The 70,167-nt window shown below is 42.1% G+C and overlaps 5 protein-coding genes and 1 pseudogene across 5 annotated transcripts in view; all 6 read right to left on the bottom strand.

Moving 5' to 3' along the window:
• The window catches only part of LOC110289132 (uncharacterized protein MSANTD5-like), a 3,187-nt gene extending 856 nt beyond the window's left edge, over nt 1-2,331 (bottom strand). The window contains exons 1-4 of the mRNA XM_085828865.1: nt 2,229-2,331; nt 1,294-1,373; nt 510-597; nt 1-51 (exon numbers count right to left, since the gene is read on the bottom strand). The exon at nt 1-51 is cut by the window's left edge and continues 258 nt beyond it. Of these exons, the coding sequence (XP_085684991.1) occupies nt 1-51; nt 510-597; nt 1,294-1,373; nt 2,229-2,331 (322 nt within the window). The remainder of the gene's footprint in view (nt 52-509; nt 598-1,293; nt 1,374-2,228) is intronic.
• A 4,004-nt stretch (nt 2,332-6,335) lies between these two features.
• On the bottom strand, nt 6,336-8,511 carry LOC110289130 (uncharacterized; annotated as a pseudogene).
• Nucleotides 8,512-13,707: 5,196 nt separating this feature from the next.
• LOC147001884 (uncharacterized protein MSANTD5-like) lies at nt 13,708-16,638 on the bottom strand. Its single transcript, XM_085828864.1, has 4 exons — nt 16,573-16,638; nt 15,090-15,177; nt 14,314-14,622; nt 13,708-14,003 (listed from the first exon to the last, which is right to left on the bottom strand). The coding sequence occupies exons 1-4, from the start codon at nt 16,636-16,638 to the stop codon at nt 13,708-13,710; spliced, it is 759 nt and encodes a 252-aa protein (XP_085684990.1).
• A 12,238-nt stretch (nt 16,639-28,876) lies between these two features.
• On the bottom strand, nt 28,877-33,936 carry LOC147001883 (uncharacterized). The gene is made up of 4 exons (XM_085828863.1): nt 33,886-33,936; nt 30,250-30,337; nt 29,474-29,782; nt 28,877-29,172 (listed from the first exon to the last, which is right to left on the bottom strand). The coding sequence occupies exons 1-4, from the start codon at nt 33,934-33,936 to the stop codon at nt 28,877-28,879; spliced, it is 744 nt and encodes a 247-aa protein (XP_085684989.1).
• An 8,580-nt stretch (nt 33,937-42,516) lies between these two features.
• Nucleotides 42,517-45,465, bottom strand: LOC110289131 (uncharacterized protein MSANTD5-like). The gene is made up of 4 exons (XM_085828862.1): nt 45,400-45,465; nt 43,917-44,004; nt 43,138-43,449; nt 42,517-42,809 (listed from the first exon to the last, which is right to left on the bottom strand). The coding sequence occupies exons 1-4, from the start codon at nt 45,463-45,465 to the stop codon at nt 42,517-42,519; spliced, it is 759 nt and encodes a 252-aa protein (XP_085684988.1).
• Nucleotides 45,466-57,722: 12,257 nt separating this feature from the next.
• LOC147001882 (uncharacterized) lies at nt 57,723-60,641 on the bottom strand. The gene is made up of 4 exons (XM_085828861.1): nt 60,576-60,641; nt 59,096-59,183; nt 58,320-58,628; nt 57,723-58,018 (listed from the first exon to the last, which is right to left on the bottom strand). Exons 1-4 carry the CDS (start codon nt 60,639-60,641, stop codon nt 57,723-57,725), a joined length of 759 nt encoding a protein of 252 aa, XP_085684987.1.
• Between the last annotated feature and the right edge of the window lie 9,526 nt (nt 60,642-70,167).

Below are 70,167 nucleotides of genomic sequence, written 5' to 3'. Positions count from 1 at the left end.
CTTCCAGCATGATCTTGATTTCAGACTCAATCCACGGGCTATCACATGGACCTGCAAGGCAAAGAGGAATGTGGTGAGGATATCAAAGGTAAAACACACGACCATGTCAACATTGCTTAGGGGCTTTCTCTGCACACTGATTGGCCAACAATGGCTTCCCTCACTTATCAAGAGGTTATGAACACAGTATATTACAGCACCTACCCTGCTCTTCACAGCAAGAAGTACACTCATCAGGAAAGCATAGGTGTCTGCAGATTTAGGGAAGGTTTGGTCCCAGAATACAATGGGATCCACAGCATTCGTGCTACCAGGGAATGTTGGGCATGCAGAGATTCATAACCACATCCCCAACATGGAGACACTCAGAGCCTTCTGGGACAACGGCATAACTCAGGGACCAGTGAGTGCCAGTCTATCCTTGCCACAGATGTCCAAGTAGGGGCTCTTTCATCTATTCCACGACAAAGAGCAAGGAAATAGAAGAGCAGGGATTACACTCTGAATACCTGAGGAAGTTTGGCCTTCCTGCCTCAGCCTCCTTAGCCTATTGGGTTCTTGGTCATTTCTCATGCTTTGGACTTGGTTGTCTTCTCTCTGTGCAGAAAGGAAAAAATAAATAAATATTAAAACAGGTTTCAAGGTAAAGGAATCCCTGTTCCCCAGCTCTGAATGGACTCAGGTAGCAGCCTCCTGTTGCATAAGCTAAAACAATGGACCCTTCCTTCCTCATTCACAGATGCTGGTCCATTCTCCTCTAATGGGAAAGCTGACCTGTGAAGTTAATCCAAAGAGAATCGAGAGTGCCCAGGGCAGGAGCCCTTGATCAAGTGGAGGAAAGAAACTGAAGCACCTCTCCTTTGAGAAAACCAGAGCCACTCTCTCTCTCCAGTTCACACTCTTACCATTTTCTGCAGGGGAAAAAATTCCCTTTCAAAATCTAATCAACACCAGCAGTGCTTCAGTCACAATATGATATCAGAAAAACTGTGTGAAACTTCACTTTTCCATCCTATGTCATACAACATGGGTGTCTGACATGTGGCCATAATGCCATTCACTCTTAAGAGGAATGGGGATTCCCAGAAACTTTGCATCATTCTTGGCTACATGGTTGGTTGTGGGCTAAAACCTAGAAACCCAAGGGCAGAATAAATCTAGTTGGTGTATCTCTGCAATTTACAGACATGGGTTCAAATTTGAGTTAACTAACAATTTTAGGTATATATCCAGGCACAAATATCCCAGTTATCCTACAGAAAATAGGAGTGAAGTTAATTGCCCCCAACTCACCTGCATTTTCTCTCCTGAGCTTCCTTTCCTGAACACAGTGAGGAAACTAGGGTCCACTGTGTCCGGGTGTTCACAAGACTCTGGGGTGCACAGAGAGCTCAGCTTACTTCCCTTGACTACGGCAAGTCTGAGAATCCTGTGCAAATGTGGTCCTTTATAAAGCTCTTCAGTTTAAGTGAATCTGATCCACCCAACCTGTATGTTTAGGGTGGCTCAATTGTTAACCTGGGGCCTTTAATCTCACATCCGATGCTGAGGGAAGAACCAAGCTCATCAGCAGGATCTCCTAGACTACAAAGCAAGACCCCACAGTCTCCACTGAAAATGACCAAAGAAACGAAGTGACAACTAGGCCAATTAAACTTAAGTTCTTTTTATGAGACAGAGTTTATTTACCTAGTGCTGGGCATTCTTCTTTTTCTTTTCCAAGACAAGGTTTCTCTGTAAAGCCCTGGCTGTCCTGGAACTCACTCTGTAGACCCGGCTGGACTTGAAATCAGAAATAATCCTGCCTCTGCCTCCCAAGTGCTGGGATTAAAGGTGTGCGCCACCACTGCCGGCCTGGGCATTCTTCAACTCACTAGAGAAAAGGTCAAACTCTGGTGTCTGATACACCGATCTGTGGTACACTGCCTATAGCTTCCTATCTCTTGTACTGGGCCTAAAGTAAGGCCCAGACATTAACACATTTACTAAATACCTTCTTAGGTGTCCTGGCTTCTGCTTCTGGATGAAGGCATAGGATTCTCAGGTGCTGCAGCACCATGTCTCCCTACATGCTGCCATGATTGCTCCCTTATGATATGGGGCTGAACTTCAGAACCACTATGACATTCCCAATTAAATGTTTTTTTTCCTAAGAGTTGTTGGACATGGAGTCTCTAAAGCAATGGGAAACCAAGGTCAGGCAGAAGTTGGTACCAGGACTGACTTACTGCTGTCATAGACCTGAACACGTTTTGATTTAAAGGAATGTGGATTTGGGGACTTGATGTCAGGAAAGCCATGGAAGGCCTTAAGTGGAGCTGGATGGGTCATTGTACCAGGGACATGGGTGTCATTGATGCTGAGGGTGAATTGAACCGTGGATGCAGGGCTCAAGAGGTTTGTTTCAGAGGAGAAGAATGTTAGTGTGTGGCCTAGAGACTGGTTTTCCCATATTTGGTGGAAACGATGGCTGCTTTTTGCCCTTGTCTGAAGACTCTGTCTGAGGCTAGGATAAAAAGTCAGATTATTTGCAATGGCAACAGAAGTCTTTAAAAGTCTTTCAAAGAATAGACTTTGTTCTTTGGTTTACAGTGATCAGAACCACAAGGACAAACATAACAATCATGAAACTGTAAATGAAACTGAAACTAAAACAAACAAACAAACTATATTTCAAAGCCAAACAGATCTTTGAGTTCATGATTAGCCTGGCCCATTACATGCTCTAGGTGAAAAATAGCTTAAGTGCAGGCGTGGTGGTGCACACCTTTAATCCCAAAACTCAGGGGACAGAGGCCTGTGTATAGCTGAATTTAAGGTTGTCTACAGATTAAGCTCCAGGAGAGCCAAGCATAGGCAATGAATGAAATCACTGAACACTGAAAGCTGGTAAAGTTGGAATAGAACATGGGATGCCATGTCCTAGTACACCAAGCAGTAGAACTCTGCAGGTTTGACCAAGTACAAATTAGGCATCAAGTATATTGCAACCTGTTATTAAAATGGGTTCAAGCTCGCTTCTAACCTGCCATCCCACAAATGTACTTGAGGAGAAAAGTTATTTGTATATGGGGGAAATGGACTTGTTTATCCATACTTTTTGGGAGGCGAGCTCAATCTTTGAAAGCAGTTCAGCCCCATAGCAAACCACAAATAGGATACAGTTGTTGCAGACCAGTCCTCTAGGCAGGCAGATATCACAGAGGAAGCATCAGCTTCAGTCCCTTCTCTACTCAGTCACACAAGGCACAAACCAAAAGCTACAATCCAGTCAGGAAGAAACAGACAGATATGACAACTGGCCTGAGGAGAGCCCACAAAGCAGAAATCTGATTCAGGAATCTAGGCAGCATTTCTTGGATGAGAATTTCTCAATAGTTGCTTCACCATATGTAATAATAACTCAATGTCCCTAGGTAAGGCAAAACAATATTGTGTGTACTTAGGGAAGAATAGTGATTCAGAGAAAACCAAACCACTGCTCAGTGCTCATCCCCCTAATACTTGTACGGTCATTTTATACAAGGACATAACAGGCCATTTCACGTGTTTGCTATATCAAACATCCTTTCACCTGTGTCTTCTTCAGCAAAACATCCTTTCACCTATGTCTCCCTCAGGAGACATCCTTTCACAACCATACCTAAAGAAAGCACCCTTACACAGCACTAACTTTGCAAAGAAACTAGGAGTTTCTTCTTCAATGTGGCCCTAGCTTTTGAATCAGGAATAGAAGAGGTTAGTGGGACAATTGATGCTGGTTAAATAGAGCATAGAAATTAGAGGGTATTATAAAGAGACCACCATCACTGAGGTGAAATCCTCTCAGTGTTGTTTTCTGGGAGCACTAAGTATTGTTTTCTGGGAGCAGCAAGAAGCTGTGTTCCAGAGATTGCTAAGATTGTAACCCATGCTGTAGCTGGACTTGGTAATCGCTGAGAATCCTCCAGGTGATGCTGGTTTTAAGATATGAAGGGGTTGTGTAGAGCAGCTGAGCCTTGGCTCTCAGAGAGACCAGGGAAGGGCCTTTGTTGTTTTGGTTGTTGTTTTCTTTTCGTTTTGTAGTTTGTTTATTTTTAATTGTTTTTTTTCTTTTTTTTTCATATAAAACGCATCAATTTATTTTCAACCCAAAGGATGGCCCTCTCCAAATCTCACCTTGATTTCTGAGTGGGTGTACCCCTTGGGTGTTACCTCTAAACTGGTCCATAGTGTCTATGCAAGTTTAGGATCATCCTCTCCCACTGAGGCTAGACAAGGCAGCCCTATGCTACTTATGAGCCTGAGGCCTCAGATCATTGCAGGCATGCTCTTTGTTTGGTAGGTCAGATTTTAGGTGTTCCCAGGTGTCTGGATTAGATGTGACTGTGGGGTTGCCACAGCCTTGTGCACCTAGGGAAGGCCGTGTGTGAAGGTGCAGCCCTACTTGCAGTTGATAACTTAGGACTGAAGTAGTCATGCAAAGATTTAGTGAATAGGTATATTGAAGGGTGCCTTTGAAAGGTTATTGGTGAAGCCTCCATGTAGTATAAGTTCCCGGTCTTTTGGAGATGCCAATACCGAGGGATGAACAACAAAAATAGCAGCAAGGGAGTGTCATCCCCCAAAGCCTAGATTACTATAAAGGGCGGAGATGAAGAAGTGACACAAGCCCTATGGAGAGCCCAGATGATCATATGTGATTCCCAGACATTGGAACTAGAAGCTTCAACTTATGGTTACCTTGGAGTTTTGAGGATATTAGAGAGACCAGAGGCATAGATAAACGACTCAGGAAAGCTGGTAACAGAGACCAGGATCATCCAAAGAGGAATATGTGGGTGGCAGTCAAGAAAGGTGAAAAGAGTTGCAGATATGAAGAGCATTGAAAACAACATGGAGATACAGAGTTTGGAGTTTGCACAGATGAATTTTATCTTGCTTTGGTTCAGTATTTCTTCACTATAACTTATTCAAGTTGAAATGTTTATCCTGTGATGTTGGAGGTATATGATCTGCTTTGTGATTTTGATTTTATACAGCACTACACTTAAGTCATTGAATGAACTTTAAACCACATGTTCAAATATGTCCTTTCAAATTTTTGAGAGTGTTATACAGTATGGGGACTTTGTCAGTTGGACTGCATATTTTAGCATTATGCTATAGCTATTTATTGCCTATAGAATCATGTGTTTCAACAAGGGGCCAGAGAGAGGAATGTGGTGGTTTGTGAATGCTTGGCTCACAGACTGGCCTTAGGTGACCCCTTTGGGAGCTTCAACAACTCAAAACACATCTCCCCCCAAAAACAGAGAGCCTCTGCTCTAACCTCAGTTAGTGCATGCACTTCATAGGGAGGATGATACCATGGAGGCAATTGAGAACTTCCTTCTTTTCTGGCCTTCTTGTAGACCTATAGCATATATGTATGTCTCAGAAGGGAGCCTGGCTTTCCCACCAAGAGAGATTACAAAAGCTGGATTTTGTTCCTTAGAGAACTAGGTCAGAAGGAAAACTTCCTGCTCCAAGAACTTATGCTAAACTCCTCAGGAGGGTGCCTAGACATTTGAGACTTTAGTTAATTCTACTTGGAGTAAAGTTGAAGGCAATCACAGTGTTAACCTGACTGAGAGTTTTATCACACTAGGTCATGATTCATTTAAAAATAAACACTTTATGGATATTAGAATTAGAGTGATGTAACTGTACAAAGTGAAATGTCAAATGCAATGAAAGATAGATAGATAGTAGATAGTTGGTAGACAGATATATGTACCTGTGAATCACCAGGCCATGATTAGACCTAATATAACAATCCTTTTCTACCTATATATGAGATACAAAATGAGGTTGGTGGCAATGTCCCTTGAAAGACACTCCCTTTAGTATCTGGAACTTAAATATTTCATATTCTCTCAATTGATATTGCATCTACCACCCACGTTGAACTCAAATTTAAACCCATTGTCCCTGTGTTCTCAAGAAATGGGAGTCTGTGATCACTGACAAGGAATCTTCCATCAAGAGGGCCAGAGAATGAAAGAGCTGCTGAGCTGCTGTCTGGGAAGTAGAGAGAGTTGCAGCCTCAGGGTTAGGAAACTTATGAAAATGGAGAGTAGACAACAGGTATCAGGTACCCACAAAATGAACCTCACCATGAACTACCACATCCCCTCTCTTCTACACTTATGTCCCCTACTAAAGTGACAAGAATTCAACATGAAAGAGTTATGTCAAAATAATTTATTTGAATTAACATTTCCTTTACAATAAGATAGAGAAATCGAGTATCCATCCAGTGCTGTATGGATCTGAGGGGTTTTTAGAGCAAAAAGAAAATTACACACATATCTTCACTGAGGACTTGAGCAGTCATCAGGACTTGAGCTGTCATCAGGATGAGACCTTGGCAGCTGAAGGTTGGTGTCTCCAGGGAGAGAGGCAGGAAATACATCTTGAGCTGGCAATGGATAGGTGACATTTCAGGCGAACGATCTGGGAACCAGGGAATCCTGACTGGACATCATCAGGGATGCGTTCCCAGGAAGCTGTACAGAAAATGCAGACATGCCATAATCCCAAGGCTGGTATACTGGAAATGGCATCACCATTGGAGGTTGAGTGCTCCAGGAAGGCATAGGGTAACCAGACCAATCAAACAGAGCACCTGAGTAGAGAAGAAAAAGAGAGAGAGCATGAACATGGCACCCTCACTGTCCCTGTGTCACTCTAAGTAATTGCCTGTCGTCTGGGTCAGAGTCAACTATGAACAAGTACAAATACTATTGCCTTGAGGTGACAGAGGGAATTAGACATTGGAGGCCAGAATATGTGCTATGGGCAGCAACACAGCCCTGTCGGAATGGGTCTTCATTCCATAGATGGTTCAGCTCTGACCTCAAGAAGGCCAGGCCATCTGATGCCACCACTTAGAGTACCCCAAGTGTCTATGCAGAAGAGACTCACCTGGAACATAGCCTCCGCGGGATATAGGGTGGCCTAAGATGTCATATAGGATCAAACGATAAGGCGAATACAAGGGGCCAGCCCGGGGCCTCTCGTTACAAAGTTGTGTGTGCAAGTGCTTCATCTTCACCATCACATCAAGGCAGCTATTCTTGCTCTTCCTCAAACCCCGATTAGAGAGACGCCTGCTAAGGGACTCAGCCTTCTCATCCATGTTATTGCCTGTGTCTCCCAGTTCATAATCAACCCTTGCCCACTCTTCCAGCAAGATCTTGATTTCAGACTCAATCCACGGGCTATCACAAGGACCTACAAGGCAAGGAGGGATGTGGTGAGGATATCAAATGTAACACACAAGACCATGTCAACTTTGGTTAGGGGCTTTCTCTGCACACTGATTGGCCAACAATGACTTCCCTCACTTATCAAGTGGTTATGAACACAGTCTTACCAGCCCTGTTACAGCACCTAGCCTGCTCTTCACAGCAGGAAGTGCACTCATCAGGAAAGCATAGGCTCTGCATTGTTAGGGAAGGTTTGGTCCCAGAATACAATGGGATCCACAGCATTTGTGCTACCAGGGAATGATGGAGCTACAAAGATTCATAAAGACATCCACAACAGGGAAACACGCAGAGCCTTCTGGGACAAGATCATGAATCAGGGACCAGTGAGTGCCAGTCTATCCTTGCCACACATGTCCCATTCCGGCTCTTTCATCTATTCCAAGTCACAGAGCAAGGGAATAGAAGAGCAGTGATTTCACTCTGAATACCTGAGGAACTTTGGCCTTCCTGCCTCAGCATAGTTCTCCTATTGGGTTCTTGGTCATTTTTCACACTTGGGACTTGGTTGTCTTCTCTCTGGGCACAAAGGAAAAAATTAATATTAAAACAGGTTTCAAGGTACAGGAATCCCTGTTCCCCAGCTCTGAATGGACTCAGGTAGCAGCATCCTGTTGCATAAGCTAAAACAATGGACCCTTCCTTCCTCATTCACAGATGCTGGTCCATTCTCCTCTAATGGGAAAGCTGACCTGTGAAGTTAATCCAAAGAGAATCGAGAGTGCCCAGGGCAGGAGCCCTTGATCAAGTGGAGGAAAGAAACTGAAGCACCTCTCCTTTGAGAAGACCAGAGCCACTCACTCTCTCCAGTTCTCACTCTTACCATTTTCTGCAGGGGAAAAAAATCCCTTTCAAAATCTAATCAGCACCAGCAGTGCTTCAGACACAATAAGATAGCAGGAAAAATGTGTGAAACTCCATTTTTTCCATCCTATGTCACACAACATGGGTGTCTGACAGGTGGCCATAACGCCATTGACTGCTAAGAGGAATGGGGATTCTCAGAAACTTAGCATCATTCTTGGCTACATGGTTGGTTGTGGGCTAAAACCTAGAAGCCCAAGGACAGAATAAATCTAGTTGGTGCATCTCTGCAATTTACAGACATGGGCTCAAATTTGAGTTAACTAACAATATTTAGGTATATATAGAGGCACAAATATCCCAGTTGTCCTACAGAAAATAGGAGTGAAGTTAATTGCCCCCAACTCACCTGCATTTTCTCTCCTGAGCTTCCTTTCCTGAACACAGTGAGCAAACTAGGGTCCACTGTGTCCTGGTGTTCACAAGACTCTGGGGTGCACAGAGAGCTCTGCTTACTTCCCTTGACTATGGCAAGTCTGAGAATCCTGTGCAATGTGGTCCTTTATAAAGCTCTTCAGTTTAAGTGAATCTGACCCACCCAACCTGTATGTTTAGGGTGGCTCAGTTGTTTACCTGGGGCCTTTAATCTCACCTCCCTTGCTGAGGGAAGAACCAAGATCAAGAGTAGGATCTCCGAGGCTACATAGCAAGACCCCAGAGTCTCCACTGAAAATGACCAAAGCAACGAAGTGACAACTAGGCCAATTAACTTAAGTTCATTTTATGAAACAGAGTTTATTTACCTAGTGCTGGGCATTCCTGTTTTTCTTTTTCAAGACAGGGATTCTCTGTATAGCCCTGGCTGTCCTGGAACTCACTCTCTAGACCAGGCTGGATTTGAAATCAGTAATCATCCTGCCTCTGCCTCCCAAGTGCTGGGATTAAAGGTGTGTGCCACCACTGCTGGCCTGGGCATTATTCAACTCACTAGACTTAAGACCAAATCTGGTGTCTGATACACCGATTGGTACACTGCCTATACCTCCCTCTCTCATGTGCTGGGATCTAAAGTAAGGCCCAGACATTAACACATTTACTAAATAAATAGCTTCTTAGATGTCCTGGCTTCCTCCTCTGGATGAAGGCATAGGATTCTCAGGTGCTGCAGCACCATGTCTCCCTACATGCTGCCATGATTGCTCCCTTATGATATGGGGCTGAACTTCAGAACCCCTATGTCATTCCCAATTAAATGTTGTCTTTCCTAAGAGTTGTTGGACATGGAGTCTCTTTAGACCAATTGGAACCCAAAGTCAGGCAGAAGTTGGTAACAGGACGAAGACACCGCTGTCATAGACCTGAACACATTTTGATTTAAAGGAATGTGGATTTGGGAACTTCAGGAAAGCCATGGAAGACCTTAAGTGGAGCTGGATGGGTCATTCTAGCAGGGACATGGATGTCATTGATGCTGCAGGTGAATTGAACTCTGGGTGCAAGGCTCAAGAGGTTTATTTCAGAGGAGAAAAATGTCAGTATGTGGCCTAGGGACTGGTTTTCCGATATTTGGTGGCAAATATGGCTGCTCTTTGTCCGTGACAGAAGAGTCTGTCAGAGGCTCAGGTGAAAACACTGAGATTGTTTACAATGCCCTAGGAAATCTTTAAAAAGTCCAGAATAGACTTTGTTCTTTGGATTACCGTGATCAGGACCATAAGGACAAACATAACAATCTTAAAAATAGACTAAAAAAAAAAAATCTATGGGTCAAAGGCAAGCAGATCTTTGAGTTCATGATCAGCCTGGCTCATTCCAAGCTCTAGATAAAAAAAAGTTTAAGTGCAGGCATAGTGGTGCACACCTTTAATCCCAGACTAAGGGGACAGAGGCCTGTCTATCGCTGAATATAAGGTTGTCTACAGATTAAGCTCCAGGAGAGCCAAGCATAGGCAATGAATGAAATCACTGAACACAGAAAGCTGGTAGAGTTGGAATAGAACATGAGATGCCATGTCCCAGTACACCAAGCAATAGAACTCTGCAGCTTTGGCCAAGTACAAATTAGGCATCAAGTATATTGCAACCTATTATTAAAATGGGTTCAACCTCGACTCTAACCTGCCATCCCACAAATATACTTGAGGAGAAAAGTTATTAGGATATGGGGGAAGTGGATGTGTTCATCAGTACTTTTTGGGAGGTAAACTCAATCTTTGTCAACTTTTCAGCCCTAAGCAAACCTCAACTAAGATACAGTTGCTGCAGTCCAGTCCTCTAGGCAGGCAGTTAGCACATGTGAACCAGCAGCTTCAGTCCCTTCTCTACTCAGAATCACAAGGCACAAATCAGAAGCTATAATCCAGTCAGGAAGAAACTGACAGACATGCCAACTGGCCTGAGGAGAACCCACACAAGCAGAAATCTGATGCAGGAATCTAGTTATCATTTTTTAGATGAGGGTTTTTCAATGGCAGCTTTACCACATGTAATAACTCAATTTCCCTAGGTAAGGCAAACCAATATTGTGTGTTCTTAGGGAAAAAAAATATGATGCAGAGAAAACCAAACCACCGCTCAGTGCTCATCCCCCTAATGCTTGTACAGTCATTTTATAAAGGGACACCACAGGTCCTTTCACATGTTTGATATATCAAACATCCTTTCACCTGTGTCTGCTTCAGCAAAACATCCTTTACCTGTGTCTTCCTCGGGAGACATCCTTTCACCTCCGTACCTCATGAAAACATCCTTGCAAATAACTAGCTTTGCAAAGAAACTAGGGAGTTTCTACTTCAATGTGGCTCTAACTTACGAATCAGGAATAGAAGAGGTTAGTGGGACAATTGATGCTGGTTAAATAGAGCATCGAGATTAGAGGGTATTATAAAGAGACCACCATCACTGAGGTGAAATATTCTGAGAAGTGATATCTGAGAGCCCTAAGAAGCTGTGTTCCAGAGACTGCCAAGATTGTACCTCATGCTGTAGCTGGACATAGTAATCAGTGGGAATCCTCCAGGTGGTACTGGTTTTCAAAATATGAAGGGGTCCTGGAGAGCAGCCGACCTTGGCTCTCAGAGAGACCATGGAAGGCCCTTTGTTGTTGTTGTTTTCTTTTTGTTTTGTAGTTTGTTTATTTTTAATTGTTTTTTCCTTTTTCTGTCATTTAAAACGCATCAATTTATTTTCAGACCCCCTCCTAATCTCACCTTGATCTCTGTGTGGTTGGACCCACTGGGTATTACCTCTACCCCGGTCCATAAAGTCTATGCAGGATTAGGATCATCCTCTCCCACTTAGGCTAGACAAGTCAGCCATATGCTACTTATGTGCCTGAGGCCTCAGATCATTGCATGTATGCTCTTTGTTTGGTAAGTCAGACACTATGTGTTCCAGGTGTCCAGGTTAGATGTGGGGTTACCATTGCCTTCTGCACCTAGGAAAGGCAATGTGTGAAGGTGCAGCCTTAATTGCAGTTGATGACTTAGGACTGAAGGGGTCAGGCAAAGTACCTTGAAGGGAGGCTTTGAGAGGCTCTTGGTGAAGTAGAAGATCCCAGTCTTTTGGATATGCCATACCATAGGATTACCAACAAGAACAGCCGCAATGGAGTGTCCACCACCAAAGCCTAGAGTACTAAGCAGGACAGAGATGAAGAAGTGACCCAAGCACTTTGGAGGGGCCCAGATGATCATGTGTGGATCCCAGTCATTGGATCAAGAAGCTGCAAGTTTAGGTTACCTTGGAGACTCCAGGATGTTAGAGAGGCCAGAGCCATAGATAACCAGCTCAGGAAAGCTGGTAACAAAGACTGAGATTATTTAAAGAGAAATATATGTGTTGCAGTCAAGAAAGATGAAAAAAGTTGCAGGTATGAAGAGAGCATTGAAAACAGACATGGAGATACAATGTTTGTTGTTTGCCCAGGTGAATTTTGATCTTGCTTTGGTTCAGTATTTCCTCACTATAACATTTTGGAGTAGGAATATCTATCCTGTGATGTTGGAGGTACATGATCTGCTTTGTGATTTTGATTATATGTGGTGGTTTGAGTATGCTTGGCGCATGGACTGACCTTAGGTGACTCCTTTGAGAACTTCATCAACTCAAAACACATCTCCCCCCAAAAACAGTGAACCTCTGCTCTAACCTCAGTTAGTGCATGCACTACACTTAAGTCATTGAATGAACTTTTAACCACATGTTCAAATTATGACATTTCAAATTTTTGAGAGTGTTATATAGTATGGGGACTCTGTAAGTTGGACAGCATATTTTAGCATTATGCTATAGCTAAGTATTGCCCATGGAATCATGTTTTTGACAAGGGGCCAGGGAGAGGAATGTGGTGGTTTGAGTATGCTTGGCGCATGGACTGACCTTAGGTGACTCCTTTGAGAACTTCATCAACTCAAAACACATCTCCCCCCAAAAACAGTGAACCTCTGCTCTAACCTCAGTTAGTGCATGCACTTCATAGGGAGGATGATACCATGCAGGCAATGGAGAACTTCCTTCCTATCTGGCCTTCTTGTAGACCTATAGCATATATGTATTTCTCAGAAGGCAGCCTGGCTTTCCCACCAAGAAAGATTAGGAAAAGCTGTATTTTGCACCTCAGAGAACTAGGCCAGAAGTAGAACTTCCTGCTCCAAGTACTTAAGCTAAACTCCTTAGAAGGGTGCCTAGACATTTGAGACTTTAGTTAGTTCTACCTGGAGTCAAGTTGAAGGCAATCACAGTGTTAACCTGACTGACAGTTATATCTCCCTAGATCTTGATTCATTTAAAAATAAACACTTTATTGATCTTCATTAGACCTAGAGTGAAGTAACTCTCCAAGCAGAATATCAAATGCAATATAGATGGTTAGGAGATAGATAGATAGATAGATAGATAGATAGATAGATAGAGGGACATAGAGAAAGAGATAGAGATCGAGATAGATGGTAGATAGACAGACTGGCAGACAGAGAGAGAGAGAGAGAGAGAGAGAGAGAGAGAGAGAGAGAGAGAGAGAGAGATACAAGTGAATCACCAGGCCATGATTTGACCTAACATAAGAATGCCTCTTCCACCTGTATATGCAATACAAAATGAGGTTGGTGGCATTGTTTAATGGCAGACATTCTCTTTAGTATCTGAAACTTAAATATTTAGATAAGTTTTCATATTCTCTCAATTGATATTGCATCTACCACCCATGTACAAATCAATTTTGAACCCCTCATTCCAATGTTCTCAAGAAATGGAGTCTCTGGGTCACTGACCACAAATCCTCCATCAAGAGGGCCAGAGAATGAAAGAGCTGCTGAGCTGCTGTCTGGGAAGTAGAGAGAGTTGCAGCCTCAGGGTTAGGAAACTTATGAAAATGGAGGGTAGACAACAGGTATCAGGTACCCACAAAATCAACCTCACCATGAGCTACCACATCCCCTCCCCTCTACACTCATGTCCCCTACTAAAGTGACAAGAATTCAACATGAAAAGAGTTATGTCAAAATAATTTATTTGAATTCACATTTCCTTTACAATAAGATAGAGAAATCGAGTATCCATACAGTGCTGTATAATTCTGAGGGGTTTTAAGAGGAAAAGTCCCCACATGCCTTCACTGAGGACTTGAGCTGTATTCAGGAGGTGACCTCGGCAACTGAGGGTTGGTATCTCCAGGGAGAGAGGCAGGAAGTACATGTTGAACTGGCAATGGATAGGTGGCATTCCAGGCGACCGATCTGGGAACCAGGGAATCCTGACTGGACATCATCAGTGATGGGTTCCCAGGAAGCTGTCCAGAAGATGCAGGCATGCCATAATCCCAAGGCTGGTATCCTGGAGATGGCATCACCATGGGAGGTTGAGTGCTGGAGGAAGGCATGGGGTAACCAGACCAATCATACAGAGCACCTGAGTAGAGAATAAAGAGAGAGAGAGAGAGAGAGAGAGAACATGAACATGGCACCCTCACTCTCCCTGTGTCACTCTAAGTAATTGTCTGTCCCCTGGTCAGAGTCAACTATGAACAAGTCCAAATTCCATTGCCTTGAGGTGAGAGGGAGTTAGATATTGGAGGTCAGAATTTGTGCTGTGTGCAGCAACACAGCCCTGTGGGAATGGGGCTTCATTCCATAGTCTGCTCAGCTCTGAACTCAAGCAGGCCAGGCCATCTGATGTCACCACTTAGAGTACCCCAAGTGTCTATGCAGAAGTGACTCACCTGGAACATAGCCTCCCTGGGATGTAGGGTGCCCCAAGATGTCATATAGGATCAAACGATAAGGCGAATACAAGCGGCCAGCCCGGGGCCTCTCATTACAAAGTTGTGTGTGCAGGTGCTTCATCTTCACCATCACATCAAGGCAGCTATTCTTGCTCTTCCTCAAACCCCGATTAGAGAGACGCCTGCTAAGGGACTCAGCCTTCTCATCCATGTTATTGCCTGGGTCTCCGAGTTCATATTCAACCATTGCCCACTCTTCCAGCAAGATCTTGATTTCATCCTCAATCCACGGGCTATCACAAGAACCTGCGAGGCAAAGAGGGATGTGGTGAGGATATCAAAAGTAACACACACGACCATGTCAACATTGCTTAGGGACTGTCCCTGCACACTGTTTGGCCAACAATGGCTACCCTCACTTGTCAAGTGGTCATGGACACAGTCTTACCAGCCCTGTTACAGCACCTACCCTGCTCTTCACAGCAAGAAGTACACTCATCAGAAAAGAGTAGGTTTTGCAGATTTAGGGAAGGTTTGGTCAAAGAATACAATGAGATCCACAGCATTCGTGCTACCAGGGAATGTTGGAGCTACAGAGATTCCTGAACACAACCACAACAGGGAGACATGCAGAGCCTTCTGGGACAAGGGAATAAATGAAGGACCACTGAGTGCTGGTTTATCCTTGCCACACATGTCCCAGTCTAGGATCTTTCATCTATTCCAAGTCACAGAGCAAGACAATAGAAGAGCGGGAATTTCACTCTGAATACCTGAGGAACTTTGGCCTTCCTGACTGAACCTCCTTAGCCTATTGGGTTCTTGGTCATTTTTCACACTTTGGACTTGGTTGTCTTCTCTCTGGGCACAAAGGAAAAAATTAAATATTAAAACAGGTTTCAAGGTACAGGAATCCCTGTTCCCCAGCTGTGAATGGACTCAGGTAGCAGCCTCCTGTTGAATAAGCTAAAACAATGGACCCTTCCTTCCTCATTCACAGATGCAGGTCCATTCTCCTCTAATGGGAAAGCTGACCTGTGAAGTTAATCCAAAGAGAATCGAGAGTGACCAGGGTAGGAGCCCTTGATCAAGTGGAGGAAAGAAACTGAAGCACCTCTCCTTTGAGAAGACCACAGCCACTCACTCTCTCCAGTTCACACTCTTAACATTTTCTGCAGTGGAAAAAATTCCCTTTCAAAATCTAATCAACAACAGCAGTGCTTCAGACACAATAATATATCAGTAAAACTGTGTGAAACTCCATTTTTTCCATCCTATGTCACACAACATGGGTGTCAGACAGGTGGCCATAATGCCATTCACTCCTAAGAGGAACGGGGATTCCCAGAAACTTAGCATCATTCTTGGCTACATGGTTGGTTGTGGGCTAAAACCTAGAAACCCAAGGACAGAATAAATCTAGTTGGTGTATCTCTGCAATTTACAGACATGGGTTCAAATTTGAGTTAATTAACAATATTTAGGTATATATTGAGGCACAAATATCCCAGTTGTCCTACAGAAAATAGGAGTGAAGTTAATTGTCCCCAACTCACCTGCATTTCCTCTCCTGAGCTTCCTTTCCTGAACACAGTGAGCAAACTAGGGTCCACTGTGTCCCGGTGTTCACAAGACTCTGGGGTGCACAGAGAGCTCCACTTACTTCCCTGGACTATGGCAAGTCTGAGAATCCTGTGCAAATGTGGTCCTTTATAAAGCTCTTCAGTTTAAGTGAATCTGACCCACCCAACCTGTATGTTTAGGGTGGCTCAATTGTTTACCTGGGGCCTTTAATCTCACCTCCCATCCTGAGGGAAGAACCAAGCTCATGAGCAGGATCTCCTAGGCTACATAGCAGGACCCCACAGTCTCCACTGAAAATGAACAAAGAAACTAAGTGACAACTAGGCCAATTGGATTAAGTTCTTTTTATGAGACAGAGTTTATTTACCCAGTGCTGGGAATTCTTCTTTTTCTTTTTCAAGACAGGGTTTCTATGTATAGCCCTGGCAGTCCTGGATTCACTCTGTAGACCAGGCTGGATTTAAAATCAGAAATCAGCCTGCCTTTGCCTCCCAAGTGCTGGGATTAAAGGTGTGTGCCACCACTGCTGGCCTGGGCATTCTTCAACTCACTAGAGTTAAGACCAAACTCTAGTGTCTGATACCCTGATTGGTACATTGCCTATAGCTTCCTCTCTCATCTGCTGGGATCTAAAGTAAGGCCCAGACATTAACACATTTACTAAATAAATACCTTCTTAATTGTCCTGGCTTCCTCCTCTGGATGAAGGCATTGGATTCTCAGGTGCTGCACCACCATGTCTCCCTACATGCTGCCATGATTGCTCCCTTATGATATGGGGCTGAACTTCAGAACCCCTATGTCATTCCCAATTGAATGTTGTCTTTCCTAAGAGTTGTTGGACATGGAGTCTCTAATGCAATGGGAACCCAAAGTAAGGCAGAAGTTGGTACCAGGACTGAGTTAATGCTGTCAGATACCTGAACTCGTTTTGATTTAAAGGAATGTGGATTTGGGGATTTTAGGTCAGGAAAGCCATGGAAGGCCTTAAGTGGAGCTGGATGGGTCATTCTAGCAAGGACATGGGTGTCATTGATGCTGAGGGTGAATTGAACCATGGGTGCAGGCCTCAAGAGGTTTGTTTCAGAGGAGAAGAATGTTAGGATATGGCCTAGAGACTGGTTTTCCGATATTTGGTGGAAAATATGGCTGCTTTTTGCCCTTGTCTGAAGAGTCTGTCTGAGGCTCAGGTAAAAAGTCTGATTATTTGCAATGGCAAAGGAAGTCTTTAAAAGTCTTTCAAAGAATAGACTTTGCTCTTTGGTTTACAGTGATCAGGACCACAAGAACAAACGTAACAATCATGAAACTGAAACTGAAAGTAAAAAACAAACAAACAAACAAACAAACAAACTATATTTCAAAGAAGGAGATCTTTGAGTTCATGTTGATCCTGGCTGTTTCCAAGCTCTAGGGGAAAAAGTTTAACTGCAGGTGTGGTGGTGCACACCTTTAATCCCAAAACTCAGGGCACAGAGGCCTGTGTATCGCTGAATTTAAGGTTGTCTACAGATTAAGCTCCAAGAGAGCCAAGCATAGGCAATGAATGAAATCACTGAACACAGAAAGCTGGTAGAGTTGGAATAGAACATGGGATGCCATGTCCCAGTGCACCAAGCAGTAGAACTCTGCAGCTTTGGCCAAGCACAAATTAGGAATCAAATATATTGCAACCTATTATTAAAATGGGTTGAACCTCGACTCTAACCTGCCATCCCACAAATGTAATTCAAGAGAAAAGTTATGAGAATATGGGTGATGTGGACTTGTCCAATACTTTTTGGAAGGCAAGCTCAGGCTTCTTTATCAGCAGTGCAGTCCCATAGTGAACGGCAAATAGGATACAGTTGTTGCAGACCAGTCCTCTAGGCAGGCAGATATCACAGAGGAACCAGCAGATTCAGTCCCTTCTCTACTCAGACACACAAGGCACACACCAGAAGCTACAATCATGTCAGGAAGAAACTGACAGATATGACAACTGGCCTGAGGAGAGCCCACAAAGTAAAAATCTGATGCAGGAATCTAGGCAGCATTTCTTGGATGAGAATTTCTCAATGGTAGCTTTACCACATGTATTAATAACTCAATGTCCCTAGGTAAGGCAAACCAATATTGTGTGTACTTAGGGAAGAATAGTGATTCAGAGAAAACCAAACCACCGCGCAGTGCTCATCCCCCTAGCGCTTGTATGCTCATTTTATACACGGACATCACAGGCCCTTTCACATGTTTGCTATATCAAACATCCTTTCACCAGTGTGTGTTTTAGCAAACCATCCTTTCACCTATGTCTCCCTCAGAGACATCATTTCACATCCATACCCAAAGAAATCACCTTACCCAGCACTAACTTTGCAAAGAAACTAGGAGTTTCTTCTGCAATGTGGCTCTAGCTTTCGAATCAGGAATCTTGGGACAATTTATGCTAGTTAAATAGAGCATATATATTAGAGGGTATTATAAAGAGACCACCATCACTGAGGGGAATTCTTCTCACTGTTGTTTTCTGGGAGCAGTAAGTATTGTTTTCTGGGAGCACCAAGAAGCTGTGTACCAGAGATTGCCAAGACTGTAACCCATGCTGTAGCTGGACTTGGTAATCGCTGAGAATAATCCAGGTGGTACTGGTTTTTAAGATATGAAGGGGTTGTGGAGATCCTTGGCTCTCAGAGAGACCAGGGAAGGCCCTTTGTTGTTTTTGTTGTTGTTTTCTTTTTTTGTTTGTTTGTTTATTTTTAATTGTTTTTTCTTTTTCTTTCATATAAAACGCATCAAGTTATTTTTACCCCAAAGGCTGGCCCCCTCCAAATCTCACCTTGATGTCTGAGTTGGTGGACCCTTGGGTGTTACCTCTAACCTGGTCCATTGAGTCTATGCAGGTTTAGGATCATCTGCTCCCACTGAGGCTAGACAAGGCATCCCTATGCTACTTATGAGCCTGAGGCCTCAGCTCATTGCATGCATGCTCTTTGTTTGGTAGGTCAGACTTTAGGTGTTCCCAGGTGTCCAGGTTAGATGTGACTGTGGGGTTGCCATAGCCTTGTGCACCTAGGGAAGGCCGTGTGTGAAGGTGCAGCCCTACTTGCAGTTGATAACTTAGGACTGAAGTAGTCATGCAAAGAATTAGTGAATAGGTACATTGAAGGGTGCCTTTGAAAGGCTATTGGTGAAGCCTACATGTAGTAGAAGTCCCCAGTCTTTTGGAGATGCCAATATGGAGAGATGAACAACAAGAATGGTAGCAAGGGAGTGTCATCCACCAAAGGCAAGATTAGTATAAAGGGCAGAGATGAAGAAGTAACACAAGCCCTATGGAGGAGCCCAGATGATCATGTGTAGATCCCAGACATTGGAACAAGAAGCTGCAACTAAGGTTACCTTGGAGTTTTGAGGATATTAGAGAGAACAAAGTCATAGATAAACGGCTCCGCAAAGCTGGTAACAAAGACCGGGACCATCCAAAGAGAAATATGTGTGTTGCAGTCAAGAAAGATGAAAGGGGTTGCAGATATGAAGAGCATTGAAAACAGACATGGAGATACAGAGTTTGGAGTTTACACAGATGAATTTTTTTAAGGTATAAAAGTATTCTCTTTACTTTTGATTTGATGTTTGACAGTGTTCTGATTTCAAATTAACTAATGAATTTATTAGTCATAGTCACATTTAAAAGTCATCCCCAGGCATACAGAAACAGTGTTAATCCAGGAGTTTAACAGTTACAACCATTTCATATGGGTCAGGGGTAGTGAATAGTATGTATGCAAAAGTTTAGCTCTCTTATGTGTTGTCAGTGTATAACAACGTAAGAATATTTTTCCATGTGCCAGTCATTTTTTTCTAAAATATTTTTCCAAATCTGTTTTAGTTCTATAATATTCTGTTATAATAAAATATTTTATATTCCTTTAATATGTCCAGTTCAGTGTGATTTTGACCCCTTTTGTACACCTATAGGCCAAAAAAATTCATCCAAATATAAGACAAAACTACCATTCTGAGAGAGCTCCCTCATGTCTCCTTTCTAGTCCATTTCCCTCACTGATCATCCTAGGCATCAACTTATTATCTTTATTTTTTTAATTAGGCATATTCATCATTTTCATTTCCAATGCTATCCTAAAAGTCCCCCATACCCAACCCCCAATCCCCCACCCACCGGCTCCCCCTTTTTGGCCCTGGCATTCCCCTGTACTGGGGCATATAAAGTTTGCAAGTCCAATGGGCCTCTCTTTACAGTGATGGCCGACTAGGCCATCTTTTGATGCATGTGCAGCTGGAGACAAGAGCTCGGGGTTAGTGGTTAGTTCATATTAAGTTCCACCTATAGGGTTGCAGTTCCCTTTAGTTCCTTGGGTGCTTTCTCTAGCTCCTCCATTGGGGGCCCTGTAATCCATTCAATAGCTGACTGTGAGCATCCACTTCTGTGTTTGCTAGGCCCCAGCATAGTCTCACAAGAGACAGCTATATATGGGTACTTTCAGCAAAATCTTGCTAGTGTATGCAATGGTGTCAGCGTTTGGAAGCTGATTATGGGATGAATCCCTAGATATGGCAATCACTAGATGGTCCATCCTTTCGTCACAGCTCCAAATTTTGTCTCTGTAACTCCTTCCATGGCTGTTTTGTTCCCAATTCTAAGAAGGAGCAAAGTGTCCACACTTTGGTCTTCCTTCTTCTTGAGTTTCACGCGTTTAGCAAATTGCATCTTATATCTTGGGTATCCTAAGTTTCTGGGCTAATATCCACTTATCAGTGAGTACATATTGTGCGAGTTCCTTTGTGATTGGGTTACCTCACTCCGGATGATGCCCTCCAGGTCCATCCATTTGCCTAGGAATTTCATAAATTCATTCCTTTTAATAGCTGAGTAGTACTCCATTGTGTAAATGTACCACATTTTCTGTATCCATTCCTCTGTTGAGGGACATCTGGGTTCTTTCCAGCTTCTGGCTATTATAAATAAGGCTGATATGAACATAGTGGAGCATGTGTCCTTCTTACCGGTTGGGACATCTTCTGGATATATGCGCAGGAGAGGTGTTGCTGGATCCTCCGGTAGTACTATGTCCAATTTTCAGAGGAAACGCCAGACTGATTTCCAGAGTGGTTGTACAAGCTTGCAATCCCACCAACAATGGAGAAGTGTTCCTATTTCTCCACATCCTCGCCAGCATCTGCTGTCACCTGAATTTTTCATCTTAGCCATTCTGACAGGTGTGAGGTGGAATCTCAGGGTTGTTTTGATTTGCATTTACCTGATGATTAAGGATGTTGAACATTTTTTCAGGTGCTTCTCTGCCATTCAGCATTCCTCAGGTGCGAATTCTTTGTTCAGTTCTGAGCCCCATTTTTAATGGGGTTATTTGATTTAATGGAGTCCACCTCTTGGGTTCTATAGAAATATTGGATATTAGTCCCCTATCTGATTTAGGATAGGTAAAGATGCTTTCCCAATCTGTTGGTGGTCTTTTTGTCTTATTGACAGTGTCTTTTGCCTTGCAGAAGGTTTACAATTTTATGAGGTCCCATTTATCGATTCTCAATCTTACAGCACAAGCCATTGCTGTTCTATTCAGGAATTTTTCCCCTGTACCCATATCTTCGAGGCTTTTCCCTACTTTCTCCTCTATAAGTTTCAGTGTCTCTGGTTTTATGTGGAGTTCCTTTTTTTTTTAATATTTATTTATTTATTTATTATATGTAAGTACACTGTAGCTGTCTTCAGATGCACCAGAAGAGGGCATCAGATTTCATTACGGGTGGTTGTGAGCCACCATGTGGTTGCTGGGATTTGAACTTCGGACCTTCAGAAGAGCAGTCGGGTGCTCTTACCCACTGAGCCATCTCACCAGCCCCTTATGTGGAGTTCCTTAATCCACTTAGATTTGACCTTAGTACAAGGAGATAGAAATGGATCAATTCGCAATCTTCTACATGATAAGAGGCAGTTATGCCAGCACCATTTTTTGAAAATGCTGTCTGTTTTCCACTGGATGGTTTTAGCTCCCTTGTCAAAGATCAAGTGACCATAGGTGTGTGGGTTCATCTCTGGGTCTTCAATTCTGTTCCATTAATCTACTTGTCTGTCACTATACCAGTACCATGCAGTTTTTATCACAATTGCTCTGTAGTACAGCTTTAGGTCGGGCATGGTGATTCCACCAGACGTTCCTTTATCCTTGAGAAGAATTTTTGCTATCCTAGGTTTTTTGTTATTCCAGATGAATCTGCCGATTCCCCTTTCTAATTCATTGAAGAATTGAGTTGGAATTTTGATGGGGATTGCATTGAATCTGAAGATTGCTTTTGGCAAGATACCCATTTTTACTGTATTGATCCTGCCAATCCATGAGCATGGGAGATCTTTCCATCTTCTGAGATCTTCTTTAATTTCTTTCTTCAAAGACTTGAAGTTCTTATCATAGAGATCTTTCACTTCCTTAGAGTCACGCCAAGGTATTTTATATTATTTGTGACTATTGAGAAGGGTGTTGTTTCCCTAATTTCTTTCTCAGCCTGTTTATCCTTTGTGTACAAAAATGCCATTGACTTGTTTGAGTTAATTTTATATCCAGCTTACTTCATTGAAGCTGTTTATCAGGCTTAGAAGTTCTTTGATTGAATTTTTGTGTCACGAAGATATACTATCATATCATCTGCAAAAAGTGATATTTTGACTTCTTCCTTTCCAATTTGTATCCCCTTGATCTCCTTTTTTTGTCTAATTGCTCTGGCTAGGACTTTGAGTACAATGTTGAATAGGTGGGGAGAGAGTGGACAGCCTTGTCTAGTCCCTGATTTTAGTGGGATTGATTCCAGCTTCTCACCATTTACTTTGATGTTGGCTACTGGTTTGCTGTAGATTGCTTTTATCATGGTTAGGTATGGGCCTTGAATTCCTGATCTTTCCAAGACTTTTATCATGAATGGGTGTTGGATTTGGTCAAATGCTTTCTCAGCATCCAATGAGATAATCATGTGGTTTTTGTCTTTGAGTTTGTTTATATACTGGATTACGTTGATGGATTTCCATATATTGAACCATCCCTGCATCCCTGGGATGAAACCTACTTGGTCAGGATGGATGATTGTTTTGATGTGTTCTTGGATTTGGTTAGCAAGAACTTTATTGAGGATTTTTGCATCAATATTCACAAGGGAAATTGTCTGAAGTTCTCTTTGTTGGGTCTTTTTGTGGTTTAGGTATCAGAGTAATTGTGGCTTCATAGAATGAGTTGGGTAGAGTACCTTCTGTTTCTATTTTGTGGATTAGTTTGTGAAGAACCAGGAGTAGATCTTCTTTGAAGGTCTGATAGAACACTGGACTAAACCCATCTGGTCCTGTTTTTTTTTTTTTTTTTTTTTTGGTTGGGAGACTATTAATGACTGCTTCTATTTCTTTGGGGGATATAGGGCTGTTTAGATCATTAACCTGATCTTGATTCAATTTTGGTACCTGGTATCTGTCTAGGAACTTCTCCATTTCATCCAGGTTCTCCAGTTTTGTTGAGTATAGCCTTTTGTAGAAGGATCTGGTGGTGTTTTGGATTTCTTCAGGATCTGTTGTTATGTCTCCCTTTTCATTTCTGATTTTGTTAGTTAGAATGCTTTCCCTGTGCCCTCTAGTGAGTCTGGCTAAGGATTTGTCTATATTGTTGATTTTCTCAAACAACCAGCTCCTCATTTGTTTGATTCTTTGAAGAGTTCTTGTTTCCACTTGGTTGATTTCACCCCTGAGTTTGATTATTTCCTGCCATCTACTCCTCTTGGGTGAATTTGCTTCCTTTTGTTCTAGATCTTTTAGGTGTGTTGTCAAGCTGCTAATGTGTGCTCTCTCGAGTTTCTTTTTGGAGGCACTCAGAGCTATGAGTTTTCCTCTTAGAAATGCTTTCATTGTGTCCCATAAGTTTGGGTATGTTGTGGCTTCATTTTCATTAAACTCTAAAAAGTCCTTAATTTCTTTCTTTATTCCTTCCTTTACCAAGGTAGCAATGAGAAGAGTGTTGTTCAGTTTCCACGTGAATGTTGACTTTCTATTATTTATTTTGTTATTGAAGATCAGCCTTAGTCCATGGTTATCTGATAGGATGCATGGGACAATTTCAACATTTTTGTATCTGTTGAGGCTTCTTTTGTGACCAATTATGTGGTCAGTTTTGGAGAAGGTACCATAGGTGCTGAGAAGAAGGTATATCCTTTTGTTTTAGGATAAAATGTTCTGTAGATATCTGTCAGATCTATTTGTTTCATAACTTCTGTCAGTTTCACTGTGTCCCTGTTTAGTTTCTGTTTCCATAATCTGTTCATTGGTGAAAGTGTTGTGCTGAAGTCTCCCACTATTATTGTGTGAGGTGCAATGTGTGCTTTGAGCTTTACTAAAGTTTCTTTAATGAATGTGGCTGCCCTTGTATTTGGAGCATAGATATTCAGAATTGATAGTTCCTCTTGGAGGATTTTACCTTTGATGAGTATGAAGTGCCACTCCTTATCTTTTTTGATGACTTTGGGTTGGAATTCAATTTTATTCGATATTAGAATGGCTACTCCAGCTTGTTTCTTCAGACCATTTGCTTGGAAAATTGATTTCCAGCCTTTCATTCTGAGGTAGTGTCTTTTTCTCTGAGATGAGTTTCCTGTAAGCAGCAAAATGTTGGGTCTTGTTTGTGTATCCAATTCGTTAATCTATGCCTTTTTATTGGGGAGTTGAGTCCATTGATATTAAGAGATATTAAGGAAAAGTAATTGTTGCTTCCTGTTATTTTTGTTGTTAAAGTTGACATTCTGTTCTTGTGGCTGTCTTATTTTAGGTTTGTTGAGGGATTACCTTCTTGCTTTTTCTAGGGCGTGGTTCCCGTCCTTGTATTGGTTTTTTTCTGTTATTATCCTTTGAAGGGCTGGATTTGTGGAAAGATAATGCGTGAATTTGGTTTTGTCATGGAATACTTTGGTTTCTCCATCTATGGTAATTGAGAGTTTGGGTGGGTATAGTAGCCTGGGCTGGAATTTGTGTTCTCTTAATTTCTGTATAACATCTGTTCAGGCTCTTCTGGCTTTCATAGTCTCTGGTGAAAAATCTGGTGTAATTCTGATAGGCTTTCCTTTATATGTTACTTTTTCCCTTACTGCTTTTAGTATTCTATCTTTATTTAGTGCATTTGCTGTTCTGATTATTATGTGTCAGGAGGAATTTCTTTTCTGGTCCAATCTATTTGGAGTTCTGTGGGCTTCTTGTGTGTTCATGGGCATCTCTTTAGATTTGGGAAGTCTTCTTCTATAATTTTCTTAAGATATTTGCTGGTCCTTTGAGTTGAAAATCTTCATTCTCATCCACTCCTGTTATCCGTAGGTTTGGTATTCTCATTGTGTCCTGAATATCCTGGATGTTTTAAGTTAGGATCTTTTTGCATTTTCCATTTTCCTTGATTGTTGTGCCGATGTTCTCTATGGAATCTTCTGCACCTGAGATTCTCTCTTCCATCTCTTGTATTCTGTTGCTGATGCTCGAATCTATGGTTCCCGATTTCTTTCCTAGGGTTTCTATCTCCAGCGTTGCTTCACTTTGAGTTTTCTTTATTGTGTCTACTTCCCTTTTTACATATAGTATGGTTTTGTTCATTTCCATCACCTGTTTGGATGTGTTTTCCTGCTTTTCTTTAAGGACTTCTACCTGTTTGGTTGTGTTTTCCTGTTTTTCTTTAAGGTCTTGTAACTCTTTAGCAGTGTTCTCCTGTATTTCTTTAAGTGAGTTATTAAAGTCCTTCTTGATGTCCTCTACCATCATCATGAGATATGCTTTTAAATCCGGGTCTAGCATTTCAGGTGTGTTGGGATGCCCTGGACTGGGCGAAATGGGAGTGCTGGGTTCTGATGATGGTGAGTGGTCTTGGTTTCTGTTAGTAAGATTCTTATGTTTACCTTTCGCCATGTGGTAATCTCTGGAGTTAGTTGTTATAGTTGTCTCTGTTTAGAGATTGTTCCTCTGGTGATTCTGTTACCCTCTATCAGCAGACCTGGGAGACTAGCTCTCTCCTCTGATTTTCAGTGGTCAGAGCAGTCTCTGCAGGTAAGCTCACCTCTTACAGGGAAGGTACACAGTTATCTGGCATTTGGACCTCCTCCTGGCCGAAGATGAAGGGTCAAAACAGGACCTTTCCCAGAAGCTGTGTTGCTTTGGCCTGTCCCAGAAGCTGTTAATTTCAGTAGTCCACACTCTCACCTGTGCAGACTACTCTCTGTGGAGTCCCGGAACCAAAACGGCACCCGCCGATCCTGAGTCAAAATGCTAGCCTCTCGGGTCGGGCGGACACCTTACCTCTGGCCTGGAAGGTGGCCAGATGTCTGAAACCTGAAAATGGCGCTGTCTCAGAAGCTCTGTGGCTCTCGCCTGTGCCAGAAGCTGTTAGCTTCTGTGGTCCACACTCTCGCCTGTGCAGACAACTTTCTGAGGAGTTCTGGAGCCAAGATGGCTACTGCAGATCCTGAAGCAAAAACCTCCCAAGCCGGGTGGACCCTTGTCCTCTGGCCGGGAGGTGGCCGGATGTCTGAAGCCCGAAAATGGCGCTGCCTCAGAAGCTCTGTGGCTCTTGCCTGTCCCTGAAGCTGTTAGCTTCTGTAGTCCACACTCTCACCTGTACAGGCTACTTTTTGCCGAGTCCAGGAACCAAGGTGGCTCCCGCTGATCCTGGGTCAAAATCCTCACTGAGGTGAAATATTCTCAGTGTTGTTTTCTCAGAGCACTAAGTGTTCTTTTCTGGGAGCACTAAGAAGCTGTGTTCCAGAGATTGCGAAGACTGTAACCCATGCTGTAGCTGGAGTTGGTAATTGCTGAGAATAATCCAGGTGGTACTGGTTTTTAAGATATGAAGGGGTTGTGGAGAACAGCTGATCCTTGGCTCTCAGAGAGACCAGGGAAGGCCCTTTGTTGTTTTTGTTGTTGTTTTCTTTTTGTTTTGTAGTTTGTTTATTTTTAATTGTTTTTTCTTTTTCTTTCATATAAAATGCATCAATTTATTTTCATCCCAAAGGCTGGCCCCCTCCAAATCTCACCTTGATGACTGAGTGGGTGGACCCCTTGGGTGTTACCTCTAACCTGGTCCATAGAGTCTATGCAAATTTAGGATCATCCTCTCCATTTGAGGCTAGACAAGGCAGCCCTATGCTACTTATGACCCTGAGGCCTCATATCATTGAATGCATGCTCTTTGTTTGGTAGGTCACACTTTAGGTGTTCCCAGGTGTCCACGTTAGATGAGACTGTGGGGTTGCCATAGCCTTGCACACCTAGGGAAGGCTGTGTGAAGGTGTGCCCTACTTGCAGTTGATAACTTAGGACTGAAGTAGTCATGCAAAGATTTAGTGATTAGGTATATTGAAGGGTGCCATTGAAATGCTATTGGAGAAGCCTAAATGTAGTAGAAGTTCCCAGTCTGTTGGAGATGCCAATACCGAAGGATGAACAACAAAAATAGCAGCAAGGGTGTGTCATCCCCCAAAGTGTAGATTACTATAAAGGGCAGAGATGAAGAAGTGACACAAGCCCTATGGAGAGCCCAGATGATCATGTGTGGATCCCAGACATTGGAATAAGAAGCTTCAACTTATAGTTACCTTGGAGACTCGAAGATATTAGAGAGACCAGAGGCATAGATAAACGGCTCAGCAAAGCTGGTAACAAAGACCACGATCATCCAAAGAAAAATATGTGGGTTGCAGTCAAGAAAGATGAAAGGGGTTGCAGATATGAAGAGCATTGAAAACAGACAAGGAGATACAGAGTTTGGAGTTTGCACAGATGAATTTATATCTTGCTTTGGTTCAGTATTTCTTCACTGTAACTTATTCAAGTAGGAATATTTATTCTGTGATGTTGGAGGTACATGATCTGCTTTGTGATTTTGATTTTATACAGCACTACACTTAAGTCATTGAATGAACATTAAACAACATATCCAAATTATGTCCTTTCAAATTTTTTGAGAGTGTTATAGGGTATGGGGACTTTGTCAGTTGGACTGCATATTTTAGCATTATGCTATAGCTAGGTATTGCCCATAGAATCATGTGTTTCAAAAAGGGGCCAGAGAGAGGAATGTGGTGGTTTGTGAATGCTTGGCTCACAGACTGGCCTTGGTACCCCTTTGGAAGCTTCATCAACTCAAAACACATCTCCCCCCAAAAACAGAAGGCCTCTGCTCTAACCTCAGTTAGTGCATACACTAGTGCATACACTAGTGTACAAGGTGGAATGTCAAATGCAACGAAAGATAGATAGTACATAGATAGATAGATAGATAGATAGATAGATAGATAGATATAGGGAGATCCAGAGAGAGAGAGAGAGAGAGAGAGAGAGAGAGAGAGATAGTTGGTAGACAGATATATGTACCTGTGAATCACCAGGCCATGATTAGAACTAAAATAACAATCCTTTTCTACCTATATATGAGATACAAAATGAGGTTGGTGGCAATGTCCCTTGACAGACATTCTCTTTAGAATCTGAAACTTAAATATTTAGATAAGTTTCATATCCTCTCAATTGATATTGCATCTACCAGCCACGTAGAACTCAAATTAAAACCCATTGTCCCTGTGTTCTCAAGAAATGGGAGTCTGTGGATCACTGATCAGGAATTCTCCATCGAGAGGGACAGAGAATGAAAGAGCTGCTGAGCTGCTGTCTAGGAAGTAGAGAGAGTTGCAGACTCAGGGTCAAGAATCTTATGAAAGTGGAGGGTAGACAACAGGTATCAGGTACCCACAAAATGAACCTCACCATAAACTACCACATCCCCCACACACACTCATGTCCCCTACTAAAGTGAGAAGAATTCAACATGAAAAGAGTTATGTCAAAATAATTTATTTGAATTCACATTTCCTTTACAATAAGATAGAGAAATCAAGTATCCATACAGTGTTTTATGATTCTGAGGGGTTTTTAGAGGAAAAGAAAAGTCCCCACATGTCTTCACTGAGGACTTGAGCTGTCATCAGGAGGTGACCTTGGCAGCATAAGGTTGGTGTCTACAGGTATAGAGGCAGGAAGTACATGTTGAACTGGGAATGGATAGGTGGCATTCCAGACGACCGATCTGGGAACCAGGGAATCCTGACTGGACATCATTGTTGATGGGTTCCCAGGAAGCTGTCCAGAAGATGCAAACATGCCATAATGCCAAGGCTGGTATACTGGAGATGGCATCACCATTGGAGGTTGAGTGCTCCAGGAAGGCATGGGGTAACCAGACCAATCAAACAGAGCACCTGAGTAGGGAAGAAAAAGAGAGAGAGAGCATGAACATGGCACCCTCACTCTCCCTGAGTCACTCTAAGTAATTGCCTGTCCTCTGGGTCAGAGTCAACTATGAACAAGTCCAAATTCCATTGCCTTGAAGTGACAGAGGGAGTTAGATAGTGGAGGCCAGAATTTGTGCTGTGGGCAGCAACACAGCCCTGTGGGAATGGGGCTTCATTCCATAGTCTGTTCAGCTCTGACCTCAAGAAGGCCAGGCCATCTGATGCCACCACTTACAGTAGCCCAAGTGTCTATGCAGAAGAGACTCACCTGGAACATAGCCTCCAGGGGATATAGGGTGGCCTAAGATGTCATATAGGATAAAATGATAAGGAGAAAACAAGGGGCCAGCCCGGGGCCTCTCATTACAAAGTTGTGTGTACAAGTGCTTCATCTTCACCATCACATCAAGGCAGCTCTTCTTTCTCTTCCTCAGACCCCGATTAGAGAGGCGCCTGCTTAGGGACTTGGCCTTCTCATCCATTTTATTGCCTGTGTCTCCGAGTTCATATTCAACCCTTGCCCACTCTTCCAGCAAGATCTTGATTTCAGACTCAATCCACGGGCTATCACAAGGACCTGCGAGGCAAAGAGGGATGTGGTGAGGATATCAAAGGTAACACACAGGACCATGTCAACTTTGGTTAGGGGTTTTCTCTGCATACTAATGGGCCAACAATGGCTTCCCTCACTTATCAAGTGGTTATGAACACAGTCTTACCAGTCCTGTTACAGCACCTAGCCTGCTCTTCACAGCAAGAAGTGCACTCATCAGGAAAGCATAGGCTCTGCAGAGTTAGGGAAGGTTTGGTCCCAGAATACAATGGGATCCACAGCATTCGTGCTACCAGGGAATGATGGAGCTACAAAGATTCATAAAGACATCCACAACAGGGAAACACGCAGAGCCTTCTGGGACAAGATCATGAATCAGGGACCAGTGAGTGCCAGTCTATCCTTGCCACACATGTCCCATTCCGGGCTCTTTCATCTATTCCAAGTCACAGAGCAAGGGAATAGAAGAGCAGTGATTTCACTCTGAATACCTGAGGAACTTTGGCCTTCCTGCCTCAGCATAGTTCTCCTATTGGGTTCTTGTTCACTTTTCACATTTTGGACTTGGTTGTCATCTCTCTGGGCACAAAGAAAAAAATTAAATATTAAAACAGGTTTCAAGGTACAGGAATCCCTGTTCCCCAGCTCTGAATGGACTCAGGTAGCAGCATCCTGTTGCATAAGCTAAAACAATGGACCCTTCCTTCCTCATTCACAGATGCTGGTCCATTCTCCTCTAATGGGAAAGCTGACCTGTGAAGTTAATCCAAAGAGAATCGAGAGTGACCAGGGCAGGAGCCCTTGATCGAGTGGAGGAAAGAAACTGAAGCACCTCTCCTTTGAAAAGACCAGAGCCACTCACTCTCTCCAGTTCACATTCTTACCATTTTCTGCAGGGGAAAAAATTCCCTTTCAAAATCTAATCTACACCAGCAGTGCTTCAGACACAATAAGATATCAGAAAACTGTGTGAAACTCCATTTTCCATCCTATGTCACACAACATGGGTGTCAGACAGGTGGCCATAACGCCATTCACTCCTAAGAGGAACGGGGATTCCCAGAAACTTAGCATCATTCTTGGCTACAGGGTTGGTTGTGGGCTATAACCTAGAAACCCAAGGACAGAATAAATCTAGTTGGTGTATCTCTGCAATTTACAGACATGGGTTCAAATTTGAGTTAACTAACAATATTTAGGTATATATCCAGGAACAAATATCCCAGTTATCCTACAGAATATAGGAATGAAGTTAATTGCCCCCACCTCACCTGCATTTTCTCTCCTGAGCTTCCTTTCCTGAACACAGTGAGCAAACTAGGGTCCACTGTGTCCCGTTGTTCACAAGACTCTGGGGTGCACAGAGAGCTCCGCTTACTTCCCTGGACTAAGGCAAGTCTGAGAATCCTGTGCAAATGTGGTCCTTTATAAAGCTCTTCAGTTTAAGTGAATCTGACCCACCCAACCTGTATGATTAGGGTGGCTCAATTGTTTACCTGGCGCCTTTAATCTCAGCACCCATGCTGAGGGAAGAACCAAGCTCATGAGCAGGATCTCCTAGACTACAATGCGAGATCCCACAGTCTCCACTGAAAATGACCAAAGAAACGAAGTGACAACTAGGCCAATTTACTTAAATTCTTTTTATAAGACAGAGTTTATTTACCTAGTGCTGGGTATTCTTCTTTTTCTTTTCCAAGACAAGGTTTCTCTGTAAAGCCCTGGCTGTCCTAGAACTCACTCTGTAGACCAGGCTGGACTTGAAATCAGAAATAATCCTGCCTCTGCCTCCCAAGTGCTGGGATTAAAGGTGTGTGACACCACTGCCGGACTGGGCATTCTTCAACTCACTAGAGATAAGACCAAACTCTGGTGTCTGATACACCGATCTGTGGTACACTGCCTATAGCTTCCTATCTCTTGTACTGGGATCTAAAGTAAGGCCCAGACATTAACACATTTACTAAATACCTTCTTAGGTGTCCTGCCTTCTGCTTCTGGATGAAGGCATAGGATTCTCAGGTGCTGCACCACCATGTCTCCCTACATGCTGCCATGATTGCTCCCTTATGATATGGGGCTGAACTTCAGAACCCCTATGTCATTCCCAATTAAATGTTGTCTTTCCTAAGAGTTGTTGGACATGGAGTCTCTAAAGCAATGGGAACCCAAAGTAGGGCAGAAGTTGGTACCAGGACTGAGTTACCTCTGTCATAGACCTGAACACGTTTTGATTTAAAGGAATGTGGATTTGGAGACTTTAGGTCAGGAAAGCCATGGAAGGCCTTAAGTGGAGCTGGATGGATCATTCTAGCAGGGACATGGGTGTCATTGATGCTGAGGGTGAATTGAACCATGGGTGCAGGCCTCAAGAGGTTTGTTTCAGAGGAGAAGAATGTTAGTGTGTGGCCTAGAGACTGGATTTCCGATATTTGGTGGAAAATATGGCTGTTTTTTGCCCTTGTCTGAAGAGTCTGTCTGAGGCTCAGGTAAAAAGTCTGATTATTTGCAATGGCAAAGGAAGTCTTTAAAAGTCTTTCAAAGAATAGACTTTGTTCTTTGGTTTACAGTGATCAGGACCACAAGGACAAACATAACAATCATGAAGCTGAAACTGAAACTAAAAAACAAACAAACAAACAAACAAACTATGTTTCAAAGAAAGGAGATCTTTGAGTTCATGTTGATCCTGGCTCTTTCCAAGCTCTAGGGGAAAAAAGTTTAACTGCAGGTGTGGTGGTGCACACCTTTAATCCCAAAACTCAGGGGACAGAGGCATGAGTATTGCTGAATTTAAGGTCGGCTACAGATTAAGCTCCAGGAGAGCCAAGCATAGGCAATGAATGAAATCACTGAACACTGAAAGCTAGTAAAGTTGGAATAGAACATGGGATGCCATGTCCTAGTGTACCAAGCAGTAGAACTCTGCAGCTTTGGCCAAGTACAAATTAGGCATCAAGTATATTGCAACCTATTATTAAAATGGGTTCAAGCTCGACTCTAACCTGCCATCCCACAAATGTAATTCAAGAGAAAAGTTATGAGAATATGGTTGATGTGGACTTGTCCAATACTTTTTGGAAGGCAAGCTCAGGCTTCTTTATCAGCAGTGCAGTCCCATAGCGAACGGCAAATAGGATACAGTTGTTGCAGACCAGTCCTCTAGGCAGGCAGATATCACATAGGAACCAGCAGATTCAGTCCCTTCTCTACTCAGACACACAAGACACACACCAAAAGTTACAATCAGGTCAGGAAGAAACTGACAGATATGACAACTGGCCTGAGGAGAGCCCACAAATTAGAAATCTGATGCAGGAATCTAGGCAGCATTTCTTGGATGAGAATTTCTCAATGGTAGCTTTACCACATGTATTAATAACTCAATGTCCCTAGGTAAGGCAAACCAATATTGTGTGTACTTAGGGAAGAATAGTGATTCAGAGTAAACCAAACCACTGCTCAGTGCTCATCCCCCTAGCACTTGTATGCACATTTTATACACGGACATCACAGGCCCTTTCACATGTTTGCTATATCAAACATCCTTTCACCTGTGTGTGCTTCAGCAAACCATCCTTTCACCTATGTCTCCCTCAGAGACATCATTTCACATCCATACCCAAAGAAATCACCTTACCCAGCACTAACTTTGCAAAGAAACTAGGAGTTTCTTCTGCAATGTGGCTCTAGCTTTCGAATCAGGAATCTTGGGACAATTTATGCTAGTTAAATAGAGCATATATATTAGAGGGTATTATAAAGAGACCACCATCACTGAGGTGAAATCTTCTCACTGTTGTTTTCTGGGAGCACTAAGTGTTGTTTTCTGGGAGCACCAAGAAGCTGTGTACCAGACATTGCCAAGATTGTAACCCATGTTGTAGCTGGACTTGGTAATCGCTGAGAATCCTCCAGGTGGTACTGGTTTTTAAGATATGAAGGGGTTGTGGAGAACAGCTGATCCTTGGCTCTCAGAGAGACCAGGGAAGGCCCTTTGTTGTTTTCGTTGTTGCTTTCTTTTTGTTTTTTAGTTTGTTTATTTTTAATTGTTTTTTCTTTTTCTTTCATATAAAACTCATCAATTTATTTTTATACCCCAAAGGCTGGCCCACTCCAAATCTCACCTTGATGTCTGAGTTGGTGGACCCTTGGGTGTTACCTCTAACCTGGTCCATTGAGTCTATGCAGGTTTAGGATCATCCTCTCCTACTGAGGCCAGACAAGGCGTCCCTATGCTACTTATGAGCCTGAGGCCTCAGATCGTTGCATGCATGCTCTTTGTTTGGTAGGTCAGAGTTTAGGTGTTCCCAGGTGTCCAGGTTAGATGTGACTGTGGAGTTGCCATAGCCTTGTGCACATAGGGAAGGCCGTGTGTGAAGGTGCAGCCCTACTGCAGTTGATAACTTAGGATTGAAGTAGTCATGCAAAGAATTAGTGAATAATATATTGAAGGGTGCCTTTGAAAGGCTATTGGTGAAGCCTACATGTAGTAGAAGTCCCCAGTCTTTTGGAGATGCCAATATGGAGGGATGAACAACAAGAATAGTAGCAAGGGAGTGTCAACCACCTAAGCCTAGATTGCTTTAAAAGACAGAGATGAAGAAGTGACACAAGCCCTATGGAGGAGCCCAGATGATCATGTGTAGATCCCAGACATTGGAACAAGAAGCTGCAACTAAGGCTACCTTGGAGTTTCAAGGATATTAGAGGGAACCGAGTCATAGATAAACGGCTCCACAAAACTGATAACAAAGACTGGGACCATCCAAAGAGAAATATGTGGGTTGCAGTCAAGAAAGATGAAAGGGGTTGCAGATATGAAGAGCATTGAAAACAGACATGGAGATACAGAGTTTGGAGTTTACACAGATGAATTTTTTTAAGGTATAAAAGTATTCTCTTTACTTTTGATTTGATGTTTGACAGTGTTCTGATTTCAAATTAACTAATGAATTTATTAGTCATAGTCACATTTAAAAGTCATCCCCAGGCATACAGAAACAGTGTTAATCCAGGAGTTTAACAGTTACAACCATTTCATATGGGTCAGGGGTAGTGAATAGTATGTATGCAAAAGTTTAGCTCTCTTATGTGTTGTCAGTGTATAACAATGTAAGAACATTTTCCCATGTTCCAGTCATTTTTTTCTAAAATATTTTTCCAAATCTGTTTTAGTTCTATAATATTCTGTTATAATAAAATAATTTATATTCCTTTAATATGTCCAGTTCAGTGTGATTTTGACCCCTTTTGTACACCTATAGGCCAAAAAATTCATCCAAATATAAAACAAAACTACCATTCTGAGAGAGCTCCCTCATGTCTCCTTTCTAGTCCATTTCCCTCACTGATCATCCTGGGCATCAACTTATTATCTTTATTTTTTTAATTAGGTATATTCCTCATTTACATTTCCAATGCTATCCCAAAAGTCCCCCATACCCAACCCCTAATCCCCTACCCACCCACTCCCCCTTTTTGGCCCTGGTGTTCCCCTGTACTGGGGCATATAAAGTTTGCAAGTCCAATGGGCCTCTCTTTACAGTAATGGCCGACTAGGCCATCTTTTGATGCATATGCAGCTGGAGACAAGAGCTCCGGGTTACTGGTTAGTCCATATTAAGTTCCACCTATAGGGTTGCAGTTCCCTTTAGTTCCTTAGGTACTTTCTCTAGCTCCTCCATTGGGGGCCCTGTAATCCATTCAATAGCTGACTGTGAGCATCCACTTCTGTGTTTGCTAGGCCCCAGCATAGTCTCACAAGAGACAGCTATATATGGGTCCTTTCAGCAAAATCATGCTAGTGTATGCAATGGTGTCAGTGTTTAGAAGCTGATTATGGGATGGATCCCTGGATATGGCAATCACTAGATGGTCCATCCTTTCATCACAGCTCCAAATTTTGTCTCTGTAACTCCTTCCATGGGTGTTTTGTCCCCAATTCTAAGAAGAAGCAAAGTGTCCACTCTTTGGTCTTCATTCTTCTTGAGTTTCATGCGTTTAGCAAATTGCATCTTATATCTTGGGTATCCTAAGTTTCTGGGCTAATATCCACTTATCAGTGAATACATATTGTGCGAGTTCCTTTGTGATTGGGTTACCTCACTCAGGATGATGCCCTCCAGGTCCATCCATTTGCCTAGGAATTTCATAAATTCATTCTTTTTAATAGCTGGGTAGTATTCCATTGTGTAAATGTACCACATTTTCTGTATCCATTCCTCTGTTGAGGGACATCTGGGTTCTTTCCAGCTTCTGGCTCTTATAAATAAGGCTGCTAAGAACATAGTGGAGCATGTGTCCTTCTTACCGGTTGGGACATCTTCAGGATATATGCCCAGGAGTGGTGTTACTGGATCCTCAGGTAGTACTATGTCCAATTTTCATAGGAACCGCCAGACTGATTTCCAGAGTGGTTGTATAAGCTTGCAATCCCACCAACAATGGAGGAGTGTTCCTATTTCTCCACATCCTCGCCAGCATCTGCTGTCACCTGAATTTTTCATCTTAGCCATTCTGACAGGTGTGAGGTGGAATCTCAGGGTAGTTTTGATTTGCATTTACCTGATGATTAAGGATGTTGAATATTTTTTCAGGTGCTTCTCTGCCATTTGGTATTCCTCAGTTGAGAATTCTTTGTTCAGCTCTGAGCCCCATTTTTTAATGGGGTCATAAAAATGACTTCCTACCTTCATTATGAAGAAGAAACTGGCTCCCTCGTATAGTATAACACTCCAAAATTAAAAGATTGTGCATGTCTAAGGGGTTGGATATATTTTGTAAAACTCTAAATACATTTCTATTTCTGTGCTGTTCAGAAATTTACCTTTTTACTTATACTAATTAAAGATACAGAAAACTATATATTTAAATCATGTATATGGAACACAATTTAAGGGGGTTTCCAATATTATTTTTCATCAGCTTCTTATGCACATAGTATGCTGCTAAAGTTTCTTTTTGTGCAATATAAACATTTGAGCATTTCAAGTCAGGTACTGAGCCAGAAAAAGTCATTGATGTTTTCAGAAAACTGCTTAAAGTGTATTTTATTTTATTGAGATACTGTTATTTTATAGCTGGAAAGCCAAGATTGTGCATTACATGTTTCAGTCCACTTGATCATCCCTTTCTAAATTTAGAAAGCATTTGATTAGTGACTTGGTGTAGGTACTTAGTGGTTGGAAATTTCGTTTTTGAGGAAGTCAAGCTATAGCTTCTCTTTCCTCTAGTGGCTTTGTAGTTTGTGCTGCTTCTTTTCTGTTGTCATTTGTTTTTTTAAAACATATTCAAGTTATAAATCATGTCTAGTCATACTGAACTGTAGAGCTTCTATTGTACATTTATTTTAAGGAAAACCTGATAATAAAATTATCCTGTTTCTCTTGCAAAAAAAAAAAAAGAAATGCCATTGACTTGTTTGAGTTAATTTTATATCCAGCTACTTCATTGAAGCTGTTTATCAGGCTTAGAAGTTCTTTGGTGGGATTTTTAGGGTCACTTAGATATACTATCATATCATCTGCAAAAAGTGATATTTTGACTTCTTCCTTTCCAATTTGTATCCCCTTGATCTCCTTTTGTTGTCTAATTGCTCTGGCTAGGACTTTGAGTACAATGTTGAATAGGTAGGGAGAGAGTGGACAGCCTTGTCTAGTTCCTGATTTTAGTGGGATTGATTCCAGCTTCTCACCATTTACTTTGATGTTTGCTACTGGTTTGCTGTAGATTGCTTTTATCATGGTTAGGTATGGGCCTTGAATTCCTGATCTTTCCAAGACTTTTATCATGAATGGGTGTTGGATTTTGTCAAATGCTTTCTCAGCATCCAATGAGATAATCATGTGGTTTTTGTATTAGAGTTTGTTTATATACTGGATTACGTTGATGGATTTCCGTATATTGAACCATCCCTGCATCCCTGGGATGAAACCTACTTGGTCAGGATGGATGATTGTTTTGATGTGTTCTTGGATTTGGTTAGCAAGAACTTTATTGAGGATTTTTGCATCAATATTCATAAGGGAAATGGCCTGAAGTTCTCTATCTTTTTTGGGTCTTTTTGTGGTTTAGGTATCAGAGTAATTGTGGCTTCATAGAATGAGTTGGGCAGAGTACCTTCTGTTTCTATTTTGTGGAATAGTTTGTGAAGAACTGTGATTAGATCTTCTTTGAAGGTCTGATAGAACTCTGCACTAAACCCATCTGGTCCTAGGCTTTTTTTAGTTGGGAGACTATTAATGACTGCTTCTATTTCTTTGGGGGATATAGGGCTGTTTAGATCATTAACCTGATCTTGATTCAATTTTGGTACCTGGTATCTGTCTAGGAACTTCTCCATTTCATCCAGGTTCTCCAGTTTTGTTGAGTATATCCTTTTGTAGAAGGATCTTGTGGTGTTTTGGATTTCTTCAGGATCTGTTGTTACGTCTCCCTTTTCATTTCTGATTGTGTTAATTAGAATGCTTTCCCTGTGCCCTCTAGAGAGTCTGGCTAAGGATTTGTCTATCTTGTTGATTTTCTCAAAGAACCAGCTCCTCATTTGTTTGATTCTTTGAAGAGTTCTTGTTTCCACTTGGTTGATTTCACCCCTGAGTTTGATTATTTCCTGCCGTCTACTCCTCTTGGGTGAATTTGCTTCCTTTTGTTCTAGAGCTTTTAGGTGTGTTGTCAAGCTGCTAATGTGTGCTCTCTCGAGTTTCTTTTTGGAGGCACTCAGAACTATGAGTTTTCCTCTTAGAAATGCTTTCATTGTGTTTCATTGTGTTTGGGTATGTTGTGGCTTCATTTTCATTGAACTCTAAAAAGTCCTTAATTTCTTTCTTTATTCCTTCCTTTACCAAGGTATCATCGAGAAGAGTGTTGTTCAGTTTCCACATGAAGGTTGGCTTTCTATTATTTATTTTGTTATTGAAGATCAGCCTTAGTCCATGGTGATCTGATAGGATGCATGGGACAATTTCAATATTTTTGTATCTGTTGAGGCCTGTTTTGTGACCAATTATGTGGTCAATTTTGGAGAAGGTACCATGAGGTGCTGAGAAGAAGGTATATCCTTTTGTTTTAGGATAGAATGTTCTGTAGATATCTGCCAGATCCATTTGATTCATAACTTCTGTCAGTTTCACTGTGTCCCTGTTTAGTTTCTGTTTCCATGATCTGTTCATTGGTGAAAGTGTTGTGCTGAAGTCTCCCACTATTATTGTGTGAGGTGCAATGTGTGCTTTGAGCTTTACTAAAGTTTCTTTAATGAATGTGGCTGCCCTTGTATTTGGAGCATAGATATTCAGAATTGATAGTTCCTCTTGGAGGATTTTACCTTTGATGAGTATGAAGTGCCACTCCTTGTCTTTTTTGAAGACTTTGGGTTGGAAGTCAATTTTATTCGATATTAGAATGGCTACTCCAGCTTGTTTCTTCAGACCATTTGCTTGGAAAATTGTTTTCCAGCCTTTCATTCTGAGGTAGTGTCTTTTTCTCTGAGATGAGTTTCCTGTAAGCAGCAAAAGGTTGGGTCTTGTTTGTGTAGCCAGTTTGTTAGTCTATTCTTTTTATTGGGGAGTTGAGTCCATTGATATTAAGAGATATTAAGGAAAAGTAATTGTTGCTTCCTATTATTTTCGTTGTTAAAGTTGACATTCTGTTCTTGTGGCTGTCTTGTTTTAGGTTTGTTGAGGGATTACCTTCTTGCTTTTTCTAGGGCGTGGTTCCCGTCCTTGTATTGGTTTTTTTCTGTTGTTATGCTTTGAAGGGCTGGATTCGTGGAAAGATAATGCGTGAATTTGGTTTTGTCGTGGAATACTTTGGTTTCTCCATCTATGGTAATTGAGAGTTTGGCTGGGTATAGTAGCCTGGGCTGGAATTTGTGTTCTCTTAGTGTCTGTATAACATCTGTTCAGGCTCTTCGGGCTTTCATAGTCTCTGGTGAAAAATCTGGTGTAATTCTGATAGGCTTGCCTTTATATGTTACTTTTCCCCTTACTGCTTTTAGTATTCTATCTTTATTTAGTGCATTTGTTGTTGTGATTATTATGTGTCGGGAGGAATTTCTTTTCTGGTCCAGTCTATTTGGAGATCTGTGGGCTTCTTGTATGTTCATGGGCATCTCTTTCTTTAGATTTGGGAAGTTTTCTTCTATAATTTTGTCGAAGATATTTGCTGGTCCTTTGAGTTAAAAATCTTCATTCTCATCCACTCCTGTTATCCGTAGGTTTGGTATTCTCATTGTGTCCTGAATATCCTGGATGTTTTAAGTTAGGATCTTTTTGCATTTTCCATTTTCCTTGATTGTTGTGCCGATGTTCTCTATGGAATCTTCTGCACCTGAGATTCTCTCTTCCATCTCTTGTATTCTGTTGCTGATGCTCGAATCTATGGTTCCAGATTTCTTTCCTAGGCTTTCTCTCTCCAGCGTTGCCTCACTTTGGGTTTTCTTTATTGTGTCTACTTCCCTTTTTACATTTAGTATGGTTTTGTTCATTTCTTTCACCTATTGGATGTGTTTTCCTGCTTTTCTTTAAGGACTTCTACCTGTTTGGTTGTGTTTTCCTGTTTTTCTTTAAGGTCTTGTAACTCTTTAGCAGTGTTCTCCTGTATTTCTTTAAGTGAGTTATTAAAGTCCTTCTTGATGTCCTCTACCATCATCATGAGATATGCTTTTACATCCGGGTCTAGCATTTCAGGTGTGTTGGGATGCCCTGGACTGGGCGAAATGGGAGTGCTGGGTTCTGATGATGGTGAGTGGTCTTGGTTTCTGTTAGTAAGATTCTTATGTTTACCTTTCGCCATGTGGTAATCTCTGGAGTTAGTTGTTATAGTTGTCTCTGTTTAGAGATTGTTCCTCTGGTAATTCTGTTACCCTCTATCAGCAGACCTGGGAGACTAGCTCTCTCCTCTGAGTTTCAGTGGTCAGAGCAGTCTCTACAGGCAAGCTCACCTCTTACAGGGAAGGTACACAGTTATCTGGCATTTGGACCTCCTCCTGGCCGAAGATGAAGGGTCAAAACAGGACCTTTCCCAGAAGCTGTGTTGCTTTGGCCTGTCCCAGAAGCTGTTAATATCAGTAGTCCACACTCTCACCTGTGCAGACTACTCTCTGTGGAGTCCCGGAACCAAAATGGCTCCCGCCGATCCTGAGTCAAAATCCTAGCCTCCCGGATTGGGCAGACACCTTACCTCTGGCCTGGAAGGTGGCCGGATGTCTGAAGCCAGAAAATGCTGCTGCTCAGAAGCTCTGTGGCTCTAGCCTGTCCCAGAAGCTGTTAGATTCTGTGGTCCACACTCTCGCCTGTGCAGACAACTTTCTGCAGAGTTCCGGAGTCAAGATGGCTACCGCAGATCCTGAAGCAAAAACCTCCCGAGCCGGGCAGACCCCTGTCCTCTGGCCGGGAGGTGGCCGGATGTCTGTAGCCCGAAAATGGCCCTGCCTCAGAAGCTCTGTGGCTCATGCCTGTCCCAGAAGCTGTTAGCTCATGTAGTCCACACTCTCACCTGTACAGGCTACTTTTTGCCGAATCCGGGAAACAAGATGAATCCCACTGATCCTGGGTCAAAATCCTCGCTGAGGTGAAATCTTCTCAATGTTGTTTTCTCGGAGCACTAAGTGATGTTTTCTAGGAGCACTAAGAAGCTGTGTTCCAGAGATTGCCAAGATTTTAACCCATACTGTACCTGGACTTGTTAATTGCTGAGAATCCTCCAGGTGGTACTGGTTTTTAAGATATGAAGGGGTTGTGGAGAGCAGCTGAGCCTTGGCCCTCAGATGATGCCAATACCGAGGGATGAACAACAAAAATAGAAGCAAGGGAGTGTCATTCCCCAAGATTACTATAAAGGGCAGAGATGAAGAAGTGACAGAAGCCCTATGGAGAGCGGAGATGATCATGTGTGGATCCCAGACATTGGAACAAGAAGCTTCAACTTATGGTTACCTTGGAGACTCGAAGATATTAGAGAGACCAGAGGCATAGATAAATGGCTCAGCAAAGCTGGTAACAAAGACCAGGATCTTCCAAAGGAAAATATGTGGGTTGCAGTCAAGAAAGATGAAAGGAGTTGCAGATATGAAGAGCATTGAAAACAACATGGAGATACAGAGTTTGGAGTTTGCACAGATGAATTTTATCTTGCTTTGGTTCAGTATTTCTTCACTGACAGATATATGTACCTGTGAATCACCAGGCCATGATTAGACCTAAAATAACAATCCTTTTCTACCTATATATGAGATACAAAATGAGGTTGGTGGCAATGTCCCTTGACAGACACTCTCTTTAGTATCTGGAACTTAAATATTTAGATAAGTTTTCATATTCTCTCAATAGATATTGCATCTACCACCCACCTAGAACTCAATTTTAAACCCATTGTCCAGGTGTTCTCAAGAAATGAGAGTCGGTGGATCACTGATCAGGAATCCTCCATCAAGAGGGCCAGAGAATGAAAGAGCTGCTGAGCTGTTGTCTGGGAAGTAGAGAGAGTTGCAGACTAGGGTCAAAAAACTTATGAAAGTGGAGGGTAGACAGGTATCAGGTACCCACAAAATAAACCTCACCATGAACTACCACATCCCCTCCCCTCTACACTCATGTCCCCTACTAAAGTGACAAGAATTCAACGTGAAAAGAGTTATATCAAAATAATTTATTTGAATTCACATTTACTTTACAATAAGATAGAGAAATCGAGTATCCATACAGTCCTGTATGATTCTGAGGGGTTTTTAGAGGAAAAAGAAAAGTCCCCACATGTCTTCACTAAGGACTTGAGCTGTCATCAGGAGGTGACCTTGGCAGCTGAAGGTTGGTGTCTCCAGAGAGAAAGGCAGGAAGTACATGTTGAACTGGCAATGGATAGGTGGCATTCCAGGCTACCGATCTGGGAAACAGGGAATTCTGACTGGACATCATCGGTGATGGGTTCCCAGGAAGCTGTCCAGAAGATGTAGGCATGCCATAATCCCAAGGCTGGTATCCTGGAGATGGCATCACCATTGGAGGTTGAGTGCTGGAGGAAGGCATGGGGTAACCAGACCAATCATACAGAGCACCTGAGTAGAGAATAAAGAGAGAGAGAGAGAGAGAGAGAGAGAGAGAGAGAGAGAGAGAACATGAACATGGCACCCTCACTCTCCCTGTGTCACTCTAAGTAATTGTCTGTCCCCTGGTCAGAGTCAACTATGAACAAGTCCAAATTCCATTGCCTTGAGGTGAGAGGGAGTTAGATATTGGAGGTCAGAATTTGTGCTGTGTGCAGCAACACAGCCCTGTGGGAATGAGGCTTCATTCCATAGTCTGCTCAGCTCTGAACTCAAGCAGGACAGGCCATCTGATGCCACCACTTAGAGTACCCCAAGTGTCTATGCAGAAGTGACTCACCTGGAACATAGCCTCCCTGGGATGTAGGGTGGCCCAAGATGTCATATAGGATCAAACGATAAGGCGAATACAAGGGGCCAGCCCGGGGCCTCTCATTACAAAGTTGTGTGTGCAGGTGCTTCATCTTCACCATCACATCAAGGCAGCTATTCTTGCTCTTCCTCAAACCCCGATTAGAGAGACGCCTGCTAAGGGACTCAGCCTTCTCATCCATGTTATTGCCTGGGTCTCCGAGTTCATATTCAACCATTGCCCACTCTTCCAGCAAGATCTTGATTTCATCTTCAATCCACGGGCTATCATCACAAGAACCTGCGAGGCAAAGAGGGATGTGGTGAGGATATCAAAAGTAACACACACGACCATGTCAACATTGCTTAGGGACTGTCCCTGCACACTGTTTGGCCAACAATGGCTACCCTCACTTGTCAAGTGGTCATGGACACAGTCTTACCAGCCCTGTTACAGCACCTACCCTGCTCTTCACAGCAAGAAGTGCACTCATCAGAAAAGAGTAGGTTTTGCAGATTTAGGGAAGGTTTGGTCAAAGAATACAATGAGATCCACAGCATTCGTGCTACCAGGGAATGTTGGAGCTACAGAGATTCCTGAACACAACCACAACAGGGAGACATGCAGAGCCTTCTGGGACAAGGGCATAAATGAAGGACCACTGAGTGCTGGTCTATCCTTGCCACACATGTCCCAGTCTAGGATCTTTCATCTATTCCAAGTCACAGAGCAAGACAATAGAAGAGCGGGAATTTCACTCTGAATACCTGAGGAACTTTGGCCTTCCTGCCTCAGCATAGTTCTCCTATTGGGTTCTTGGTCATTTTTCACACTTTGGACTTGGTTGTCTTCTCTCTGGGCACAAAGGAAAAAATTAAATATTAAAACCGGTTTCAAGGTACAGGAATCCCTGTTCCCCAGCTCTGAATGGACTCAGGTAGCAGCCTCCTGCTGCATAAGCTAAAACAATGGACCCTTCCTTCCTCATTCACAGATGCTGGTCCATTCTCCTCTAATGGGAAAGCTGACCTGTGAAGTTAATCCAAAGAGAATCGAGAGTGCCCAGGGCAGGAGCCCTTGATCAAGTGGAGGAAAGAAACTGAAGCACCTCTCCTTTGAGAAGACCACAGCCACTCACTCTCTCCAGTTCACACTCTTAACATTTTCTGCAGGGGAAAAAATTCCCTTTCAAAATCTAATCAACACCAGCAGTGCTTCAGACACAATAATATATCAGTAAAACTGTGTGAAACTCCATTTTTTCCATCCTATGTCACACAACATGGGTGTCAGACAGGTGGCCATAATGCCATTCACTCCTAAGAGGAACGGGGATTCCCAGAAACTTAGCATCATTCTTGGCTACATGGTTGGTTGTGGGCTAAAACCTAGAAACCCAAGGACAGAATAAATCTAATTGGTGTATCTCTGCAATTTACAGACATGGGTTCAAATTTGAGTTAATTAACAATATTTAGGTATATATTGAGGCACAAATATACCAGTTGTCCTACAGAAAATAGGAGTTAAGTTAATTGTCCCCAACTCACCTGCATTTTCTCTCCTGAGCTTCCTTTCCTGAACACAGTGAGCAAACTAGGGTCCACTGTGTCCCGTTGTTCACAAGACTCTGGGGTGCACAGAGAGCTCCACTTACTTCCCTGGACTATGGCAAGTCTGAGAATCCTGTGCAAATGTGGTCCTTTATAAAGCTCTTCAGTTTAAGTGAATCTGACCCACCCAACCTGTATGTTTAGGGTGGCTCAATTGTTTACCTGGGGCCTTTAATCTCACCTCCCATCCTGAGGGAAGAACCAAGCTCATGAGCAGGATCTCCTAGGCTACATAGCAGGACCCCACAGTCTCCACTGAAAATGAACAAAGAAACTAAGTGACAACTAGGCCAATTGGATTAAGTTCTTTTTATGAGACAGAGTTTATTTACCTAGTGCTGGGCATTCTTCTTTTTCTTTTTCAAGACAGGGTTTCTATGTATAGCCCTGGCAGTCCTGGATTCACTCTGTAGACCAGGCTGGATTTAAAATCAGAAATCAGCCTGCCTTTGCCTCCCAAGTGCTGGGATTAAAGGTGTGTGCCACCACTGCTGGCCTGGGCATTCTTCAACTCACTAGAGTTAAGACCAAACTCTAGTGTCTGATACCCTGATTGGTACATTGCCTATAGCTTCCTCTCTCATCTGCTGGGATCTAAAGTAAGGCCCAGACATTAACACATTTACTAAATAAATACCTTCTTAGGTGTCCTGGCTTCCTCCTCTGGATGAAGGCATTGGATTCTCAGGTGCGGCACCACCATGTCTCCCTACATGCTGCCATGATTGCTCCCTTATGATATGGGGCTGAACTTCAGAACCCCTATGTCATTCCCAATTGAATGTTGTCTTTCCTAAGAGTTGTTGGACATGGAGTCTCTAATGCAATGGGAACCCAAAGTAAGGCAGAAGTTGGTACCAGGACTGAGTTAATGCTGTCAGATACCTGAACTCGTTTTGATTTAAAGGAATGTGGATTTGGGGACTTTAGGTCAGGAAAGCCATGGAAGGCCTTAAGTGGAGCTGGATGGGTCATTCTAGCAAGGACATGGGTGTCATTGATGCTGAGGGTGAATTGAACCATGGGTGCAGGCCTCAAGAGGTTTGTTTCAGAGGAGAAGAATGTTAGGATATGGCCTAGAGACTGGTTTTCCGATATTTGGTGGAAAATATGGCTGCTTTTTGCCCTTGTCTGAAGAGTCTCTCTGAGGCTCAGGTAAAAAGTCTGATTATTTGCAATGGCAAAGGAAGTCTTTAAAAGTCTTTCAAAGAATAGACTTTGCTCCTTGGTTTACAGTGATCAGGACCACAAGAACAAACATAACAATCATGAAACTGAAACTGAAACTAAAAAACAAACAAACAAACAAACAAACAAACAAACTATATTTCAAAGAAGGAGATCTTTGAGTTCATGTTGATCCTGGCTGTTTCCAAGCTCTAGGGGAAAAAGTTTAACTGCAGGTGTGGTGGTGCACACCTTTAATCCCAAAACTCAGGGGACAGAGGCCTGTGTATCGCTGAATTTAAGGTTGTCTACAGATTAAGCTCCAAGAGAGCCAAGCATAGGCAATGAATGAAATCACTGAACACAGAAAGCTGGTAGAGTTGGAATAGAACATGGGATGCCATGTCCCAGTGCACCAAGCAGTAGAACTCTGCAGCTTTGGCCAAGCACAAATTAGGAATCAAATATATTGCAACCTATTATTAAAATGGGTTGAACCTCGACTCTAACCTGCCATCCCACAAATGTAATTCAAGAGAAAAGTTATGAGAATATGGGTGATGTGGACTTGTCCAATACTTTTTGGAAGGCAAGCTCAGGCTTCTTTATCAGCAGTGCAGTCCCATAGCGAACGGCAAATAGGATACAGTTGTTGCAGACCAGTCCTCTAGGCAGGCAGATATCACAGAGGAACCAGCAGATTCAGTCCCTTCTCTACTCAGACACACAAGGCACACACCAGAAGCTACAATCAGGTCAGGAAGAAACTGACAGATATGACAACTGGCCTGAGGAGAGCCCACAAAGTAAAAATCTGATGCAGGAATCTAGGCAGCATTTCTTGGATGAGAATTTCTCAATGGTAGCTTTACCACATGTATTAATAACTCAATGTCCCTAGGTAAGGCAAACCAATATTGTGTGTACTTAGGGAAGAATAGTGATTCAGAGAAAACCAAACCACCGCGCAGTGCTCATCCCCCTAGCGCTTGTATGCTCATTTTATACACGGACATCACAGGCCCTTTCACATGTTTGCTATATCAAACATCCTTTCACCTGTGTGTGTTTTAGCAAACCATCCTTTCACCTATGTCTCCCTCAGAAACATCATTTCACATCCATACCCAAAGAAATCACCTTACCCAGCACTAACTTTGCAAAGAAACTAGGAGTTTCTTCTGCAATGTGGCTCTAGCTTTCGAATCAGGAATCTTGGGACAATTTATGCTAGTTAAATAGAGCATATATATTAGAGGGTATTATAAAGAGACCACCATCACTGAGGGGAATTCTTCTCACTGTTGTTTTCTGGGAGCAGTAAGTATTGTTTTCTGGGAGCACCAAGAAGCTGTGTACCAGAGATTGCCAAGACTGTAACCCATGCTGTAGCTGGACTTGGTAATCGCTGAGAATAATCCAGGTGGTACTGGTTTTTAAGATATGAAGGGGTTGTGGAGATCCTTGGCTCTCAGAGAGACCAGGGAAGGCCCTTTGTTGTTTTTGTTGTTGTTTTCTTTTTTTGTTTGTTTGTTTATTTTTAATTGTTTTTTCTTTTTCTTTCATATAAAACGCATCAAGTTATTTTTACCCCAAAGGCTGGCCCCCTCCAAATCTCACCTTGATGTCTGAGTTGGTGGACCCTTGGGTGTTACCTCTAACCTGGTCCATTGAGTCTATGCAGGTTTAGGATCATCTGCTCCCACTGAGGCTAGACAAGGCATCCCTATGCTACTTATGAGCCTGAGGCCTCAGCTCATTGCATGCATGCTCTTTGTTTGGTAGGTCAGACTTTAGGTGTTCCCAGGTGTCCAGGTTAGATGTGACTGTGGGGTTGCCATAGCCTTGTGCACCTAGGGAAGGCCGTGTGTGAAGGTGCAGCCCTACTTGCAGTTGATAACTTAGGACTGAAGTAGTCATGCAAAGAATTAGTGAATAGGTACATTGAAGGGTGCCTTTGAAAGGCTATTGGTGAAGCCTACATGTAGTAGAAGTCCCCAGTCTTTTGGAGATGCCAATATGGAGAGATGAACAACAAGAATGGTAGCAAGGGAGTGTCATCCACCAAAGGCAAGATTAGTATAAAGGGCAGAGATGAAGAAGTAACACAAGCCCTATGGAGGAGCCCAGATGATCATGTGTAGATCCCAGACATTGGAACAAGAAGCTGCAACTAAGGTTACCTTGGAGTTTTGAGGATATTAGAGAGAACAAAGTCATAGATAAACGGCTCCGCAAAGCTGGTAACAAAGACCGGGACCATCCAAAGAGAAATATGTGTGTTGCAGTCAAGAAAGATGAAAGGGGTTGCAGATATGAAGAGCATTGAAAACAGACATGGAGATACAGAGTTTGGAGTTTACACAGATGAATTTTTTTAAGGTATAAAAGTATTCTCTTTACTTTTGATTTGATGTTTGACAGTGTTCTGATTTCAAATTAACTAATGAATTTATTAGTCATAGTCACATTTAAAAGTCATCCCCAGGCATACAGAAACAGTGTTAATCCAGGAGTTTAACAGTTACAACCATTTCATATGGGTCAGGGGTAGTGAATAGTATGTATGCAAAAGTTTAGCTCTCTTATGTGTTGTCAGTGTATAACAACGTAAGAATATTTTTCCATGTGCCAGTCATTTTTTTCTAAAATATTTTTCCAAATCTGTTTTAGTTCTATAATATTCTGTTATAATAAAATATTTTATATTCCTTTAATATGTCCAGTTCAGTGTGATTTTGACCCCTTTTGTACACCTATAGGCCAAAAAAATTCATCCAAATATAAGACAAAACTACCATTCTGAGAGAGCTCCCTCATGTCTCCTTTCTAGTCCATTTCCCTCACTGATCATCCTAGGCATCAACTTATTATCTTTATTTTTTTAATTAGGCATATTCATCATTTTCATTTCCAATGCTATCCTAAAAGTCCCCCATACCCAACCCCCAATCCCCCACCCACCGGCTCCCCCTTTTTGGCCCTGGCATTCCCCTGTACTGGGGCATATAAAGTTTGCAAGTCCAATGGGCCTCTCTTTACAGTGATGGCCGACTAGGCCATCTTTTGATGCATGTGCAGCTGGAGACAAGAGCTCGGGGTTAGTGGTTAGTTCATATTAAGTTCCACCTATAGGGTTGCAGTTCCCTTTAGTTCCTTGGGTGCTTTCTCTAGCTCCTCCATTGGGGGCCCTGTAATCCATTCAATAGCTGACTGTGAGCATCCACTTCTGTGTTTGCTAGGCCCCAGCATAGTCTCACAAGAGACAGCTATATATGGGTACTTTCAGCAAAATCTTGCTAGTGTATGCAATGGTGTCAGCGTTTGGAAGCTGATTATGGGATGAATCCCTAGATATGGCAATCACTAGATGGTCCATCCTTTCGTCACAGCTCCAAATTTTGTCTCTGTAACTCCTTCCATGGCTGTTTTGTTCCCAATTCTAAGAAGGAGCAAAGTGTCCACACTTTGGTCTTCCTTCTTCTTGAGTTTCACGCGTTTAGCAAATTGCATCTTATATCTTGGGTATCCTAAGTTTCTGGGCTAATATCCACTTATCAGTGAGTACATATTGTGCGAGTTCCTTTGTGATTGGGTTACCTCACTCCGGATGATGCCCTCCAGGTCCATCCATTTGCCTAGGAATTTCATAAATTCATTCCTTTTAATAGCTGAGTAGTACTCCATTGTGTAAATGTACCACATTTTCTGTATCCATTCCTCTGTTGAGGGACATCTGGGTTCTTTCCAGCTTCTGGCTATTATAAATAAGGCTGATATGAACATAGTGGAGCATGTGTCCTTCTTACCGGTTGGGACATCTTCTGGATATATGCGCAGGAGAGGTGTTGCTGGATCCTCCGGTAGTACTATGTCCAATTTTCAGAGGAAACGCCAGACTGATTTCCAGAGTGGTTGTACAAGCTTGCAATCCCACCAACAATGGAGAAGTGTTCCTATTTCTCCACATCCTCGCCAGCATCTGCTGTCACCTGAATTTTTCATCTTAGCCATTCTGACAGGTGTGAGGTGGAATCTCAGGGTTGTTTTGATTTGCATTTACCTGATGATTAAGGATGTTGAACATTTTTTCAGGTGCTTCTCTGCCATTCAGCATTCCTCAGGTGCGAATTCTTTGTTCAGTTCTGAGCCCCATTTTTAATGGGGTTATTTGATTTAATGGAGTCCACCTCTTGGGTTCTATAGAAATATTGGATATTAGTCCCCTATCTGATTTAGGATAGGTAAAGATGCTTTCCCAATCTGTTGGTGGTCTTTTTGTCTTATTGACAGTGTCTTTTGCCTTGCAGAAGGTTTACAATTTTATGAGGTCCCATTTATCGATTCTCAATCTTACAGCACAAGCCATTGCTGTTCTATTCAGGAATTTTTCCCCTGTACCCATGTCTTCGAGGCTTTTCCCTACTTTCTCCTCTATAAGTTTCAGTGTCTCTGGTTTTATGTGGAGTTCCTTTTTTTTTTAATATTTATTTATTTATTTATTATATGTAAGTACACTGTAGCTGTCTTCAGATGCACCAGAAGAGGGCATCAGATTTCATTACGGGTGGTTGTGAGCCACCATGTGGTTGCTGGGATTTGAACTTCGGACCTTCAGAAGAGCAGTCGGGTGCTCTTACCCACTGAGCCATCTCACCAGCCCCTTATGTGGAGTTCCTTAATCCACTTAGATTTGACCTTAGTACAAGGAGATAGAAATGGATCAATTCGCAATCTTCTACATGATAAGAGGCAGTTATGCCAGCACCATTTTTTGAAAATGCTGTCTGTTTTCCACTGGATGGTTTTAGCTCCCTTGTCAAAGATCAAGTGACCATAGGTGTGTGGGTTCATCTCTGGGTCTTCAATTCTGTTCCATTAATCTACTTGTCTGTCACTATACCAGTACCATGCAGTTTTTATCACAATTGCTCTGTAGTACAGCTTTAGGTCGGGCATGGTGATTCCACCAGACGTTCCTTTATCCTTGAGAAGAATTTTTGCTATCCTAGGTTTTTTGTTATTCCAGATGAATCTGCCGATTCCCCTTTCTAATTCATTGAAGAATTGAGTTGGAATTTTGATGGGGATTGCATTGAATCTGAAGATTGCTTTTGGCAAGATACCCATTTTTACTGTATTGATCCTGCCAATCCATGAGCATGGGAGATCTTTCCATCTTCTGAGATCTTCTTTAATTTCTTTCTTCAAAGACTTGAAGTTCTTATCATAGAGATCTTTCACTTCCTTAGAGTCACGCCAAGGTATTTTATATTATTTGTGACTATTGAGAAGGGTGTTGTTTCCCTAATTTCTTTCTCAGCCTGTTTATCCTTTGTGTACAAAAATGCCATTGACTTGTTTGAGTTAATTTTATATCCAGCTTACTTCATTGAAGCTGTTTATCAGGCTTAGAAGTTCTTTGATTGAATTTTTGTGTCACGAAGATATACTATCATATCATCTGCAAAAAGTGATATTTTGACTTCTTCCTTTCCAATTTGTATCCCCTTGATCTCCTTTTTTTGTCTAATTGCTCTGGCTAGGACTTTGAGTACAATGTTGAATAGGTGGGGAGAGAGTGGACAGCCTTGTCTAGTCCCTGATTTTAGTGGGATTGATTCCAGCTTCTCACCATTTACTTTGATGTTGGCTACTGGTTTGCTGTAGATTGCTTTTATCATGGTTAGGTATGGGCCTTGAATTCCTGATCTTTCCAAGACTTTTATCATGAATGGGTGTTGGATTTGGTCAAATGCTTTCTCAGCATCCAATGAGATAATCATGTGGTTTTTGTCTTTGAGTTTGTTTATATACTGGATTACGTTGATGGATTTCCATATATTGAACCATCCCTGCATCCCTGGGATGAAACCTACTTGGTCAGGATGGATGATTGTTTTGATGTGTTCTTGGATTTGGTTAGCAAGAACTTTATTGAGGATTTTTGCATCAATATTCACAAGGGAAATTGTCTGAAGTTCTCTTTGTTGGGTCTTTTTGTGGTTTAGGTATCAGAGTAATTGTGGCTTCATAGAATGAGTTGGGTAGAGTACCTTCTGTTTCTATTTTGTGGATTAGTTTGTGAAGAACCGGGAGTAGATCTTCTTTGAAGGTCTGATAGAACACTGGACTAAACCCATCTGGTCCTGTTTTTTTTTTTTTTTTTTTTTTTTTTTGGTTGGGAGACTATTAATGACTGCTTCTATTTCTTTGGGGGATATAGGGCTGTTTAGATCATTAACCTGATCTTGATTCAATTTTGGTACCTGGTATCTGTCTAGGAACTTCTCCATTTCATCCAGGTTCTCCAGTTTTGTTGAGTATAGCCTTTTGTAGAAGGATCTGGTGGTGTTTTGGATTTCTTCAGGATCTGTTGTTATGTCTCCCTTTTCATTTCTGATTTTGTTAGTTAGAATGCTTTCCCTGTGCCCTCTAGTGAGTCTGGCTAAGGATTTGTCTATCTTGTTGATTTTCTCAAACAACCAGCTCCTCATTTGTTTGATTCTTTGAAGAGTTCTTGTTTCCACTTGGTTGATTTCACCCCTGAGTTTGATTATTTCCTGCCGTCTACTCCTCTTGGGTGAATTTGCTTCCTTTTGTTCTAGAGCTTTTAGGTGTGTTGTCAAGCTGCTAATGTGTGCTCTCTTGAGTTTCTTTTTGGAGGCACTCAGAGCTATGAGTTTTCCTCTTAGAAATGCTTTCATTGTGTCCCATAAGTTTGGGTATGTTGTGGCTTCATTTTCATTAAACTCTAAAAAGTCCTTAATTTCTTTCTTTATTCCTTCCTTTACCAAGGTAGCAATGAGAAGAGTGTTGTTCAGTTTCCACGTGAATGTTGACTTTCTATTATTTATTTTGTTATTGAAGATCAGCCTTAGTCCATGGTTATCTGATAGGATGCATGGGACAATTTCAACATTTTTGTATCTGTTGAGGCTTCTTTTGTGACCAATTATGTGGTCAGTTTTGGAGAAGGTACCATAAGGTGCTGAGAAGAAGGTATATCCTTTTGTTTTAGGATAAAATGTTCTGTAGATATCTGTCAGATCTATTTGTTTCATAACTTCTGTCAGTTTCACTGTGTCCCTGTTTAGTTTCTGTTTCCATGATCTGTTCATTGGTGAAAGTGTTGTGCTGAAGTCTCCCACTATTATTGTGTGAGGTGCAATGTGTGCTTTGAGCTTTACTAAAGTTTCTTTAATGAATGTGGCTGCCCTTGTATTTGGAGCATAGATATTCAGAATTGATAGTTCCTCTTGGAGGATTTTACCTTTGATGAGTATGAAGTGCCACTCCTTATCTTTTTTGATGACTTTGGGTTGGAAGTCAATTTTATTCGATATTAGAATGGCTACTCCAGCTTGTTTCTTCAGACCATTTGCTTGGAAAATTGATTTCCAGCCTTTCATTCTGAGGTAGTGTCTATCTTTTTCTCTGAGATGAGTTTCCTGTAAGCAGCAAAATGTTGGGTCTTGTTTGTGTATCCAATTCGTTAATCTATGCCTTTTTATTGGGGAGTTGAGTCCATTGATATTAAGAGATATTAAGGAAAAGTAATTGTTGCTTCCTGTTATTTTTGTTGTTAAAGTTGACATACTGTTCTTGTGGCTGTCTTATTTTAGGTTTGTTGAGGGATTACCTTCTTGCTTTTTCTAGGGCGTGGTTCCCGTCCTTGTATTGGTTTTTTTCTGTTATTATCCTTTGAAGGGCTGGATTTGTGGAAAGATAATGCGTGAATTTGGTTTTTTCATGGAATACTTTGGTTTCTCCATCTATGGTAATTGAGAGTTTGGGTGGGTATAGTAGCCTGGGCTGGAATTTGTGTTCTCTTAGTTTCTGTATAACATCTGTTCAGGCTCTTCTGGCTTTCATAGTCTCTGGTGAAAAATCTGGTGTAATTCTGATAGGCTTTCCTTTATATGTTACTTTTTCCCTTACTGCTTTTAGTATTCTATCTTTATTTAGTGCATTTGCTGTTCTGATTATTATGTGTCAGGAGGAATTTCTTTTCTGGTCCAATCTATTTGGAGTTCTGTGGGCTTCTTGTGTGTTCATGGGCATCTCTTTAGATTTGGGAAGTCTTCTTCTATAATTTTCTTAAGATATTTGCTGGTCCTTTGAGTTGAAAATCTTCATTCTCATCCACTCCTGTTATCCGTAGGTTTGGTATTCTCATTGTGTCCTGAATATCCTGGATGTTTTAAGTTAGGATCTTTTTGCATTTTCCATTTTCCTTGATTGTTGTGCCGATGTTCTCTATGGAATCTTCTGCACCTGAGATTCTCTCTTCCATCTCTTGTATTCTGTTGCTGATGCTCGAATCTATGGTTCCCGATTTCTTTCCTAGGGTTTCTATCTCCAGCGTTGCTTCACTTTGAGTTTTCTTTATTGTGTCTACTTCCCTATTTACATATAGTATGGTTTTGTTCATTTCCATCACCTGTTTGGATGTGTTTTCCTGCTTTTCTTTAAGGACTTCTACCTGTTTGGTTGTGTTTTCCTGTTTTTCTTTAAGGTCTTGTAACTCTTTAGCAGTGTTCTCCTGTATTTCTTTAAGTGAGTTATTAAAGTCCTTCTTGATGTCCTCTACCATCATCATGAGATATGCTTTTAAATCCGGGTCTAGCATTTCAGATGTGTTGGGATGCCCTGGACTGGGCGAAATGGGAGTGCTGGGTTCTGATGATGGTGAGTGGTCTTGGTTTCTGTTAGTAAGATTCTTATGTTTACCTTTCGCCATGTGGTAATCTCTGGAGTTAGTTGTTATAGTTGTCTCTGTTTAGAGATTGTTCCTCTGGTGATTCTGTTACCCTCTATCAGCAGACCTGGGAGACTAGCTCTCTCCTCTGATTTTCAGTGGTCAGAGCAGTCTCTGCAGGTAAGCTCACCTCTTACAGGGAAGGTACACAGTTATCTGGCATTTGGACCTCCTCCTGGCCGAAGATGAAGGGTCAAAACAGGACCTTTCCCAGAAGCTGTGTTGCTTTGGCCTGTCCCAGAAGCTGTTAATTTCAGTAGTCCACACTCTCACCTGTGCAGACTACTCTCTGTGGAGTCCCGGAACCAAAACGGCACCCGCCGATCCTGAGTCAAAATGCTAGCCTCTCGGGTCGGGCGGACACCTTACCTCTGGCCTGGAAGGTGGCCAGATGTCTGAAACCTGAAAATGGCGCTGTCTCAGAAGCTCTGTGGCTCTCGCCTGTGCCAGAAGCTGTTAGCTTCTGTGGTCCACACTCTCGCCTGTGCAGACAACTTTCTGAGGAGTTCTGGAGCCAAGATGGCTACTGCAGATCCTGAAGCAAAAACCTCCCAAGCCGGGTGGACCCTTGTCTTCTGGCCGGGAGGTGGCCGGATGTCTGAAGCCCGAAAATGGCGCTGCCTCAGAAGCTCTGTGGCTCTTGCCTGTCCCTGAAGCTGTTAGCTTCTGTAGTCCACACTCTCACCTGTACAGGCTACTTTTTGCCGAGTCCAGGAACCAAGGTGGCTCCCGCTGATACTGGGTCAAAATCCTCACTGAGGTGAAATATTCTCAGTGTTGTTTTCTCAGAGCACTAAGTGTTCTTTTCTGGGAGCACTAAGAAGCTGTGTTCCAGAGATTGCGAAGACTGTAACCCATGCTGTAGCTGGAGTTGGTAATTGCTGAGAATAATCCAGGTGGTACTGGTTTTTAAGATATGAAGGGGTTGTGGAGAACAGCTGATCCTTGGCTCTCAGAGAGACCAGGGAAGGCCCTTTGTTGTTTTTGTTGTTGTTTTCTTTTTGTTTTGTAGTTTGTTTATTTTTAATTGTTTTTTCTTTTTCTTTCATATAAAATGCATCAATTTATTTTCATCCCAAAGGCTGGCCCCCTCCAAATCTCACCTTGATGACTGAGTGGGTGGACCCCTTGGGTGTTACCTCTAACCTGGTCCATAGAGTCTATGCAAATTTAGGATCATCCTCTCCATTTGAGGCTAGACAAGGCAGCCCTATGCTACTTATGACCCTGAGGCCTCATATCATTGAATGCATGCTCTTTGTTTGGTAGGTCACACTTTAGGTGTTCCCAGGTGTCCACGTTAGATGAGACTGTGGGGTTGCCATAGCCTTGCACACCTAGGGAAGGCTGTGTGAAGGTGCGCCCTACTTGCAGTTGATAACTTAGGACTGAAGTAGTCATGCAAAGATTTAGTGATTAGGTATATTGAAGGGTGCCATTGAAATGCTATTGGAGAAGCCTAAATGTAGTAGAAGTTCCCAGTCTGTTGGAGATGCCAATACCGAAGGATGAACAACAAAAATAGCAGCAAGGGAGTGTCATCCCCCAAAGTGTAGATTACTATAAAGGGCAGAGATGAAGAAGTGACACAAGCCCTATGGAGAGCCCAGATGATCATGTGTGGATCCCAGACATTGGAATAAGAAGCTTCAACTTATAGTTACCTTGGAGACTCGAAGATATTAGAGAGACCAGAGGCATAGATAAACGGCTCAGCAAAGCTGGTAACAAAGACCAGGATCATCGAAAGAAAAATATGTGGGTTGCAGTCAAGAAAGATGAAAGGGGTTGCAGATATGAAGAGCATTGAAAACAGACAAGGAGATACAGAGTTTGGAGTTTGCACAGATGAATTTATATCTTGCTTTGGTTCAGTATTTCTTCACTGTAACTTATTCAAGTAGGAATATTTATTCTGTGATGTTGGAGGTACATGATCTGCTTTGTGATTTTGATTTTATACAGCACTACACTTAAGTCATTGAATGAACATTAAACAACATATCCAAATTATGTCCTTTCAAATTTTTTGAGAGTGTTATAGGGTATGGGGACTTTGTCAGTTGGACTGCATATTTTAGCATTATGCTATAGCTAGGTATTGCCCATAGAATCATGTGTTTCAAAAAGGGGCCAGAGAGAGGAATGTGGTGGTTTGTGAATGCTTGGCTCACAGACTGGCCTTGGTACCCCTTTGGAAGCTTCATCAACTCAAAACACATCTCCCCCAAAAACAGAAGGCCTCTGCTCTAACCTCAGTTAGTGCATACACTAGTGCATACACTAGTGTACAAGGTGGAATGTCAAATGCAACGAAAGATAGATAGTACATAGATAGATAGATAGATAGATAGATAGATAGATAGATAGATAGATATAGGGAGATCGAGAGAGAGAGAGAGAGAGATAGAGATCAAGATAGATAGTTGGTAGACAGATATATGTACCTGTGAATCACCAGGCCATGATTAGAACTAAAATAACAATCCTTTTCTACCTATATATGAGATACAAAATGAGGTTGGTGGCAATGTCCCTTGACAGACATTCTCTTTAGAATCTGAAACTTAAATATTTAGATAAGTTTCATATCCTCTCAATTGATATTGCATCTACCAGCCACGTAGAACTCAAATTAAAACCCATTGTCCCTGTGTTCTCAAGAAATGGGAGTCTGTGGATCACTGATCAGGAATTCTCCATCGAGAGGGACAGAGAATGAAAGAGCTGCTGAGCTGCTCTCTAGGAAGTAGAGAGAGTTGCAGACTCAGGGTCAAGAATCTTATAAAAGTGGAGGGTAGACAACAGGTATCAGGTACCCACAAAATGAACCTCACCATAAACTACCACATCCCCCACACACACTCATGTCCCCTACTAAAGTGAGAAGAATTCAACATGAAAAGAGTTATGTCAAAATAATTTCTTTGAATTCACATTTCCTTTACAATAAGATAGAGAAATCAAGTATCCATACAGTGTTTTATGATTCTGAGGGGTTTTTAGAGGAAAAGAAAAGTCCCCACATGTCTTCACTGAGGACTTGAGCTGTCATCAGGAGGTGACCTTGGCAGCAGAAGGTTGGTGTCTACAGGTATAGAGGCAGGAAGTACATGTTGAACTGGGAATGGATAGGTGGCATTCCAGACGACCGATCTGGGAACCAGGGAATCCTGACTGGACATCATTGTTGATGGGTTCCCAGGAAGCTGTCCAGAAGATGCAAACATGCCATAATCCCAAGGCTGGTATACTGGAGATGGCATCACCATTGGAGGTTGAGTGCTCCAGGAAGGCATGGGGTAACCAGACCAATCAAACAGAGCACCTGAGTAGGGAAGAAAAAGAGAGAGAGAGCATGAACATGGCACCCTCACTCTCCCTGAGTCACTCTAAGTAATTGCCTGTCCTCTGGGTCAGAGTCAACTATGAACAAATCCAAATTCCATTGCCTTGAGGTGACAGAGGGAGTTAGACAGTGGAGGCCAGAATTTGTGCTGTGGGCAGCAACACAGCCCTGTGGGAATGGGGCTTCATTCCATAGTCTGTTCAGCTCTGACCTCAAGAAGGCCAGGCCATCTGATGCCACCACTTACAGTAGCCCAAGTGTCTATGCAGAAGAGACTCACCTGGAACATAGCCTCCAGGGGATATAGGGTGGCCTAAGATGTCATATAGGATAAAATGATAAGGAGAATACAAGGGGCCAGCCCGGGGCCTCTCATTACAAAGTTGTGTGTACAAGTGCTTCATCTTCACCATCACATCAAGGCAGCTCTTCTTTCTCTTCCTCAGACCCCGATTAGAGAGGCGCCTGCTAAGGGACTTGGCCTTCTCATCCATTTTATTGCCTGTGTCTCCGAGTTCATATTCAACCCTTGCCCACTCTTCCAGCATGATCTTGATTTCAGACTCAATCCACGGGCTATCACAAGGACCTGCGAGGCAAAGAGGGATGTGGTGAGGATATCAAAGGTAACACACAGGACCATGTCAACTTTGGTTAGGGGTTTTCTCTGCATACTAATGGGCCAACAATGGCTTCCCTCACTTATCAAGTGGTTATGAACACAGTCTTACCAGCCCTGTTACAGCACCTAGCCTGCTCTTCACAGCAAGAAGTGCACTCATCAGGAAAGCATAGGCTCTGCAGAGTTAGGGAAGGTTTGGTCCCAGAATACAATGGGATCCACAGCATTCGTGCTACCAGGGAATGATGGAGCTACAAAGATTCATAAAGACATCCACAACAGGGAAACACGCAGAGCCTTCTGGGACAAGATCATGAATCAGGGACCAGTGAGTGCCAGTCTATCCTTGCCACACATGTCCCATTCCGGGCTCTTTCATCTATTCCAAGTCACAGAGCAAGGGAATAGAAGAGCAGTGATTTCACTCTGAATACCTGAGGAACTTTGGCCTTCCTGCCTCAGCATAGTTCTCCTATTGGGTTCTTGGTCATTTTTCACACTTTGGACTTGGTTGTCTTCTCTCTGGGCACAAAGAAAAAAATTAAATATTAAAACAGGTTTCAAGGTACAGGAATCCCTGTTCCCCAGCTCTGAATGGACTCAGGTAGCAGCCTCCTGCTGCATAAGCTAAAACAATGGACCCTTCCTTCCTCATTCACAGATGCTGGTCCATTCTCCTCTAATGGGAAAGCTGACCTGTGAAGTTAATCCAAAGAGAATCGAGAGTGACCAGGGCAGGAGCCCTTGATCAAGTGGAGGAAATAAACTGAAGCACTGCTCCTTTGAGAAGACCACAGCCACTCACTCTCTCCAGTTCACATTCTTACCATTTTCTGCAGGGGAAAAAATTCCCTTTCAAAATCTAATCAACACCAGCAGTGCTTCAGACACAATAAGATATCAGAAAACTGTGTGAAACTCCATTTTCCATCCTATGTCACACAACATGGGTGTCAGACAGGTGGCCATAATGCCATTCACTCCTAAGAGGAACGGGGATTCCCAGAAACTTAGCATCATTCTTGGCTACAGGGTTGGTTGTGGGCTATAACCTAGAAACCCAAGGACAGAATAAATCTAGTTGGTGTATCTCTGCAATTTACAGACATGGGTTCAAATTTGAGTTAACTAACAATATTTAGGTATATATCCAGGCACAAATATCCCAGTTATCCTACAGAATATAGGAATGAAGTTAATTGCCCCCACCTCACCTGCATTTTCTCTCCTGAGCTTCCTTTCCTGAACACAGTGAGCAAACTAGGGTCCAGTGTGTCCTGTTGTTCACAAGACTCTGGGATGCACAGAGAGCTCCGCTTACTTCCCTGGACTACGGCAAGTCTGAGAATCCTGTGCAAATGTGGTCCTTTATAAAGCTCTTCAGTTTAAGTGAATCTGACCCACCCAACCTGTATGTTTAGGGTGGCTCAATTGTTTACCTGGCGCCTTTAATCTCAGCACCCATGCTGAGGGAAGAACCAAGCTCAGGAGCAGGATCTCCTAGACTACAATGGGAGACACCACAGTCTCCACTGAAAATGAACAAAGAAACGAAGTGACAACTAGGCCAATTTACTTAAATTCTTTTTATAAGACAGAGTTTATTTACCTAGTGCTGGGTATTCTTCTTTTTCTTTTCCAAGACAAGGTTTCTCTGTAAAGCCCTGGCTGTCCTAGAACTCACTCTGTAGACCAGGCTGGACTTGAAATCAGAAATAATCCTGCCTCTGCCTCCCAAGTGCTGGGATTAAAGGTGTGTGACACCACTGCCGGACTGGGCATTCTTCAACTCACTAGAGATAAGACCAAACTCTGGTGTCTGATACACCGATCTGTGGTACACTGCCTATAGCTTCCTATCTCTTGTACTGGGATCTAAAGTAAGGCCCAGACATTAACACATTTACTAAATACCTTCTTAGGTGTCCTGCCTTCTGCTTCTGGATGAAGGCATAGGATTCTCAGGTGCTGCACCACCATGTCTCCCTACAGGCTGCCATGATTGCTCCCTTATGATATGGGGCTGAACTTCAGAACCCCTATGTCATTCCCAATTAAATGTTGTCTTTCCTAAGAGCTGTTGGACATGGAGTCTCTAAAGCAATGGGAACCCAAAGTAGGGCAGGAGTTGGTACCAGGACTGAGTTACCTCTGTCATAGACCTGAACACGTTTTGATTTAAAGGAATGTGGATTTGGAGACTTTAGGTCAGGAAAGCCATGGAAGGCCTTAAGTGGAGCTGGATGGATCATTCTAGCAGGGACATGGGTGTCATTGATGCTGAGGGTGAATTGAACCATGGGTGCAGGCCTCAAGAGGTTTGTTTCAGAGGAGAAGAATGTTACTGTGTGGCCTAGAGACTGGATTTCCGATATTTGGTGGAAAATATGGCTGTTTTTTGCCCTTGTCTGAAGAGTCTGTCTGAGGCTCAGGTAAAAAGTCTGATTATTTGCAATGGCAAAGGAAGTCTTTAAAAGTCTTTCAAAGAATAGACTTTGTTCTTTGGTTTACAGTGATCAGGACCACAAGGACAAACATAACGATCATGAAACTGAAACTGAAACTAAAAAACAAACAAACAAACAAACAAACAAACAAACTATGTTTCAAAGAAAGGAGATCTTTGAGTTCATGTTGATCCTGGCTCTTTCCAAGCTCTAGGGGAAAAAAGTTTAACTGCAGGTGTGGTGGTGCACACCTTTAATCCCAAAACTCAGGGGACAGAGGCATGAGTATTGATGAATTTAAGGTCGTCTACAGATTAAGCTCCAGGAGAGCCAAGCATAGGCAATGAATGAAATCACTGAACACTGAAAGCTAGTAAAGTTGGAATAGAACATGGGATGCCATGTCCTAGTGTACCAAGCAGTAGAACTCTGCAGCTTTGGCCAAGTACAAATTAGGCATCAAGTATATTGCAACCTATTATTAAAATGGGTTCAAGCTCGACTCTAACCTGCCATCCCACAAATGTAATTCAAGAGAAAAGTTATGAGAATATGGGTGATGTGGACTCGTCCAATACTTTTTGGAAGGCAAGCTCAGGCTTCTTTATCAGCAGTGCAGTCCCATAGCGAACCGCAAATAGGATACAGTTGCTGCAGACCAGTGCTCTAGGCAGGCAGATATCACATAGGAACCAGCAGATTCAGTCCCTTCTCTACTCAGACACACAAGACACACACCAAAAGTTACAATCAGGTCAGGAAGAAACTGACAGATATGACAACTGGCCTGAGGAGAGCCCACAAATTAGAAATCTGATGCAGGAATCTAGGCAGCATTTCTTGGATGAGAATTTCTCAATGGTAGCTTTACCACATGTATTAATAACTCAATGTCCCTAGGTAAGGCAAACCAATATTGTGTGTACTTAGGGAAGAATAGTGATTCAGAGTAAACCAAACCACTGCTCAGTGCTCATCCCCCTAGCACTTGTATGCACATTTTATACACGGACATCACAGGCCCTTTCACATGTTTGCTATATCAAACATCCTTTCACCTGTGTGTGCTTCAGCAAACCATCCTTTCACCTATGTCTCCCTCAGAGACATCATTTCACATCCATACCCAAAGAAATCACCTTACCCAGCACTAACTTTGCAAAGAAACTAGGAGTTTCTTCTGCAATGTGGCTCTAGCTTTCGAATCAGGAATCTTGGGACAATTTATGCTAGTTAAATAGAGCATATATATTAGACGGTATTATAAAGAGACCACCATCACTGAGGTGAAATCTTCACACTGTTGTTTTCTGGGAGCACTAAGTGTTGTTTTCTGGGAGCACCAAGAAGCTGTGTACCAGACATTGCCAAGATTGTAACCCATGTTGTAGCTGGACTTGGTAATCGCTGAGAATCCTCCAGGTGGTACTGGTTTTTAAGATATGAAGGGGTTGTGGAGAACAGCTGATCCTTGGCTCTCAGAGAGACCAGGGAAGGCCCTTTGTTGTTTTTGTTGTTGCTTTCTTTTTGTTTTTTAGTTTGTTTATTTTTAATTGTTTTTTTCTTTTTCTTTCATATAAAACTCATCAATTTATTTTTACCCCAAAGGCTGGCCCACTCCAAATCTCACCTTGATGTCTGAGTTGGTGGACCCTTGGGAGTTACCTCTAACCTGGTCCATTGAGTCTATGCAGGTTTAGGATCATCCTCTCCTACTGAGGCTAGACAAGGCAGCCCTATGCTACTTATGAGCCTGAGGCCTCAGATCATTGCAGGCATGCTCTTGGTTTGGTAGGTCAGAGTTTAGGTGTTCCCAGGTGTCCAGGTTAGGTGTGACTGTGGGGTTGCCATAGCCTTGTGCACCTAGCGAAGGCCTTGTGTGAAGGTGCAGCCCTACTGCAGTTGATAACTTAGGATTGAAGTAGTCATGCAAAGAATTAGTGAATAAGTATATTGAAGGGTGCCTTTGAAAGGCTATTGGTGAAGCCTACATGTAGTAGAAGTCCCCAGTCTTTTGGAGATGCCAATATGGAGGGATGAACAACAAGAATAGTAGCAAGGGAGTGTCAACCACCTAAGCCTAGATTGCTTTAAAAGACAGAGATGAAGAAGTGACACAAGCCCTATGGAGGAACCCAGATGATCATGTGTAGATCCCAGACATTGGAACAAGAAGCTGCAACTAAGGCTACCTTGGAGTTTCGAGGATATTAGACAGAACCGAGTCATAGATAAACGGCTCCGCAAAACTGATAACAAAGACTGGGACCATCCAAAGAGAAATATGTGGGTTGCAGTCAAGAAAGATGAAAGGGGTTGCAGATATGAAGAGCATTGAAAACAGACATGGAGATACAGAGTTTGGAGTTTACACAGATGAATTTTTTTAAGGTATAAAAGTATTCTCTTTACTTTTGATTTGATGTTTGACAGTGTTCTGATTTCAAATTAACTAATGAATTTATTAGTCATAGTCACATTTAAAAGTCATCCCCAGGCATACAGAAACAGTGTTAATCCAGGAGTTTAACAGTTACAACCATTTCATATGGGTCAGGGGTAGTGAATAGTATGTATGCAAAAGTTTAGCTCTCTTATGTGTTGTCAGTGTATAACAATGTAAGAACATTTTCCCATGTTCCAGTCATTTTTTTCTAAAATATTTTTCCAAATCTGTTTTAGTTCTATAATATTCTGTTATAATAAAATATTTTATATTCCTTTAATATGTCCAGTTCAGTGTGATTTTGACCCCTTTTGTACACCTATAGGCCAAAAAATTCATCCAAATATAAAACAAAACTACCATTCTGAGAGAGCTCCCTCATGTCTCCTTTCTAGTCCATTTCCCTCACTGATCATCCTGGGCATCAACTTATTATCTTTATTTTTTTAATTAGGTATATTCCTCATTTACATTTCCAATACTATCCTAAAAGTCCCCCATACCCAACCCCTAATCCCCTACCCACCCACTCCCCCTTTTTGGCCCTGGCATTCCCCTGTACTGGGGCATATAAAGTTTGCAAGTCCAATGGGCCTCTCTTTACAGTGATGGCCGACTAGGCCATCTTTTGATGCATGTGCAGCTGGAGACAAGAGCTCGGGGTTACTGGTTAGTTCATATTAAGTTCCACCTATAGGGTTGCAGTTCCCTTTAGTTCCTTGGGTGCTTTCTCTAGCTCCTCCATTGGGGGCCCTGTAATCCATTCAATAGCTGACTGTGAGCATCCACTTCTGTGTTTGCTAGGCCCCGGCATAGTCTCACAAGAGACATCTATATATGGGTACTTTCAGAAAATCTTGCTAGTGTATGCAATGGTGTCAGCGTTTGGAAGCTGATTATGGGATGAATCCCTAGATATGGCAATCACTAGATGGTCCATCCTTTCGTCACAGCTCCAAATTTTGTCTCTGTAACTCCTTCCATGGCTGTTTTGTTCCCTATTCTAAGAAGGAGCAAAGTGTCCACACTTTGGTCTTCCTTCTTCTTGAGTTTCACGCGTTTAGCAAATTGCATCTTATATCTTGGGTATCCTAAGTTTCTGGGCTAATATCCACTTATCAGTGAGTACATATTGTGTGAGTTCCTTTGTGATTGGGTTACCTCACTCCGGATGATGCCCTCCAGGTCCATCCATTTGCCTAGGAATTTCATAAATTCATTCCTTTTAATAGCTGAGTAGTACTCCATTGTGTAAATGTATAACATTTTCTGTATCCATTCCTCTGTTGAGGGACATCTGGGTTCTTTCCAGCTTCTGGCTCTTATAAATAAGGCTGATATGAACATAGTGGAGCATGTGTCCTTCTTACCGGTTGGGACATCTTCTGGATATATGCGCAGGAGAGGTGTTGCTGGATCCTCCGGTAGTACTATGTCCAATTTTCAGAGGAAACGCCAGACTGATTTCCAGAGTGGTTGTACAAGCTTGCAATCCCACCAACAATGGAGAAGTGTTCCTATTTCTCCACATCCTCGCCAGCATCTGCTGTCACCTGAATTTTTCATCTTAGCCATTCTGACATGTGTGAGGTGGAATCTCAGGGTTGTTTTGATTTGCATTTACCTGATGATTAAGGATGTTGAACATTTTTTCAGGTGCTTCTCTGCCATTCAGCATTCCTCAGGTGCGAATTCTTTGTTCAGTTCTGAGCCCCATTTTTAATGGGGTTATTTGATTTAATGGAGTCCACCTCTTGGGTTCTATAGAAATATTGGATATTAGTCCCCTATCTGATTTAGGATAGGTAAAGATGCTTTCCCAATCTGTTGGTGGTCTTTTTGTCTTATTGACAGTGTCTTTTGCCTTGCAGAAGGTTTACAATTTTATGAGGTCCCATTTATCGATTCTCAATCTTACAGCACAAGCCATTGCTGTTCTATTCAGGAATTTTTCCCCTGTACCCATATCTTCGAGGCTTTTCCCTACTTTCTCCTCTATAAGTTTCAGTGTCTCTGGTTTTATGTGGAGTTCCTTTTTTTTTTAATATTTATTTATTTATTATATGTAAGTACACTGTAGCTGTCTTCAGATGCACCAGAAGAGGGCATCAGATTTCATTACGGGTGGTTGTGAGCCACCATGTGGTTGCTGGGATTTGAACTTCGGACCTTCAGAAGAGCAGTCGGGTGCTCTTACCCACTGAGCCATCTCACCAGCCCCTTATGTGGAGTTCCTTAATCCACTTAGATTTGACCTTAGTACAAGGAGATAGAAATGGATCAATTCGCAATCTTCTACATGATAAGAGGCAGTTATGCCAGCACCATTTTTTGAAAATGCTGTCTGTTTTCCACTGGATGGTTTTAGCTCCCTTGTCAAAGATCAAGTGACCATAGGTGTGTGGGTTCATCTCTGGGTCTTCAATTCTGTTCCATTAATCTACTTGTCTGTCACTATACCAGTACCATGCAATTTTTATCACAATTGCTCTGTAGTACAGCTTTAGGTCGGGCATGGTGATTCCACCAGACGTTCCTTTATCCTTGAGAAGAATTTTTGCTATCCTAGGTTTTTTGTTATTCCAGATGAATCTGCCGATTCCCCTTTCTAATTCATTGAAGAATTGAGATGGAATTTTGATGGGGATTGCATTGAATCTGAAGATTGCTTTTGGCAAGATAGCCATTTTTACTGTATTGATCCTGCCAATCCATGAGCATGGGAGGTCTTTCCATCTTCTGAGATCTTCTTTAATTTCTTTCTTCAAAGACTTGAAGTTCTTATCATAGAGATCTTTCACTTCCTTAGTTAGAGTCACGCCAAGGTATTTTATATTATTTGTGACTATTGAGAAGGGTGTTGTTTCCCTAATTTCTTTCTCAGCCTGTTTATCCTTTGTGTACAGAAATGCCATTGACTTGTTTGAGTTAATTTTATATCCAGCTTACTTCAACGAAGCTGTTTATCAGGCTTAGAAGTTCTTTGATTGAATTTTTGTGTCACGAAGATATACTATCATATCATCTGCAAAAAGTGATATTTTGACTTCTTCCTTTCCAATTTGTATCCCCTTAATCTCCTTTTGTTGTCTAATTGCTCTGGCTAGGACTTCGAGTACAATGTTGAATAGGTAGGGAGAGAGTGGACAGCCTTGTCTAGTCCCTGATTTTAGTGGGATTGATTCCAGCTTCTCACCATTTACTTTGATGTTGGCTACTGGTTTGCTGTAGATTGCTTTTATCATGGTTAGGTATGGGCCTTGAATTCCTGATCTTTCCAAGACTTTTATCATGAATGGGTGTTGGATTTTGTCAAATGCTTTCTCAGCATCAAATGAGATAATCATGTGGTTTTTGTCTTTGAGTTTGTTTATATACTGGATTACATTGATGGATTTCCGTATATTGAACCATCCCTGCATCCCTGGGATGAAACCTACTTGGTCAGGATGGATGATTATTTTGATGTGTTCTTGGATTTGGTTAGCAAGAACTTTATTGAGGATTTTTGCATCAATATTCACAAGGGAAATGGTCTGAAGTTCTCTATCTTTCTTGGGTCTTTTTGTGGTTTAGGTATCAGAGTAATTGTGGCTTCATAGAATGAGTTGGGTAGAGTACCTTCTGTTTCTATTTTGTGGATTAGTTTGTGAAGAACGGGGAGTAGATCTTCTTTGAAGGTCTGATAGAACACTGCACTAAACCCATCTGGTCCTGGATTTTTTTTTTTTTTGGTTGGGAGACTATTAATGACTGCTTCTATTTCTTTGGGGGATATAGGGCTGTTTAGATCATTAACCTGATCTTGATTCAATTTTGGTACCTGGTATCTGTCTAGGAACTTCTCCATTTCATCCAGGTTCTCCAGTTTTGTTGAGTATAGCCTTTTGTAGAAGGATCTGGTGGTGTTTTGGATTTCTTCAGGATCTGTTGTTATGTCTCCCTTTTCATTTCTGATTTTGTTAGTTAGAATGCTTTCCCTGTGCCCTCTAGTGAGACTGGCTAAGGATTTGTCTATCTTGTTGATTTTCTCAAACAACCAGCTCCTCATTTGTTTGATTCTTTGAAGAGTTCTTGTTTCCACTTGGTTGATTTCACCCCTGAGTTTGATTATTTCCTGCCGTCTACTCCTCTTGGGTGAATTTGCTTCCTTTTGTTCTAGAGCTTTTAGGTGTGTTGTCAAGCTGCTAATGTGTGCTCTCTGTAGTTTCTTTTTGGAGGCACTCAGAGGTATGAGTTTTCCTCTTAGAAATGCTTTCATTGTGTCCCATAAGTTTGGGTATGTTGTGGCTTCATTTTCATTAAACTCTAAAAAGTCCTTAATTTCTTTCTTTATTCCTTCCTTTACCAAGGTAGCAATGAGAAGAGTGTTGTTCAGTTTCCACGTGAATGTTGACTTTCTATTATTTATTTTGTTATTGAAGATCAGCCTTAGTCCATGGTTATCTGATAGGATGCATGGGACAATTTCAACATTTTTGTATCTGTTGAGGCTTCTTTTGTGACCAATTATGTGGTCAGTTTTGGAGAAGGTACCATAAGGTGCTGAGAAGAAGGTATATCCTTTTGTTTTAGGATAAAATGTTTTGTAGATATCTGTCAGATCTATTTGTTTCATAACTTCTGTCAGTTTCACTGTGTCCCTGTTTAGTTTCTGTTTCCATGATCTGTTCATTGGTGAAAGTGTTGTGCTGAAGTCTCCCACTATTATTGTGTGAGGTGCAATGTGTGCTTTGAGCTTTACTAAAGTTTCTTTAATGAATGTGGCTGCCCTTGTATTTGGAGCATAGATATTCAGAATTGATAGTTCCTCTTGGAGGATTTTACCTTTGATGAGTATGAAGTGCCACTCCTTATCTTTTTTGATGACTTTGGGTTGGAATTCAATTTTATTCGATATTAGAATGGCTACTCCAGCTTGTTTCTTCAGACCATTTGCTTGGAAAATTGATTTCCAGCCTTTCATTCTGAGGTAGTGTCTATCTTTTTCTCTGAGATGAGTTTCCTGTAAGCAGCAAAATGTTGGGTCTTGTTTGTGTATCCAATTCGTTAATCTATGCCTTTTTATTGGGGAGTTGAGTCCATTGATATTAAGAGATATTAAAGAAAAGTAATTGTTGCTTCCTGTTATTTTTGTTGTTAAAGTTGACATACTGTTCTTGTGGCTGTCTTATTTTAGGTTTGTTGAGGGATTACCTTCTTGCTTTTTCTAGGGCGTGGTTCCCGTCCTTGTATTGGTTTTTTTCTGTTATTATCCTTTGAAGGGCTGGATTTGTGGAAAGATAATGCGTGAATTTGGTTTTGTCATGGAATACTTTGGTTTCTCCATCTATGGTAATTGAGAGTTTGGGTGGGTATAGTAGCCTGGGCTGGAATTTGTGTTCTCTTAGTTTCTGTATAACATCTGTTCAGGCTCTTCTGGCTTTCATAGTCTCTGGTGAAAAATCTGGTGTAATTCTGATAGGCTTTCCTTTATATGTTACTTTTTCCCTTACTGCTTTTAGTATTCTATCTTTATTTAGTGCATTTGCTGTTCTGATTATTATGTGTCAGGAGGAATTTCTTTTCTGGTCCAGTCTATTTGGAGTTCTGTGGGCTTCTTGTGTGTTCATGGGCATCTCTTTAGATTTGGGAAGTCTTCTTCTATAATTTTCTTAAGATATTTGCTGGTCCTTTGAGTTGAAAATCTTCATTCTCATCCACTCCTGTTATCCGTAGGTTTGGTATTCTCATTGTATCCTGAATATCCTGGATGTTTTAAGTTAGGATCTTTTTGCATTTTCCATTTTCCTTGATTGTTTTGCCGATGTTCTCTATGGAATCTTCTGCACCTGAGATTCTCTCTTCCATCTCTTGTATTCTGTTGCTGATGCTCGAATCTATGGTTCCAGATTTCTTTCCTAGGGTTTCTATCTCCAGCGTTGCTTCACTTTGAGTTTTCTTTATTGTGTCTACTTCCCTTTTTACATTTAGTATGGTTTTGTTCATTTCCATCACCTGTTTGGATGTGTTTTCCTGCTTTTCTTTAAGGACTTCTACCTGTTTGGTTGTGTTTTCCTGTTTTTCTTTAAGGTCTTGTAACTCTTTAGCAGTGTTCTCCTGTATTTCTTTAAGTGAGTTATTAAAGTCCTTCTTGATGTCCTCTACCATCATCATGAGATATGCTTTTAAATCCGGGTCTAGCATTTCAGGTGTGTTGGGATGCCCTGGACTGGGCGAAATGGGAGTGCTGGGTTCTGATGATGGTGAGTGGTCTTGGTTTCTGTTAGTAAGATTCTTATGTTTACCTTTCGCCATGTGGTAATCTCTGGAGTTAGTTGTTATAGTTGTCTCTGTTTAGAGATTGTTCCTCTGGTGATTCTGTTACCCTCTATCAGCAGACCTGGGAGACTAGCTCTCTCCTCTGATTTTCAGTGGTCAGAGCAGTCTCTGCAGGTAAGCTCACCTCTTACAGGGAAGGTACACAGTTATCTGGCATTTGGACCTCCTCCTGGCCGAAGATGAAGGGTCAAAACAGGACCTTTCCCAGAAGCTGTGTTGCTTTGGCCTGTCCCAGAAGCTGTTAATTTCAGTAGTCCACACTCTCACCTGTGCAGACTACTCTCTGTGGAGT

This window comes from Mus caroli, unplaced genomic scaffold (genome assembly GCF_978045245.1).
Source record: "Mus caroli unplaced genomic scaffold, Mus_caroli_1 scaffold_12, whole genome shotgun sequence".
Lineage (NCBI taxonomy): Eukaryota > Metazoa > Chordata > Mammalia > Rodentia > Muridae > Mus > Mus caroli.
Note: the sequence above shows the minus strand (reverse complement) of the source record. Positions and strands in the feature narration are given on the sequence as shown.

Coding starts and splice junctions, on each gene's coding strand:
- LOC147001884 (XM_085828864.1), bottom strand. CDS start 16,638: ATGGTGGTGCAGCACCTGAGAATCCAATGCCTTCATCCAGAGGAGGAA. Junction 14,623..15,089: donor GGAAGGCCAAAGTTCCTCAG/GTATTCAGAGTG, acceptor TTTGCCTCGCAG/GTTCTTGTGATAGCCCGTGG. Junction 14,004..14,313: donor CCAGGGAGGCTATGTTCCAG/GTGAGTCACTTC, acceptor TTCTCTACTCAG/GTGCTCTGTATGATTGGTCT.
- LOC110289131 (XM_085828862.1), bottom strand. CDS start 45,465: ATGGTGGTGCCGCACCTGAGAATCCAATGCCTTCATCCAGAGGAGGAA. Junction 43,450..43,916: donor GGAAGGCCAAAGTTCCTCAG/GTATTCAGAGTG, acceptor TTTGCCTCGCAG/GTTCTTGTGATGATAGCCCG. Junction 42,810..43,137: donor CCAGGGAGGCTATGTTCCAG/GTGAGTCACTTC, acceptor TTCTCTACTCAG/GTGCTCTGTATGATTGGTCT.
- LOC147001882 (XM_085828861.1), bottom strand. CDS start 60,641: ATGGTGGTGCAGCACCTGAGAATCCTATGCCTTCATCCAGAAGCAGAA. Junction 58,629..59,095: donor GGAAGGCCAAAGTTCCTCAG/GTATTCAGAGTG, acceptor TTTGCCTCGCAG/GTCCTTGTGATAGCCCGTGG. Junction 58,019..58,319: donor CCCTGGAGGCTATGTTCCAG/GTGAGTCTCTTC, acceptor TTCCCTACTCAG/GTGCTCTGTTTGATTGGTCT.
- LOC147001883 (XM_085828863.1), bottom strand. CDS start 33,936: ATGGACCAGGTTAGAGGTAACACCCAAGGGTCCACCAACTCAGACATC. Junction 29,783..30,249: donor GGAAGGCCAAAGTTCCTCAG/GTATTCAGAGTG, acceptor TTTGCCTCGCAG/GTCCTTGTGATAGCCCGTGG. Junction 29,173..29,473: donor CCCTGGAGGCTATGTTCCAG/GTGAGTCTCTTC, acceptor TTCCCTACTCAG/GTGCTCTGTTTGATTGGTCT.